This window comes from Colossoma macropomum, unplaced genomic scaffold (genome assembly GCF_904425465.1).
Source record: "Colossoma macropomum unplaced genomic scaffold, Colossoma_macropomum, whole genome shotgun sequence".
NCBI lineage: Eukaryota > Metazoa > Chordata > Actinopteri > Characiformes > Serrasalmidae > Colossoma > Colossoma macropomum.
Window position 1 is genome coordinate 32,272,864 of NW_023494790.1, and position 72,089 is coordinate 32,344,952.

At 39.0% G+C, this 72,089-nt stretch overlaps 1 protein-coding gene across 1 annotated transcript; it reads right to left on the reverse strand.

Annotated features, from left to right (window-relative positions):
- Positions 1 to 1,395: 1,395 nt before the first annotated feature.
- On the reverse strand, positions 1,396 to 46,684 carry adam11 (ADAM metallopeptidase domain 11). The gene is made up of 24 exons (XM_036573103.1): positions 46,670 to 46,684; positions 41,020 to 41,102; positions 38,949 to 39,012; positions 33,089 to 33,152; positions 29,279 to 29,394; positions 27,428 to 27,502; positions 26,718 to 26,789; positions 25,094 to 25,260; positions 24,399 to 24,483; positions 24,011 to 24,101; positions 22,805 to 22,856; positions 22,111 to 22,210; positions 21,220 to 21,291; positions 18,293 to 18,385; positions 16,783 to 16,863; positions 15,674 to 15,724; positions 15,467 to 15,530; positions 14,073 to 14,178; positions 11,987 to 12,106; positions 10,218 to 10,386; positions 7,152 to 7,266; positions 5,867 to 5,957; positions 5,195 to 5,212; positions 1,396 to 1,662 (listed from the first exon to the last, which is right to left on the reverse strand). Exons 3-24 carry the CDS (start codon positions 39,006 to 39,008, stop codon positions 1,647 to 1,649), a joined length of 1,878 nt encoding a protein of 625 aa, XP_036428996.1. The 5' UTR covers positions 39,009 to 39,012; positions 41,020 to 41,102; positions 46,670 to 46,684; the 3' UTR covers positions 1,396 to 1,646.
- Positions 46,685 to 72,089: the final 25,405 nt, after the last annotated feature.

Below are 72,089 nucleotides of genomic sequence, written 5' to 3' on the forward strand. Positions count from 1 at the left end.
GCACCACTGTAAAGAAATCTGAGTCTATACGTTTCTCTACAATGAACCATTTCACATCAAACCACTTTGAATGACTCTGTTTACATCTCAACAATGTCACCGTGCAGAGATTTTGAGTGAGCAGATCACGTCTCCAGTGACCATCTATGATCAGATTTCTTGACTGGAAGACGGGCAGCGTGCATGTACGCCATATCAGTCTCTCGCTGTGTTTGCGAGTCCTTGTCCGTGTAAATCTACGAGCTGATCCTAACACTTAAACTGCTAACAAACAGCAGATGAGATAAAGAAAGAATCTGCTGTTTTTATCTGCTCTGATGATGCAGTTGGTCCTTTGTTGATGTCAGGGACACATCGAGACTCTTTAGCGGTCACACTACAAAGGCTAAAAGGTGGTTTGAGACAGATGAGACCAAATTCACACCTGTAACTGACGGTGTCCACTTATAATCGGATCACCAAAGAGGTATGTTAATGCACCTCGGTCCTTCTAATCAGAGATAATCAGGAGAAACAAAGTGAAGCTCCTTAAATCCACACATTTGTCGTTCTCCATCTCTGTTACTGATATACAGTCATGTGCAAAAGCTTGAACACCCCCAGCCAAATTACACGTGACAAGTTAGTACTTCCTCTACTGTGATCAAACTTAAATGACTTTTCTACAAATTTTAGTGAGCAATTTCTATTTACTTGCTGAAGCTTAACATGTTGGAAAAAATTAATCATAAAATATAAAATGTGCCATAACTTCTGCACAGGACACATTTTATGTTGTATTTTATTTCCCAATATCTTCAATTAAGCAACTGTGCATTATCATGTGCTCTGTGTAGAGGATGGCGGAACTTATTTTCACTCAAACTCGACAAAATGTCATTTTTCTAGGGGCGCATACACTTTTGCACAGTAGCTCAAGGCAACGTGATGTTGCACTTTCTGTTTTTGTCGTAATGTCAGCATATATGGCAGTGAAATGACAGGGAAAATGCTGATATCTACCTAAATCACTATAATTTCATTGTTCCATGATCATTTCAGCCGTGCTACAGTATCTAGTGCTGCAGGCTATGAACTTGGCTATCTAGCAATGCTGAAAGAGAAGCTGGTGCACGTTATGCTTAATCTATCAATCAGAAACTGTGATTAGACAACAAAAAGCACTCCTGATCTGTCCTGACAGTGTGATCTTTCAAACGCCTACAAAATAAACATAATTATAATTTAATAATGCACTTAAATGTAAGGATTTGATGGTTGAACGGGATTTTAGCCTTTAGCTTTTTTGTCCAAACTCGCTATGAAAGACAACAGCAGCTATGAAAGAATGCATTTGAGGGAGCAGAAGGTCCAGTTTTGATGCTGGACAACTGTCAAAGACTTGGACAGGCCTAGCTGGAGCTAGATCAGCATCTTTCCGATATAAAGCCTAGGGCAATAATCTGGAATGTTCTTCCTACCATGCAGACTAGAGGCAAGAGGTGAAAGACAGGAAACAGGAAACCGTAAGAGTGAGGGCTCGTGGAGGTTGTAGTTTTCTGAGTGAGTGGAAGACGTTTTCTTTTTCCCCCCTTTCCTCCCTTCTGCTCAAAATGAAAAGAACACAGTGTAGGTAAAGAGGACAGGACAGTGGATGGACAGACTTCTTATCCTCCTCCAGATCTGAGGAAGAGAAGAACAGAAAAGAGAAGGAAAGAGAAGACGGTGAGAACGGTGAACAATCAAGCATTAAAAAAACATTTAACAGTTCACTCCAGGCAGGACTGTCCTTTATTCGCCACTTAATCTGGCCTATCAAAAATATCTTCAACAACTTCAAATTTAAAAATGATTTTTTTTTAACAGAGTACAAAAAGCAGCTCACACAAACAAAAGCAATGTTAGCAGCTGAGCAAAACGCATGGCAATGACGACAGGTTTGTGGATGAAAACTCGGATTAAGGTTATGAAGAATGTGGATTAGGTCAGAGTGTTGGGGGAGTTACTTATTGGGTGTTGTAGCGTCCAGTAAAACACTAAAACACTGAATTTGGGGGGAAAATAGGGCTGGGACCACTTAACAATTTACTGATAATCACGCTAACAGCCTTGAAATCAATATTGAGTATTTATGTTTTTTCTTTCCATTTCATATGAATGAGTGCTTTTTCTCCGATCCGTGATCTGAAACTCCAGTCCTGGAGCCGGATTCACAAAAGCTTTCCTAAGAAAACACTTACAAAAGGATCTTAAGAAAAACACTAAGAAGTTATGAGTTCTCGTAACAAAAACTTCTCAAATATTCTCTTAAAAGGTCTTAGTTACTTTTTTAAAGAAAGTCTTACCTGTTTTGAAAAGCAGGCTAAATGCTATGTCTTGTAGTTCAGTTCACAGATTACAATTACATTTCACATCAGCACCAGCAAAATGAGCTCAAAACAAAAACGTTCAGCAAACGTTTAGCAAACAAGAACTACAAGTGATGGTGGAGGAAACAGCCTACAGGACAAATCCCCCTGGGTTTATTTGAACGATTCTGTTCTGAAACTCATTAGAAGTTACAATTTAGAGGATTATCACACAAAAAGTCTTAAGAAGTTTGCTTGAAGGATAATAATTGCACTTTTTTTTTTTCTTGGGTATGTATTTAAGATCCTGCCTTCCGCCCAGTGACAGCTGGGATAGGCTCCAGCACCCCACCGCGACCCAGAAGGATAAGCGGTTTAGATGATGTATGTATGTATTTAAGAAAAAAGGCACATTTAGGAAGATTTTCCTTCTTAAGACACTTTTGTGAATCCGGCCCTGGCTGCAGTACATTTACACATACAGCAATGCACTGTCCTCTGAGTGAGAGACAGTCCTATTACAGCTACACAGCGCAGAAACAGTTTTTATTATTAATAATAGCGTTTAGTCGTCGCGAGTCAGTTTTCAACCTTATGTAGATCACTGTACTGATACAAACACTTCCTTTTTTATACATTATTTTTATGCATTAAACTGTCCAGCAATACGGTGACGCAATATACCGTTTGAAAGTGATTCTATTACTGCAAACCATTTTATGATTTTACGATTGTCTCATTTGCAACATAAGCACAGAACGAGCAAACGCTAGCAAATCTGTGGGTCCTCATTTTCAAAGTCTCACTGCTCTCCACAGACATCATAATCCAAAACATGTGGTCTTTGTAACACGGCAAGAGTCAGAGATCAGTTTAGAGGTCTATGAGTCAAGCGGAAATCCTTCTCCATTCTAGCCTCTGTTACGTCAGGAATTCATACAATTATTCTCACAGTTGGGAAAAAAAACTTGAGTGTTACCTTTCAAATTAGACCATGATCATCACTGTAGCCCAAAATATGAGGGATCAGTGCTTCTTTTACTTTAGGTATATCGTTTCAGGCAAAAATGGGCCGACAGTTAAAAGGATAAGTATGAAAAAGAGCGGATGCGATTTTCAACACACTGAAAATGTCTTTAGTGGTAATATACACGACGTTTAGATGTGTTTTTTATTGGGTGCACAACTTAAACTCATGTGAAAAAGCCTTAAGGCTCCATCTTGCACGAAGAGAAACTGTCCTAGATATCGTCGCTGTCCAAAGAAAACCACGTGTCTCTATTTTTGTTGATTTTTATTTTTCTACATCATTTCAACACATCAGCTGTCATTTATGTCGTGGGAAAAGTTCATGATAAATGGACCAACAGAAATGCTCTAAAATCACTTGGAGTTAAATCTCTTTACATAAACTAACATTGAAAGGTAAGAGTGTTTTTGCCCTCTCCTGTAAAGTTACTATTTTGGAGATACTTGTTTTTCTTTGGACAGTGTTAATATTTATCGGTAATTCTTTCTTTTCTTTTTTTACTGGCCCAGCCCTAAAAAATAACATGCATTTGGACTGAAATGGGTTCAAAACATGATGAGGATTAAGAATTATGTGCAATAACTGTTCAGGATGTGGGAGCAGATTGAGTTTACTGCTTTATAATGAACTGAAATGATTCTGTTTTGGAAATGAAGCCCCTGTTAAAGGAATACTCCAGTCCACCTGTAGGATACGGTCCATTAGTACAGACAATCATTTCAACACGTTTCCCTTAAATTAGAAAAGAACAGAAAACCTTGGCTCAGCACTCATTTCAGGATTCAACAATGTGAGCAAAGTGCTTACACTTGCTTTGTTTTCATCAAATTAAAGCCAAAAGTGTTGATTTTGCAAGCTGGCACTTAAACAGGCTACCAAAATGATGCTAAACAAAACAACCAGCAGCTAACTGGCCCACTTATACAACAGAAGAACATCCCGAATGGAGCGTTTATTTTGCTTGCACTGAGAAGTTAAAACTAGGGAAAAATGTGGTGCTGTGGTGTCGGGGTTGAACTTAAAATGCAGTGAAAAGCAGCTGCACACTCACAACTAGTGATGGGAATCAGCTCTTTTCAGTGAGTCAGATCAATCTGCTCAGCTCACATCACCAATAAGAACAAACTCTATCAACTCTATCAAACTCTATCAACTCCAACGGCTCTTCCTTCAGAAAATTAGCAGCTTGTTTTAATAAAAAAATAGATAATAAAAATTGAATTACATCATGAAACACTGTTTCAATAAATGTGACATAATAGACACTGAATGATTGAAAATGCTCCTCATATTGTTCAGGTCATCCTTAAGGCCTTGGACTATCTGACTGCTGACTGAAAGGAGGAATAAAGAAAAAGGGGGAACAAAGAAATATAAAATTTGTGCTCAGATTTTTCTGTGTGCTCCTGTTTATTTCAAATCAGGAGCTCATTGGCAAAAACCTTATCACAGAGCACTTACAATAGTAGCTGCTGAGCATTATGAATTCAGTTTAAAAACATCTGAAATACATGACTTTATAATGCAAATTTGAAACTACGGCCACAAACTCCTCCCTCTGGAAAGCCAGTCCCATCACTGAAAACGCTCGTTATTCACATTGACAAGTATTCTGCAACTGTCCATTGGCTTCTATTACACATGAATTTCTTGTCAATAGGTTTTCTGTTCTTTTCTAAGCTCTCAGAGAAAAGCATAAGAGTGTATGGGGATAATCTACAGCATGATGAAGATGTAAAAAGGCTGGAATATTCCTTTAAGCTGAGGGTGATGGAGTTTAAAATTCCCCGCGAATAGGAGGTGACGTCACATCATGGCCTGTTCAGCAGGGTCATACCTTCCTCTCCGGATATTTCTGCAGTGGACGTATTAGAGAGACAGAGAGAGAAACAGAAAAAGAACGAGCGTAAATATTACGTAATTAATATTGCATATTTACAGCTTGTAAAGAGGAATTATTCCCAGAAAACAAAGTCATGTAGAGTGGTTTGGTGTAAAAAGCTCCATTCTAGAGAAACTAAAAATTGTTCACAGTGGTGGTGATGGGAACCAGACGTCTGAAGAATTTAGTGCCTCTAAAAGCCCCTCACAGAAAGTTATATTATATGAAATGGTTGGGAATGCCTGATATCTGACGCTGTTTATAGTCATTTTGTGATAATGTGGCCTTAAACAAGTTCTTAAAATACAAAAAATAAACCAAAAATATATATATTTTTTGCAGATTTATTAACATTTTATTATCGTCAACATTTATATAAAAACTCAGATTACACGTGTAGGTTCACTGGTGGCTCTGGATAGTAAATAAAATGGCTATATTTGTATTGTAGACCTGGCGACCTCTGGTTCCTATCAGCACCACTGTAAAGAAATCCTAGCCTGTAAGTTTCTCTACAATATACTATTTCACTCTACTTCCACTCTGAATGACTCTGTTTATATCTCAACCCTAAATTACGCAGAAATTTGGAATTGATGGAAAAAAATCCCCTTAAAGCTTTCTTACTTGAATCCCCAGCCAGTGCCCCCCAGCACTATAGCTGCCAGCAGAATGGCTCCTGCCAATGAACCGATGATTATATTAGTACCACTGGGTCCTGCAGAGAGAGAGAGAGAGAGAGAGAGAGAGAGAGAGAGAGAGAGAGAGAACAGAAATCAGAATATACATATATATATATGTATATCTTTTCACTGAGATTGATATACTTATAATTTGTAATAAAACACTTTGTAGTAAATTAGAGATAAAAGCAAAACAGAAACATTTTCTCTAGTGGTATCAGACCTTTGGTCCCCACTGTGTGTATCAGTGTTCTGTACAATATTCCTCAAGCAAGTACATCTTGAATCTCCTCTTTGTCTGCTGGGCAAAAGGTTTTTAAATCACTGATTGATATTTTTAATATTAGTTGGCTTTTTAACTAATTTCTTAATCATGTCCGGTTGTAGCTGCTAGCTAGTTCTCCCCAATCACACAACGCTACCACGCGCAGGAATGAAGGCATGTGTTTCCTCTGAGAAACACAAAGCACCACTGCATCTTTCCAAACTGCCACTAATACAGCATCAACGAACAGCTCAACACGCTTGGAGGAGAACATTAACTCCAACTCTGTTATGTCAGCAGACGCCTGCACTGGCTGGTACGCAGGGGAGGAAAGGGGGAGGGTCATCTAAACCACCTGGAGGGACTGAGGACAAATATGCTCTCTTGGACTCCAGCTCATCTGCAATTAAAGTCAACCATCCCTTATGCTTATTTTATCTGGGTCAGAAGTGTCTCATGCCTCCTTTAATCTAATGCTATTTTTTACTAGCTATTAGCCTACATTGTTAATGATTTTTATCTGATACTGAGAAAAAACACTGCTTGTTCCGGCTATTACAAAGAATTTGTCTGAGTTCTGTAGCTAATACTAAAGTTACCTCGTCCTGTTTTGGATTCCAGTTTGTTTCCATTTAAAATATCAACTGAACATTCATTTATTCTATGCACATCTTAAAATAAATGAATAAACTGCTTAGTTTTGGACCAGATTCCACCTGCAAAAGGAAACAAAATAAGTCTGAGAGTTCTGTTTTTAGCCTTGTGACACACATTTGTGCATGTTTACAGATAACAATGTGTCAGAAACCACATCAGCAAAGCTCACAGAGGTATCTCGAAAGCATCTCACCACAAATATTACTCTCAAATGGTAGAGAGAGCATCACACTGAACACTCTCTCTACCATTTAAGATGGCGCTTTTTGGGAAACTGGGCCCAGAACTCTAAAAAACGGTGGCAAACCTTTGTATTTCTCTGGTCCCTCTGGAAGCTGGGGGTCAGGGATGGGGTCATACACACTACAGTCCTTCCCCGTGTAGTCTGTGTCACAGATACACTTCACCTCGTTGCTGCACGTCTGAGAGAAACAAGAAACATCAACACTACAACAAGCAACTGACATGATGCAATAAATGTCCTGCATTTCTAATACGTCGAGGCTAATATGCTAAAAATGAAGTACAAAATAAATGTTTTAAATTCGTCATAAGGCAATAAGAATGTCTGATAAAACTATTACTAGGTACATATAAGATTTAAATCATAGAACAAATAAAGGAGTGTGTTGTTGCAAATAACATCAGCTGTGATTCAGTTGCAGGCATGAGTCAAAGGCAAGCACAGTAGATCATCACAGCTGTGAGGTTATTTTATCATAACACACAACCTCAAGTGTTCTTTTACACAACAAACAAAAAAGTAAAGCAAAGAAGCCCCGAATATTGAATCAAATGGTCTAATATCGCACTTTCCTTCAGCCAAAGAGAAGTAGTGCTGTTTTCCAGATCTAAATATAAGGTTCAGCTCAGATTTTTCAATATTTGTCACATTAACCCTTAAAGTTCTTTCGTTCCGGTCAGTCTGTAAAGCGTTTCACAGCCCATCTTGTTTGCTGAACTGTATTCTGTTCATTTCTGGATAATTCCACTTTGTTTTGTTGTATTAGAACTTATTCTGGATATTGTTTTTTTTAGAGTTTAATTCTAACTTATCGTTTTATTAGAACATCATTTTGAATTTTCTTTTTATTATAATTTCATTCTGAACATTAGTTTTATTTGAACTTTATTCGAGATTATACTTTTACTATAACTTTATTGTGAATATTATGTTTGTTATAATTTTATTCTTAATATTACTTTTATTATAACTTTATTCTGGATATTAATTTTATTAGACCTTCAATCTAGATACTGATTTATTCCATCACAGCTGCTGATCGAAAAGCTTGTTCAGGAGCAGAATTTGACCAAATTAGCTGCAGGTCAAATATTACAGAATATTACAGTACGCAGAGAAACAGATGGACTACAGTCTGTAATTGTAGAACTACAAAGTGTTCCTATATAGTAAGTGGAGCTGATAAAATGCACAATGAGTGTAGAAACAAGGAGGTGTACTTAATAAAGTGGTCGGTCGATGTAAATACAGACACAGACAGTTTCAAGTTCAATATGATTTTCAATATTTTATACTTTAAAAGGTCTTGATTCAACAGAACTCTTATTATGTACTACCCAGATCGATTTGGCTCAGATAAATAAAAGTTCACCAACAAAACTTTTTCAGTGCCTGTTGTGTCACCATCTAACAACATAAATTCTAAAACTAACAACCCCTATTTATCAAAAAAAAAAACATATATATAAAAAAAATATAAAAAGCATACCCCCCCCCACGCTCACTTTAATCTGCTCCCAGATGCCAAGTTTTGATCAATAAGAGTTTCAGACATTTAATGAGCACAACATACACTATTTCCACTATTGCCTAATGCTGCATTTCTAATCAAACTTCATGCTGATTCAGTGAGATCACTATATTAAGTGATGGCTTCACTACTCTGTGTGGAGAAAAGAAACAAAGAAACAATTATTGTTAACTGCTGCAGTACTACTTTGTACCACTAGGCTGTGCTATTGCATGCAGAAAAAAGCCCCACGTGTGGGAGTCTGAAGACAGTCAGTGGTGAATTCTGTGTAAAGTGGTGCCAAAATGTCAGAATTACATCCTTACAACTGACTATGAATGTAAAAGGCTGTTAAGAATGGTCACCTAATACAGTGACTACTTAATGATGTAGTAATACTGTGCCATTCTAAAGTTCTGAATCACTCATCATTTTAATAATTGTTGTTGTTTTAAGAATTTCTGTTTACACAACAACAACAACAACAACAGTGCTGACTATAGATTTAAACACTACATTTAAAGACAATGTTTTATTTTATTTTTTATTGGAAATAAACTGAAGTTAAAAGATAAATAATGCAATTACAATCTTTTTTTTAAGTTTTGATCATTGCTTTTAAAATTTTATTTTATTACATTCTAGATGTTAATTTTATCAGAACTTATTTTGGATATTGATTTTATTAGAATTTTATTCTAAATTATCATTTTATTAGAACATCTTTTTATTATGATTTTAAGTTTTATTTGAACTTTTTTTGAGATTACACTTTTACTGTAATTTCATTGTGAAAATTAATTTTGTTATAATTTTATTCTTATTATTACTTTTATTATAACTTTATTCTGGATATTAATTTTATTAGACCTTCTATCTAGATATTCATTTATTTTAACTATTATAAATTACTTCTAGGCAATATTTGTATGACAACATTATTGTAGATTATAATTAATATGATTTAACTTCATTCTGGATATTCATATAATATAATAGAGTAATATATAATAGAGTTTTATAATCTTATTTTAGATAGTGAATTTATTTGAACTTTTTTCTGGATATGAATTTTTTAGAACCTTATTCTGGATATTAATTTTATCGGGACTTAATTCCAGACAAAATCTTTATTATAATTTCTTTTTGGACAATATATTTATTATAACCTTATTGCAGCTTATAATTTTGTTTAACTTTATTCTGGATATTAGTTTTATTAGAACTTTATTTTAGACATTATTTTTGTTAACTTCATTCCAGATACTTATTTTATTATAATTTTAATTTGGATATTAGTTTTATTATAACCTTATTGTGGATATAAATTTCATTAGAACTTAATTCCAGTCATTTTATTACAGCTCACTTTTGGACAATATGTTTATTATAACTTAATTGTAGATCATAACTTTAATACATTTTATTCTGGATATTAATTTTACTGTACAATAATTGTTGACTTTTGATGTTTTGCAGCTTTCCTGGTCACTCTACAGCGCTGCTCATCACTCTGGACACATCTCACATCCCATTTTTACAACTTCCTGGACATAGTCTGAAGCGTGTGTTGAGGAGTATTACCATCACATTAGAAATGATTGTTTTGATCAGCTCACCCCGTGGTCAGAGCAGATGTGTGAAGATGACGAGCCCGGGCATGAGGAGAGGTTAAAGGTCATGACAGGTAGGCAGCGGTGGTCCAGACACATCATGTTGGGACCACACGGAGTGCCATCTTCTACATAACCCAAATCTGTGCCGTCCTCCAAAACTGCGTGACCTCCTCTGCAGAAACACACAAAACACAAGTGCATGCAGTAAGAGGGCAGAGTCCATCATTTGGAAAGAGAAACTGGACCAAATTTAAGAGTTAAGTACATCCTGTACTTTCTGTTTTTTCCCAAACTCAAAAATGTTACATCAAAAATTGGGCTCACCACAGACATGTGGTATTGCCACCAAGTTTGTAAGATGATGTAATAAAATACTGACATATTAAGGAGAAAAGTTTGATTTATTTGGGGTAAATTAATTGTTATATTTTCCGAGTAATAAAAAAATCCTTAGAATAATCAAATCTGTTGTTAGATAACTGAATAACTGTAAAAAGAATCAGAAGATTAATCGATAAATAAATAAATAAATACATTTATTGTAAGGTGCAGCCCTATTTTGAACAATGTTTATTACATAATGCTATAATTATGTTTTAAGCACATCTACAACTCTTATTTACAAGCCCATTTCTAAAAAAGTTGGGACGCTGAGCAAAATGTAAATAAAAACAAAATGCAATGATGCGCAAATCATTTAAACCCAATATTTAATTAAAAATAGTACAAAGACAAAATACCAAAGGTTGAAACTGAGAAATGTTACTGGTTTCTGAGAAAGATATGCCCTTTTTGAATTTGGTGCAAGCAACGTGTTTCAAAACAGTTGGGCTGGGGGCATGTGTTGCTCTCACTGGACGCTGGAGATGGAAATCAAAGACTGTGCTCACTCTGTGGAAATGATGCGTTGTTCAGTCATATAGCTATAACAAAACGCACGGCTCAATCTTTCTTAAAGGTCAATTTTGAGCAAATAAAACAAATCACAATTAACTACACAATAGAATGATTAGTTATTTTAAGTTTTCAATTATCCTGGCCCGATAACTAACTGAACCAAATCCAGAGTGCACACATTAGCACTTACATCAAAGCAAGAGTGATGGTTTGTGTCCACTGCACGCAAATTTCCATCCATCCATATTCATTTTTAACAGGAAGCGGCAAAAAAAGTGAGTGAGGGATTTTGAGGGAATATTTTAGAAAAGTTTAACTCAAATCAGTTTAGGCAAATTACATACAACAGCCACGCAGCACTGACCAATCAGGCAAATGCAACTGTCCATTGTCTGTGCACAACGAGGACGGGCTTACACAGTTCCACCTGGACAGCATGGACAGAAAGTTACTAATGGCTGTGTCTGGGTTCCCCATTCTGTAGGATACAAAACTTAATGAATACAAAGACAAAAGTGAAAAGAATACTAAGAAAGTATTTGACACTGTTGTTGCTCCTAGTGAGTCAACAGACTGTACAGTATCACAATTACAGTAGGCTAATATATTTGTTGTTGTTGTTGGTTGTTAGCCGATATAGCCAGCCAATATATAGTATATAGTATAATGTGCTTTTAAAATTTATTTTTGATTGACAAGTTCATTCGTGTCCTGGATTGTAGGCAGACGCTCCCCTTGAGCGGCGAGGCCCCGGCGAAGGAATCAGATGGAGAATTCCGCTCTGTGTGCAGTGGACATGTACCGACACGTCCCTCTGTCTCAGTGTTTCATATCTACTGTTTGTAACTAGCATCTACTTTTAGACTCACACTTACCGGCAGTCCAGGTACTTGTTCTGATGGTAGATTGTGAGGCTTGTAACTTCTCCTTGCAGATCTCCGTACCGCGGCTTCATCGTCATATTTGTACACAGCAGAAAGCCACACAGAACATCTCTGAGACAGACAGGAGAGAGAGAGAGAGAGAGAGAGAGAGAGAGAGAGAGAGAGAGAGGGAGGAAAATGTGTCAAAAAAAGAAGTAACAGTCAAACAAGAACAAAGAACGACACTGCATGGCGATATCAGTTCAGTATGAAAGGCATTCTCCAGTATGGAGCGCATGTGTCTTTGTTCCCCTCTCTGTCTGGTACAGTGTGACTTTATGTTGCCTTCACAGACTCGTCAAATCCTATTTCCCACTCGCAAAGTTATAATTACAAAGTCTTTGTGTTCAAGTGCTTTGTAGTCAGAAATACAGAGAATCTGCTAGTCAAGCCCCTCTGGTAAACAAACCACTAAGCCACATTAGCTTGTTAGCTAGCCTGATCTACTTCGGTATCTTTCAATCGTTTTGCACTCTGTCTGTTGTAAAATGTGATAAATAAGCTGATGACAAGCTAGTTAGCCAGGCTGATCTGTTTGGAATCTAACATTTTCTCGGTGTACATTGTAAAAATGTGGTGAATATTAGCTATTGGGCTAGACTGAAGTCTTTCAACATCTTCTGGGACATTTTCTCCCAATATAGAAATATACATAATGCACTTAACAGTTACAGATGTATACAAATATCTATGGCCCACTTAAATTCAGAAAATTATATTTAGAAAAATAGAAAATTAGCTACCATTAGCTATTTAAACTCTCCTTTCCTACAGCAAGCTGGAATAGCAAAGGACATTAAGTCCTTGAAAGTGACTGGAAATGAAAGGATCAAAATGTTTCTGAAGCTTGCACTTGTAAGTACAACTTTAAGGGACATACATATGCAGATTTTAGGTCAGGAACTTAACGATGATTTTGATTGTATATTAAGGCAGCAGGCAATGAAAGTACAAACTATGGTAGCGAATATATATAATATATATATATATATATTCTGAATTTTTTTTTGAGCAAAATAATAAAAACAGAACTGAACCACATATACATGCCCATTTTGAATTTGATGCCAACAACACATTCGAAAAAAGTTGGTACAGGGGCATGTTTACCACTGTTTCATCACCTCTTCTTTTAACAGCACTCTGTAAGTGTTTGGGAACTGAGGAGACACTGCTGGAGTTTAGAAAGTGAAATGTTTTTCTGTTCTTGTTTGATACAGAATTTCAGCTGCTCAACAGTTCGGGGTCTCCTTTGTCGTATTTTTCATTTCATACTGCATCAAATGTTTTCAGTGCTGACAGGTCTGGACTGTAGGCAGGCCAGTTTAGCATCCAGACTCTTTTAATACTGAGCCATGCTGTTGTAATACATGCAGAATGTGGTTTTACTTTGTCTTGCTGAAATAATCAAGGCCTTCCCTGAAAAAGACGTCGTCTGGATGGCAGCATGTGTTGCCAAAACATGTATATATTGTTCAGCATTAATGGTGCCTTCACAGATGTGCACATCACCCATGCCATGTGCACTAATGCACCCCTATACCCTCATGAATACTGGCTTTTGAACTGTGCACTGATAACAAGCTGAGTGATCTTTAGCCCAGAGGACACAGCGTCCATGACTGTTCCAAAAAGAATTTCAAATTTTGATTCATCAGACCACAGGACACTTTTCCACTTCCTCTCAGTCCATTTTATATCAGCTCAGGGCCCAGAGAACGTGGCAGAGCTCCTGGATCCTGTTTACATATGGTTTCTTCTTTGCGTTTTAGAGTGCGGATGCAGTGATGAACTGTTTTCACAGACAGTGGTTTTCAGAGGTGTTTCTGAGCCCATGCAGTGATGTCCACTACAGAATCACGTCTGTTTTTAATGCAGTGCCGCCTGAGGGCCCAAAGATCACGGCCAGCAAATATTGTTTTTTGGTACCTACTGTACCATTCAAGGTGGAACAGGCAAACTGAATAACAGCTTCAGCTTCAGACCCACAAGAGTACATAACGCTCTTGCAGTGTGTAGGCTGTGAGAGATCACTCACTGTTTGTTGCACTGGACCCAGCCCTGTCCACTGGGGTCCCGCCCACAGTTCCCCTTCTCCGTCCCCTCAGTGTTCAGCTTCTCATAGCAGATACGATCTGCTGCATCTAAAAACAAGAAACACATCAGCTCCTGGTCTCCTTGTTGGTATTTTCAGTGATGTGTTAGCCACTGTAAACACTTACTGTTAATACTCATTCATCTAATAAACATCATCATGTTTAGTTACAGGAAAAATAAAGCCACTTATATTTTATATTTTCATTGTAATTATAAATTTAAAAGCAGCTGGCGCAGATTTCTGAAGGTTTTGGAGAAGAAGAGCAGCTAAAACGTGAGATCATTTACAGCTAAACACTTCTTAGTTGTAAATTGAATTAATACTTTCAACTAGCATTCTGAACTTGGGCCAAGCAACTGACCTGACCTCTGAGGACTGGAGAGCTATTTGAAAATGAAAGAAATTCATGTAAAAATGCGAAAGCTGCTACTAATACAGTGCACTATTAGTGCCAAAGACTTCATCAGATATGTTTCAAAAAGCCTGACTGTTGCTAACTTTAGGTGCTTATGTGCATTAAGTGTTTACAAGATTATACATGGTTATTCTTCTTATCTTCATACTACGCTGAAGGGATCCACTATCGAAATGGTCACTAAGTACCTTGGCATATGGCTGGATGAAAAAAAAATATTTATAATAATATCATATCAGTAAACTAGTTAGCAAACTAGAAAAAGTGCACTTCCTGAAGAAAATGCAGAGTGATTGCACAGCTTAAGCTTTGTAAGGATGTTGATAGGTGGTTGCTATGGTGTCCCAGGTGGTTTCTAGGTGGTTGCTATGGTATCCCAGATGGTTGCTAGGGTGTTGCTAGGTGGGTACTATGATGTCTCATATGGTTAACAGGGTGTTACTAACAGACTTTAATCATTCAAAATATAAGCTAGGTGCACAAACTTTGGCACCCCATGCATTTATTTTCTTATGTATTGTTATAATGATACATTTTTGGCTCATTTATTTTCTGTGCTGTACTTTTACTATCATAAATTTTTATTTACTCTTTTCAATCCCTTGTTTTGTGTTTTGTATACTGCTCTGCTACACTGTTAAGTAGGGTCATCCCTCAAGGTAGTTTAAATAAAGGGTGATTAATTGAATGATTATCATACTTGTGCTAGCTACATGCAAGAAACAGGCAAAGCTAAGACCTTCTAAGCTAAGCTTTCTCTAGCTGCTCCACATGTTTGATCTATTTCACTAGACTTTGTTCAGAGTTTTTAAGGACTTGGTTTCTAGGAGTGGAGTTCTGTGATCTACTGATCTCACTGAAACCTATTTTTGTAATTAAAACTAAACGTATTTTTTGATGATTTGTTTTGATTACTTACTGTGCCCCCACAGCGCTTGACACTGGGCATCTCTGGTCTTACAGCGGCCGCCATAGCAACGACCCTGACAGAGCGAGGCAGAGAGGCAGTGTGTTACGACAGAGCCTGTGGGACTGTTCACCACACACAAGATAACACTGAAAGCATCTTCACGAAAGTGCTAGAAAGTGCGTGTTAGTCAGTTCTGTGACTGTTTGAGTGGATTACCTGTCCTGCATCGCACATGTAGCCGTCCAGTTTATGGACATTAGGGGGACACTTGGGGAAAAACAAGAAAATAAGGACTGTAAACACTGTTGAATCATTCGACACACATTGTAAAACTTTCTCTGTGAAATGTTGTTAGAAAATGTTTTCAGAATTAGAATAAATTGATTTAATTGTCTTGATGAACGCACACATGTATGATATGTAACACACTCAACTGACCAGACAAGCAAATGCATTAACAAACATTTAATGGGCCCATTTTCTACAATTGTCTTGTATATCACTTGGGTTAAAGTACCAAAAACTGTAATAGTTCATTTCTACATGACCATTTTCCAAGCTTTATTCCTTAGAATTAAAAAGGCTGCTTTTGTTACTGTGCCTTTGAGACAGATATATACATATATATATATATATATATATATATGTATGCTATGTTCTGATTGGCTGCTCCGTGTTGTGCCTTATTGCCTTAGTCCAGACTGAAACATTCCCTATAACTTCAGTGCAAAGGGGTGGAGCTAAACCAAATAAGTGGATATATGTAAATGCATTGGTGTTTTGTTTTTTTTGTGACATCACAAAACAAGCAGTTTTTACAGCTTAATTAACTGTGAAACTTTAAAAAAGCAAGAAAAACTTGGTTTTACATGATATGGACCTTTTAAAAAAGAAAACATATGGAGGCTGCTGGGTTTTTAGTGGTCCACCACCTAAAAGCACCTTGCCAACAGTGGTCCTGTGGTCAGAAACGAACTACTGATGAAGGGATAGAGGACAACTAACACAAACTGAGCATTTCCAGATCAGCTACAGTGTCTGACTGCACATGCCCAAAGTGTACAAATAATGCTACGCTGAAAATGGTTGACTGCCCAGATGTTATGTGGACAGTGGTGGTCCTATGCTGGTTGAGGGAAGCTGACAAATCATGCAGCAACAGAGAAGCTACAGTCAAAAATTGTATAAATTGCACCTATACGACAGGTGTTTCTGATAAAATGGCCAATGAGTCTGAGTACCTTCTGTGGTGTTTCCATTATTTTCTACACCCTCTATACTAAGAAAAATAAAATAAAATAAAAAATAGGAATAAGGTGAGTTACCTGGCTGGAATCACCAGTACACATTTCTGGGACGTCACAGTCATTGACCGGATCTCGACACACTACTCCTCTCTGCTCGTACTGAAACACGGACATACAGAGCAAGTTATGCAGATCCATATAAACCTGGAATTACTTTAAATGAATGGTTTGGCGAAAAAAAAAAATGTACACAATTTTCCATTTAATCCAGATGTAGTCCAGCTGAGAGTTTTAGTTCAGCACTGGAGCTGTGAGGCTTATGTTGCTAACAATCACTACAAGTCAACAGTCACCCAAAGTCTTCATTAAGGTGCACAATACGGAGGTGGTTTAGGGAATCATTAGGGTATCATTTCTCAAACCACTGGTCTATGGACCACAAGTGTGTTGCATGATATTTTATGTTCAATGTTACACGTTACAATGCTACATGCTGCATATTGCTGTGGAGAAAATACAGTCCCTAATATCAACAATGTATTCAAACAGAAAAAAACAGGAAAAAACTGGAATGAGATTAGATAACCGCGATAAAGTCACTGCTGTGGCTATAAAAATTAACAAAACATCACTATGTAGCTGAACACTGGCAGGAGCCATTTTAGACAACAGGTGTTGTGCTGAATTCTGACTCCCTTTATGAGCACACATGGCAAACAGGTGCTGGATTATGTTTGAGATTTCTGTTGTTTCCATTTATAAACAATCTTCAGTTTGAAAATTCAAGATTTACAGCTATTTATATAAAAAACGACAGAAATCACAGGCATAATCTCGCAACCACAGCCCAGCACGACGTGCATGCACACAACTGGGAGTCGAAATTCGGCACACCTGTTGTCTAAAATGGCTGTCCACAGTGTTCAGCTACAAGGTGCAGTTTTGTTCAATTAAACCACAGCAAGTCTGTGCCACCTGAATGAAGACATGGATGCAGTTCGCACAGGTTTGGAGACGTATTTGCAGAAACATTTGGGTGACTATTGACATCTAGTGTTTGTCAACATTATCTAGATTAGATTTTTTCCAGACCATTTCCTTTAAGTCTATATTTATTACATTCACCATCACCATTTATTACATTCACCTAGCCTGCTAGATTAGTTTGGAGTGGTCCACCATCCAAAAATATTCAGTCAAGAGTGTCTCTGTGGTCAGAAACTGACCATTGATGAGGGACTACAGGATGGCTAACACAAACTGTGCATCAACAGATGAACTACAGTCACTAACTGTTCCCCATCAAAGTAGAGCTACAAGAGTGGAACATTAAGTTTATAAGTTTATTAAGTTTATATTATAAGTTTATTAAGTTTATATTATATTATATTATATTACATTATAATTCTTCACTGTATTGATATTTTGTTCATGTGGAAACTTTCTGTTCAAGTTTGTGTGTTGAAAGGGCACAAACAAGTGGTATGTGTGTCTTTTCATCACAACATCTCTCACCACAAAGCTTTGCAGGAATTGCACTGATGTAGGCTGATCTTCATACATACAGTAGATAGTCAATTGTGCTCACCCTACACCTGTTGCAGCAGAGTCCATTACTGCACATTGCATCATGGGTAAGGGTACACTTCTTGCAGCACGCTCCCCCGGCTCGGGAGCACTCCTGCAACACAAACACAGCACTTATGTTGACATCACTGTCAGATGTAGGTAGTTATTACAGACAAGGAAAATCATGAACAGTGGAAAAGGTGACAAGTGCAGAAACCAATCCCTGTAATGGGGTCCCACAGCAACCTTTTCAGCAGAAATCGATTTTATTATAATATTCTGGTGCACTCTGAGAATAAAATGCTGGGGAAAATACTGGGGAATTATTTAGTTCAATAACTATGCAAGTACAATTGCAAAAAAATGTACTGTTTTTAGGTATTTGGACTTATTTGCTTGAAAGCTGTTGTTAACCATACCAAGGTCAAAAGGTCAATGTGTATGAAATTTGGCAGATATCCTCTTTCAAGACCCCACTTAAAAACAGAGACTGTTCTAAAAACATTTCACCCATCATTTGTGTTCTACTAGCTCTATAAATGCTTGGACCCCTATGGTTACCCCTTGCACTATTAATGGCCTCTATAAACATACAGCTAAACATTAAAAGAGGTAGGTTACATTAACTATTATAAATAAATAATATATTACATTAATAATTACAAATAAAGATGTAGCCAAAGGCTTGCTCTATTTACTAAAATATTATACATAAAAATGCAGCATATTTAACAAATAATTATCAATAAACAGTATATTTAACAAATACGTAGCCTATGAATAAAAGCTCACCAAATGAATCCTGAAAGCTGTATGAGATTTTTTCCATGAAGGAAAAACGGATGCCAAAACTGAAACTACAATGGCTTAATAATTAAACTAGAATGAACATTCCTGGATGAATTTCCACAAAGGAAAAGGTTGCTGCTCACTGAAGAGGGCTTTAGCACGCTGCATCTCTCCTCCAGGGATATGCCCCAAAACACTGACGGCTTGTTCTGATGGTGCGCTAGATGCAGGTTTAAGTGATGGAAACTGAAGCTTGTGGCTTTTCCACCACTGAAGAACGTGGTGTGATCCTGATGTTTCAGATGTGCCCAGTTTGACTCTTTAACAGTCCTTTATCTCTGAACCCAACATTGTTCTGTCTCTTGCCATGGAACCCGTGTCCTTCCATTCTTTAAACTGCACTTTCTTCAGTTAGCATCTTTAGGTATCGCGGATGGAGTGAGAAGTGTTCCCACATCAGTTCTTTCAGACGTCGCATACGTGCAAGAACAACTTCAGTGAGCGCAGGTACAGCCGCCGCTTCGGTGCAGTGCGTCATTAGTCTGACAGACCTTGTTAGCACTACGGATCCACTTTGTTTTGAGCTCTCTGACTCTAAATCATTTGTTGCATCTTTGAAAAGCTTCAGAAAGGACACAGCAGTTGTCAGCATGCTTTTGTTGATGCGCTTGATCTTGCCATACTGATTATTCTCCAGCAGTACTGCTGAAATTTTTTTCATATTGTTGCAAGACAGAGTCTAGCACAGGGGGCAGCAACCCAAAACAGCCATTTTGTCCTTTCAACAAAAATCAAACCACCTTGGGAGCCACATTCTATGTCCATTTTACCATCCTGGCTGTTAATATGTCTCAGTACGTGCTAATGTGCTAGTATAGCCAAAAAAATATAATACAATTGACAACACAGACTTACTTTGATCTTTAAGCTTTAGCTCAGCTACAGCTGCTTTTCTCGCATCTCCGGCAGGAAACTTTTCCTCAAAAGTGGAATAGTTTCTTGTAAAATGTCTCTCAATGTTAGATTTTTTACGAGGCTGAAGTCGCTTCTCATTGGCCAGCTTCTTGCTTGAATTTTCCCATTCCACCTTAAATGGCAATTGAAGCACCAAAATTTAACTGCTGCACCATTTAAGGTGGAACTTTTTAGTGTTTGACAGTTTTTCGCTGCAGATTAAACGGATCAGTAAACCAGCTGGAGTGATTAATAAGGCAAATAAGTCCACTGGTCTCCAAATGATCGATGTTCGTCTTAAATCTCTCTCTTTGCCTTTTTGTCAGCTACTAGCTATGCGAGATTGTTGTTTGCGTTGCTGTGTGACCAGCTTTCTGTGTGCTGATCTTCAGGATTAAAGGTTGGTGAATTAGCAGTTGTAGGTTACATACAACTCCAGCGTTTTAGACCATTTATTGTTAAAACTGTGTTGAACGATCAGCAGAGCTTTATTTTACTGCAAAGGAGGATTATTTTATGTTTACCTAAAAATCTAATTCTACTGTGGAGCCACAACAGGGCAGTAAAAGAGCCACATGAGTCTCCTGAGCTACTTGTTGTCGACCCCTGGTCTAGCACATCGAAATCTGAATTCCACCAGGCCTCCGCCGCCTGTTTCACACACATTTTCCACCACTGCAGTTGCAAAAGCACTATGCTGAGTAAGTGGGCACTGCAGTTGATTCAGGTGAAGCCACACAGGTTAACAACCATATCTGCCCCTCTATCAGTTACTAACACGATTGTATGCGCCATGCTTATGCAGGTGCAGTCAATTCCAAAAACATGGAGCTGCTGTCACCCGTCTTGCTGGTTCCTGGCTCAAATGCACTTAAAAAAGCACCTTTGATACAAGATGGTAGCTTTCGTCTATGTAATGGATAGTGGCTGAAAGGAAAGACGTCTCCCTGTTGTTTTCTGTGCAAATATCTGTTATGACAGCGCACCCATATTTGCTGATGGTCTCGGTCTGCTGTCTACAAGAGATCTTTTCAGTTTTATTGCTTCTTTGTCAATGTGCTGTGAAACAGTTGTGGGATGAGGCAACATCTCTTTGATATCGATCACCAACATCAGCAGCAGTATCAACCAAGTGCTGTGCTAGTTTGAAAAAGCCTCGGCCAGAGACAGCGCCAAATAGTCGCTTGTTTTTGGTGAACTCACCACTTGGGAACCGCAGTCACACTCTTCTCCCTGCTCTACAAATCCGTTCCCACATTCTGGAGGATCCAGTAACTGCATGGATAAAAAGACATGGCAAATATCTAATACACTTTAAAACTGAAAAGCTGATACTTTTTTGTGGCTGGGCAGTTTTAAAGGAATAGTCTTTAGTTTTATGCTACGAGGCTAATGTAGCTAACAAGTCATGGAAGCTTATACCCCAGGTTGTGACTCACATTTTGGCTTGATCCCAACTCCTAATACAGCCTAAATAGACTACATGGAGAGTCCTGAGGATGTTTTTTGTCTAGAAATCCTAAAAATTCTGCATATTTCAATCATTGAGTAAACAAAGTCATTCAGAATGGTCTGATGTGAAACTTACTGACTCTGATTTCAGTGATGGTGATAGGAACCAGTGGGCTGTGATGACTGAAAACACAAACAGTGCCATTTTATTTACTATCCAAAACAACCAGTGAAGCTACACGTGGCTTCTGAGTTATGTGTGTAATGCTGATGATGGTCAAACAGTGGTTAACAAGAAAAATACGTTTTCTCTGGGAGCTATTCTGCCCTGCATGCACCATGAACGGATTTAAAAATACGTTTTAGGCCAAAAGTGTATCTCAACCCTGTCACAAAACAGTGTCTTCATTGCCATTTTGAACATCTGGTTCCCTGTCACCACCACTATGAACCCAGTAAGCTTCTCTAGAATGGAGAATTTCAATGCTAAATGCTATACATGAGCTTCCATTACTTGTTATCTACATCAACCTCCAGTGCAAAACTTCAGACACCAGACATGTCCTGGCTGATTGACCACATTTGGCTAAGAAGGAAAACTGTGTAGACTTGTTTTTTCTGCTAAACCCAGATCAGACTCACCTTGGTTGGTTTGTTGAAGAGGCAGCTGCCCCCTCCCTCCTGGAGGAAGCGGACGTATTCCTCTACACTGCAACGGGAGAACTTCCTTGGTAGGTAGTATCTGTAAGACATACACAGTTTCTCAATGTAATTTACACTGACCAGCCAAACATTAAGCACACCTCCTCGTTTCTATGCTCGCTGTCCATTTTATCAGCTCCACTGACCATACAGGGGCGCACTATGGGCACAGAGATGCCTTGGCTCTACAAGGTATTTGAGTGGATCAGACACAGCAGTGCTGCTGGAGTTTTTAAACACTGTGTCCACTCAATGTCCACTCTATTAGACACTCCTACCTTGTCAGTCCACCTTGTAGATGTAAAGTCAGAGACGATAGCTCATCTGCTGCTGCACAGTTTGTGTTGGTCATCCTCGAGTTCTAGTAGGGGGCTAACAAAGTATGCAGAGAAACAGATGGACTACAGTCTGTAATTGTAAAACTACAAAGTCCACCTATACGGTCAGTGGAGCTGATAAAACAGACAATGAGTGCAGAAACAAGGAGGTGGTTGTAATGTTATGGCTGATAGGTGTATGTGCTAGAACAGTGTGTGTGAAGATTTGTGTGTGAGAGAGAAAGAAAAAGAAAAAAATAATGGATGGAAATGACTCATAAACATGCCTTGGGTCTATAAGCTTGTGCCTGACTTACCCAGTGTCCTCCATAATACAGCCAAGCCATGGGTCTGGACATCTACAATCTCCTGTTACACACAGGGGGAGGGAAACATGAGTAAACGTCCTGCTTCTGATTCCATCCCTTCATTTCTTTACACAGAGAGTCTACAGAAAGTCACCTTGCATTTGTGTCATTACTTATTCCTGGACACATCAATAGTCCTTTAGTCCTTGGACACAATTTGTGGGAAGTTTCAGAGCCAGTGGGCACAAACTCGGAAGAAAACCAGCTGTTAAAGATGAATTTCACTGGGTGTTTTCAAAATGTGTGCATTATTAAATCATTGAGACGAGAACTCTGAGATTTGTTTTTGACTCAGATTTCTTTACAGTGGTGGTGATAGGAACCAGGGGTCGCCATGTCTATAATACAAATCTAGGCATTTAATTTAATATCTGTTACGTGTCTGGGCTGTATAAGGGGTGTCTGGCAAGATCAGTGTAGCTAGTTATTTTGTTTTGCTGGTAAGTGAGAACTTAAATTAAAGAGCTAGGGTAGTGTTTTTCTCTGTTTATTTTGATTATTTCTGTCCTTCAGCGCCATCCAGGTCCGGAATCTCGTCCTGTTTAGCAACAAGCATATTTGCTGTTTTGCAAATATTGCTAACAGTGTAAATAGTCATGTTTTTGGAGGTCTCACTGTGATCCTAGCGTGATTGTACTTCACCCCTACCTTCCTGGTTCATGCTCCAAATGTCACATTTTAAACCATATCTTATTGACCCCATTATCCCCTAGACTTTCCTGTGGGGTCGTGACTCTATCCAAATCCACCAGTGTACCTACACGTCTCGGTGGAAATAGCAACTAATTAGCTAGCACTATTATTAGCTGAGTTACAAATAGTGTGGTAATAACAGCTAAACTAACCAGCTATAATCATTTGCCAGAAGAATAACTAGCACATAATCAGTATTAAAATTAGGTAATACATAATGAAAATATTGGTTTCAAGCCACTCCTGGTTTATGCTGATGTCACCTCACGTGACAAACCTTACAGTCTCCTAAAACCTTTTCAGACATAAGCTAGTTAAACGAGTGAGACAGACAGAGACTCCCTATAAGCGTGAAGAAGAACCACCGAAAAGAACCAAGACTCAAAACAAGAACCTGTCCTCCTCCTCTAATATTTCCTCTACACAGAGGTGTTAGCTGGTTGTGTTGTGCTGCTGTTTTACCTGCAGTGGCGCGTTCTTTATTCCACATCATGCCCAGATTCTGCCCTAAACTCTGGCAAAGAGTGATGGCCATGGGTCCAACGTTTCCATACTAAACACACAGCACAAAAACACAGAACATTCACACATAAACTACTACTGCATTCAGAGGGACGAGGCAGTGAGTTAGCAGGTTGAGGCTTTAGCTGTATAGGGACGAGGCAGTGAGTTAGCAGGTTGAGGCTTTAGCTGTATAGGGACGAGGCAGTGAGTTGGTGTGTTAGCTTGTGATTAGTCAGTGTATTAGCGATTTTATGAATTAGCTAAGAACAAAGTAGTGAATTGGCAGTTTGGTGAACTAGCTTTTTTGGGACGGGGCAGTGAGTTAGCAGTATGGAAGGGGTCCTACCTCATTGACTCCGCCTCCTCGTGTTGGAGAGCAAATGCCCTCAATGTAGGCTGTGCCACTACGGGCACTGTGGAACGTACGCCCCCTACAGGAAGATACGTATGTTAATGATTTTTTGTTTGAAGCCCCAGCCACTCCACTGATATGTTAAATTCCTTTTAATGGAGCACTGACTAGACAAACCAGGTGCTGGATCATATACTGGGCTGTTTGAAAAAGGTTAAATGAACAAAAATATAAAATCACTACAGTCCGATATGATATATAATAAGTATTTAGATACTGGTCAATTCAGTTTATTATTATTTCATTGTGAATATTGCTTTGGGCAGAAATGTGAAAACATTGATTCAAAACCTAAACAGGGGTTAAACTGAGCTGGAACAATCCAACACATTTTCTGTAGCATAATTATCTACAGCTGGTATGTAAGCTTACTTAAGGAAACTTAGGAAGAGCTCCACCAACTTCGAAATTTCAATTTATCCACTGGTACTGGTACAGGCGTTAACACTCCTGGTCTTATAGAGATAATAACAGTAATGATATGTAACAATATAGTAATAAACCAGTAATAAACAGAATACAGTGCAGATGACTCTGATAGATCTAAGCAGTGCAGTAAACTTAAAAGACAAAACAGTACCAGGTTGTTCTCTGTTCTTTGTGTAGGTGGTGTTTGAGTGCAGACTCACGATAAGAGGTGTGCGGCGTCACTCTTCTCCTTGATGTTCTCTCTCCTGTACTTCATGAAGTCACGCAAGGTCATCAGAGGGTCATCTCCAACTGACACCATGTTCTGGGATGACCACGTTTCCATGGCGATGAGCACAATCCGAGTGTTGAGTTGTTCTTTGTAAATCTAAAATGTACAAAGTCAAGGTGAATCAAAATCGTGGTTTAGAATCTGAATTGTTTCCTATGTTTCTCTAAATTTCACACAGCAGCTGTCCAACGACTGGACACACCTACAAGTAGAAGAGGTTTTCTTCTAGGTTTTGTATCACTGGAGTTGGCGTCATGCCCATATTAGGAACTCTAATAACTCTAACTCCGTTCTAAGTGGAACTCTAGGGACTCTAAGTCAAAGTGTTTTCCCTCTAATAGGAAAATGAGTGGTGTTTTTGAATAGTAGTAAACTAAAACGCTCTGAACTCGATAGGTTTTGTCTTACATATCCTTTCCCTTTAATGTTACCGGGTCCTCTGAATGATGATGTCATTAAGGAGCTGTTAATATTGCTCCATCCACGCTACAAGCCAACACTTCTGCTCATCAAATGAGTGTAATCTAATCGTGTACTACTCTATAACAACACCAGCTCCTCAAGCTGGAGCCTAAAACTGCCAACACAACTAAACTACCTCATTTGACAAAGCTTGCTGGGGGATTTTGGTAAGGTTTTCAGTCTTATGGTGGCATTTCAGTGCCCAGAATGCAATAGAAGTGACATTCAAAAATGTCATGGAGAAAACCAGCTGCCTTATTTGGGCATGTCGTCGGCTATTTAAAAGATATATTTTTACTATTTTCCTAATTTCAGAATAATATTAAACACATCAGAACGAAATGAAATAACACAAACAGAATTCCTCCAGCCAGAAATATTGCCTATTCAGACCCACCAACACACGTGTTTGACTCAAACGCATTAAAGAGGACATACATTCCACTAAAGAACTTTTACCGAGCCACGTATAGTAATAGGGATGATATAAAGACTGGGCTTTAACATTTTCACATGCTGAATTCCACTAAATTTGGGGAAACATTCTAAAAAATCTTTTTTAAAATTGTAATTTTGGAAATAAATTCATACTTAATTTCAAAATTTTACAATCGCTTGCCATATTAATATTATACAAAAATTATTACCAAAAAGTATTTGTAGATGTTTTTGTATTAGTGTTAGTATTTGTAGGAATTCTGTGAATGAGAGATGAATGAAATGATAAATAATATATTGTAATTATTACTAACATTTTTTCCACATTATCTGCAGTTTGAGATCAGACCTCAGCTTCTGTAGTGTGACAAATTCTGGACATTAACTTTGTTATAACTTTATTCTCAATGTTACACAAATTTCTAAATCATTGTAGGATATTCTACAGCTCTGTTCATTTTAGACACATTTAATATTTTTATATTTTCATTTGCAGAGGGCTGGTCCTGCTAATCATCTGAAACCAGTGTAGCTGTACATCACATTTACATTTATACATCAGCAACCAACTTGCAAGCATTTCAGCAAAAGCCTTTACATCTAAATATCTTCATAATAATGCAAAAATATTAGTAATATAAGTTCATACGCACTGCATCAGCCATGTTGACGACAGCTTTAGCAAAGTTGCGTGTCTGAGCGGTGGATCTGCGCATCTGAACAAACTGTAAACAAGAGACGGAGAGTATCAGTTACTGCAACACACACACACACACACACACACACACACACACATATACTAATACACATATACACATACACACACAGACACACACACACACACAAAACACACATATACTAATACACATATACACATACACACACAGACACACACACACACACAAAACACACATATACTAATACACATATACACACACACACAGACACACACACACAACACACACACACAAACATACACTAATACACATTCACACACATACATATCGATACACACACACACACACATACTAATACACATACACACAAAACACACGCACACATTTACTAAAACACATACACACACAGAGACACACACACACACATATCGATACACACACACACTAATACACACACACACACACAGACACACACACTAATACACATTCACACACACATATATTAATTCACATCCACGCACACAGACACACATATATACTAAAACACACACACACACACACACACACATTCTAATACACATATACACACACACAAACATGCACACACACACAAACAAAATACACGCGCACACACACAAACACGCACACATGCACACACAGACACAAGACACAGTCAGCTCTGTTACCAGGTCGTAGTCGTTCACCACCAGCAGCTCCACGTATTTGGTCTCAGTCTGGACAGTGCGCTGAGGCCTCCGGATCTGCCCAGCAAAAAAATGGATAAAAATACATCACACAGCTAAAAACAGGAGGAATGACACACGAGTAGAGCCTGAATTCTGTCCGTACGTTTGTTCATTGTATAGTGTTATAACAGTGTCAGCACAGTGTCAGAAACTACAAACAAGTCTAATACAGATCACTGAACAATCAACACAGTTTGAGGCACAAGCATGATGATTTATAGGGATGCATGATAAGCAATTTGAAAAAAAAAGGGAACAAATTATTCATTTATATCAATGAGTGCGTTTACGAGAACACAATAATCTGATCATGCACGTAAACTCTTACTCTGATTTCTTTCGGATTTCTCAGTCTGCGTTTGCGCGAGAACAGACGGTGGATGTCGCGAGACGCAGCAAAACATTTTTGGAACGGCGCTGAAGCCAAACACGAAATGAGAGATTCAAATATTCTTCATCTTCTAAATGATGCATGTTCATATTTTCAGGTAAATGTTTAAAAAAAATGAAGCTCGAGTTTTACGTTACGTTTACGTCACGTCTTTTTCTGTGAGTCTATTGGCTGGTTACAAAGCAGAAATCCGATTACTGCCTGACTCATGTAGACCTGGAGTTTCTCCACTATCTGATTACTCAAGCGCATGTAAACGTGAATCTGATTTTCTGCAGTTATCAGATTATTGAGTGCATGTAAACGCTTTGTTTTTGTTAAATAAAACAACAGGAATTTTACAGCTTTAAGAATAACCCAAAGCCTCTGAGTTTAACAGACCAAAAAGATTTTTATTTCCAAAACAAAAGGCTCATTTTGAAAATGTACACCAGTAGCAGCAATGTCTGTCTGAGTCTTTAAAAAATGGCAGCTTTGCTTTGCTTAACTGCTCGATTGATCTATTTTGACCTTCTTTGTCTTTTTCTCACAAGTGTTTAACAAAAAAGGACTCAGTGAAGGTTTCAGTGCATTAAACACAGCATCTCCTTTCTCTGTTCATACAGGTCGACTCTGCGTGAAAACAGCCCAGAACAACTAAACAATGAACAGTTTGTGGCAAATTGGTGGCTGTTATCTTCCACTACTTGTTAGCTGTATTAGCCATGAAACTTCAGGGCAAAACCAAAGAAACAAACCTGTTTTGGCTGACTGACCACATTTAGGTACCAAGATGTGAACACTACATTTTATTTCATTATAAATAAGTGTCAGTCTGAACTTGACAGCACTCTCATCTATCTAACTCTACTAACATGGCTATTACTGCTGACCGGTTAAGGGGCCCATATCCTATGTTTGTTATGACATCTGCTTCTGTTTATATTTAAAAACAGTCTTAATTCATTTTTATGACCACTTTACTGTGCCTTTTAGACTGATCTATATAAATAATCTCTGTTCTGACTGGCTGGCCAGTATTAAGGCTCAATCAAAGAGCAGTCCAGCTGAAACACTCCTTATAAATTCAGTGTGAATGGGCGGAGTTAAACTGCTGTAGGCTGAACAGGTGTATATATGTAAATGTACTGCTTCTTTTTTATTTATTTATTTTTTTTTGCAAAACTGAATTTAAAATGGGCAGCTGAGTTCTCGTATGTATCTGGACTGTACACACTGCGGAGTGAAACATTTTTAGTTTAACAGGTTTAAACTCTTCTTTTAACTAAGCAGGCATAAGATTTCCATGTCATTCTTGTGTGTCAGTGGATTTATATATTAAATGATTTGTTTTAAGTCGTTGATTTTCCAGCTGCTAATTTAAATAGTTATTTTATTTAGAGTCTGTGAGAAACGCTCACCTGCCTTTTGGCCCGTCTCAGCCCGTAGGTGAAAGTGGGCTTGTCTGTCTCCATGGAAACGAGTGTGTCATCTTCAACGGCAGAGTCACTTTCAGAGTCATGGGACACAGTGCATTCTGGGACAGAGGGGGGGGGGAGCTGTTAGAGGGTGTATACTGTCCCAAACAAAAAGCATCTCGTCATCAGTTTTCAGCCGATCAAGAGAGGAATGTATTATTGCACTATGATCCATGAACGATCAATAAACTGCAGACAGGGAGAGGAAAAAAAGGAGAGAGAGAGAGACAGAGAGAATGAGAGAGAGAGTGAGAGAGAGATAGAGACAGAGAAAGAGAGACAGGGAGAAAGAGAGAGAAAAGGTGAGAAAGAGAAAAAAGAGAGAGAGAGGAAGAAAGAGACAGAGAGACAGAAAGAAACAGAGCAGGAAAGAGACAGACAGAGAGGGAGGAGAGAGAGGAAGAGAGAGGAAGAAAGGAAGAGGCAGAGAGAGAGAGGAAGAGAGAAAGGAAGAAAGAGACAGAAAGACAGAAAGAAAGATAGAGAAATAAAGAGACAGAGAAAGAGGGAAAAAAAGAGAAGAAAGAGAGAGGAAGAGACAGAGGAAGAAAAGAAGAGGCAGAGAGAGAGAGGATGAGAGAGAAGAGAGAGAGGAAGAGAGAGGAAGAAAGGAAGAGGCAGAGAGAAAGAGACAGAAAAAAGGAGAGAGAAGAGAGAGAGAGGAAGAGAGAGAGGAAGAAAGGAAGAGACAGAGAGAGAGAGGAAGAGAGAGAGGAAGAAAGAGACAGAAAGACAGAAAGAGAGAGACAGAGAAAGAAAGAGAGAGACAAAGAGAGAAAAAGAAAGGAAGAGGCAGAGAGAGAGAGACAGAAAAAGAGAGAGAAGAGAGGGAGAGAAAGAGAGAGAGGAAGAAAGGAAGAGGCAGAGAGAAAGATGAAGAAAGAGACAGAAAGAGAGAGAAGAGAGAGAGAGAGGAAGAGAGAGAGGAGAGAGAGGAAGAGAGAGGAAGAAAGGAAGAGGCAGAGAGAAAGAGACAGAAAAAAGGAGGGAGAAGAGAGAGAGAGGAAGAGAGAGAGGAAGAAAGGAAGAGGCAGAGAGAGAGAGGAAGAGAGAGAGGAAGAAAGAGACAGAAAGACAGAAAGAGAGAGACAGAGAAAGAAAGAGAGAGACAAAGAAAGAAAAAGAGAGAGAAGAGAGAGAGGAAGACAGAGAGGAAGAAAGGAAGCAGCAGAGAGAGACAGAGAAAAAGAGAGAGAAGAGAGAGAGTGGAAGAAAGGAAGAGGCAAAGCGATTTTTTTTTGTTTTTCTCTTGTTATAGAAAGATAGAAGAGACAGAAAGAGACAGAGAAAGAGAGAACAAGTGTAACATCAATAAGGCAAACAAACTTGAGGAAGAGACATAGAAAGAGAGAGAGAGAGAGAGAGAGAGAGAGAGAGAGAGAGAGAGAGAGAGAGAGAGACTACTACACTATACTATATATTTAATAGAAACCATTACTGTGTGAATTAAATACAGAACTTTTTTGTAAACAATAAGAAGTTAAGCTGTTTACAATAATTAAGATTTACACTCAGATTTCTAAAACACTCAAATCTATTTGTAGTAATTTCTTGTCAAGTTCTCCGTCTTAGAACCTGAATTTTTAAAATGTGTTGCCTTCTGGATATTAATTCTATTTATTTCCTTTTTCTAATTATTAATATTATTTTTCTGGATATTCATTTTATGGTCACTGCATTATTAAAAATGGAATAATCATTTTATTATATCATTATTATGTTAATGTGGTTTAAAAGATTACTGCATGAAAATCACTGAACTTGAGATGTGACTGACAAACACAGCTCCTAAAGAAACAGGTAAGTGGTTGGTCAGTACAGTGTAGCCCAAAACTGCATGGTAAGTGCAGCCCACCATTTCAAATACTCAGATTACAGTACAGAGGCTATTCTTGTTTAATATTTCACGACAATTTTAATTCCTCAGTGGTGCGTTCGGTAGTTGAAGTGAACTATACTGTTTTGCTCAATGGGTTTGGTGTATTTCTGCATGAAGGGGAGGGAAATATTTCCTTTGAGTAAAAACACAGCGAGTAAAGCCGAGCAGCGTCTTCAATCTTGTCCACGGAGGAGCAGGTGTGCTGAGACGCACTGCCCTACTTACAGTCCTAATCTAACACACCTGGCTGTAATTTTCCCACGCTACCGCACTGCCTGATTAGCTGGACCAGGTGTGTTAGATTACAGCTCGACCTCTTCAACATTTCTAGGAGCAAAATCTGCTTTTAATACATTGAGAATACATATGATGGCTTTCATGGGAGGGGGAACTGGGGGAAAATGCCCCCCTTAAAGGGGAACTCCAACGATTATTCAAAATTTCTGAATAATTCAGCTGTTGAAATATAAACAAAGTGATTGAGAGCAGTCTGATGTGTAACGGTTCATTGTAGAGAAACTTACAGACTCACATTTCTTTACAGTGGTGCTGATAGGAACCGGGGTCACCATGACTACAACACAAATATAGCCATTGTATTTACTATCCAAAACCAGCAGTGAACCTACACATGTCTCCTGTGTTTTTATATGTAATGCTGATGATGGTAATATAGCAGTAAATCCAAAAAAATTCTCTTTTGGAGGGACTTCTTTGCCTCACGACAGCAGGAACTGTCCATAAACGGCCAAAACCTTCTCAAAACTACTGTAAAATAAGGCTCTGTATTCATAAACATTTCATGTAATAACTTTCCGTGAGGGAGCTATTAGAGCTGGACGTCTGGTTCCTATCACCACCACTGCAACCATTCTGACTCTAAGCTTCTTCTGAACAGAGCATTTCACACCAAACCACTCCGAATTACTTTGTTCACTTCTTAACGCTTTAATTGTGCAGACATTTTGAAAATTTGGTGGATTTCCCCTTTATGAACAATATTAATTTACTGTAAAGGTAAAGCATATTTGTACAAGAGTTTAGCCTACTCACAGTTAGAGGAAATAAACTGGAACGGTAGACATTTTTGTTTTCCTTAAAAGGGACATCTTGCCCTCTGGATCAGACACAGCAGTGCTGCTGGGGTTTTTAAACACCTCAGTGTCACTGCTGGACTGAGAATAGTCCAACCAAAAATATCCAGCCAACAGTGTCCTGTGACCACTGATGAAGGACTAGAGGATGACCAACACAAACTGTGCAGCTGTGGACTAACAAGGTAGGAGTGTCTAATAGAGTGGACAGTGAGTGGACAGAGTGTTTAAAAACTCCAGCAGCACTGCTGTGTCTGAGATTCCAAGACGTTTACAGTGGAATAAAGCTCAATAATGCAGTGAACCAGACAAGAGTTCAAAATTAATCAGACCATAGCCATTCACTAGATGTGTCAAGATTGGATCTCGCCCAATCATTTCATCAGGAAAGAAAAAGTATGGATGGGGTGGGGGGGATCTTACCCTGGAGGGGTTTGCCTTCCCCCAACTTAGTAAGGCATGGGAACAAGATAATTAAGTCATGGGCACAAGTTAGTAAGGCGTGGGAACGAAACTCTAATGCGTGGCCACGACTTAGTAAGGCATGATTTCATTTCCACGGCTTACTAAGTCGTGGCCATGACTTAATTATGTCATTCCCACGCCTTACTAAGTTGTGGCCACACATTAGGATCTTGTTCCCACGCGTTAAGAAGCCGTGGCCACGCATTATTTTTATTTATACAGGATGCCACCAGCAGGGCTCTGTAGATTTTTGGCCAAACTATCATTATTAATATATCTTAGATTTGAAAACACCAAGTGCTGTGTGTGTTTTACCTGGGCAGTGTGGCCTGGTCAGCTGGACATCAGGCATCCTGTAGACAACATGAACGTTCTGGGCCTGCACACACCAGGACAATGGAAGGCTTGTTAGTCAGATCACACTACAGTAGCAACGCTGTACTTAGAGCTCTTTAAACGCAGCAGCTTATGAAGGCCTCATAAATACTGTATCGTGGCTTAAGTTACAAACTGTGCCTCACGCTAGTCAAACGATAAGTGGCTCCTCGGATGACTGAAGAGGTTTAAAGCTCACTCTCGCCCTGATTGTTCTCTGTGGTGTGAAACCAAACAGTGAGGCTTTGGGAAAATACGCTCTTCGTACATCTGGGCAGCGTGCAAATATGAAATTGCCATATACGTACTGCAGTTTGCATGATGCTAATCTGGTGGCTATTAGCTTCCAGTACTGTTAGCTACATTAGCCCCAAACAGAGCCACATCCCAACAAAGTGCTACAAATTATACATAAGACTCATTATTTTTAGACAAATTGACCTTGAAATAAGCACATTATTAATGCTAACATACCTGACAGCTATAGGTCTTTTGCTGCTATTAACAAAGAGTTAGCCATCCTTAAGCAAAGTAACAAGAAATGAGACAAGTTGGCAAAAATATTTCATTTTTGTCAGACGATCTGAGTGCAGTTCAAGCCCCAGCTTGGCCAACTACCTAGAAGGCTATCAAAGTTAGCTTGCTACATGCTAGCTAAATGCTAGCGCATTTTGATGCTTATACATTTGACTACCGTGTGATTGGTATAGTGTAGTGTAGACACCTCTGCCTTCTCTGCTGCAGACCAGGGTTTAATCCCCCACCTAGGTAAGCACCCTGCACTATACCAATAAGAGTCCTTGGGCAAGACTCCCAACACTACCTTCGCCTACCTGTATAAAATGATCAAAATGTAAGTTGGTCTGGATAAGAGCGTCTGCCAAATGACATAAATGTGTCAGTGTCATAATTTGGCAAGAAACATTTTGATCAATTAATCAATTTTAATCGATTGATTCATGCGCCCACCAGTCCATCAGTACAATCAAACACCAATTAATTTATCAAACCACCAGTTCATTTATCATTTATCAGATTTATTCACTTTTCCATTTATTCATACACTAATCCATCCATCCAGCTACCGATTTATCCATCTATCCATTTACCAGTGTATCCATCCATCCCCCAATTCATTCATTTATCCATATGCTAATTTTTCCATCCATCTATCAGTTCACAATCCATCCATCCATCCACCCATCCTTCTCATCCATTCATCAATTAATTAATGAATCCACAAATCTTCCAATTTATTCATTAGTTCATCAGTTCACAGACATTTCATTCATTCACCAATCCATCGATCAATTCATCCAACCACGCAACAATGCATCCACCTATTCATCTACTAATTTATCTATCCATCCACCAATTCTTCAATACACCATCCATCATCCTTTCATCTGTTCATCAATCAACTAATTCGTCCACCTCTCTATCTACTAATATATCTATTCATCCACCAGATCATCAGTTCACACAGCAGTTCACCCATCTATTCACAAATTCATTTATCCAATCATCCACCCATCCATCCATTAATCCACCATTTATCAATTCACATACCAATCCCCAAACCAATTCATCCATCCACCATCCATGCATCAATTGATCCATTCACCCACCAGTTCATCAATTCACACACAAATTCTTCCATCTATCATCCCAAAATAGTTGTACTTCCATCTACTATTTCATCTGTCAGTTCAACCTAAAAAAATATTTCATGATAAGCAACTGAACTATTCAACTCGTCAATAGTTTTAATGAAACAATGCAAAACAAAATAAATAAGTTAGACAATTACAAGCAATATTTTACATTAAATCCAACCTCAAAAACACTTTCACTTCATCACACCGTTCCACTTTTTACAGTGTACGTGAGTTTCCAGCAATGCTACTGAGTTGTTGGCAGGGTTGGGATGTAACAAGTGTTGAGAATACAGATTCAGAATACAGAACTGAATCATCTGTACTCAGTCCAAGTTACATTTTGTAAAGGCAGTATTTGGAATACAGTTAGTTAGTTACTTAGTTTTTTCTTTTCTTAGGAGAATTTTAGCTTTTTTAATTTTAACTTTTAGAATACTCACTCACTAAATGTAATAAATATACCATCTTTACAAGAAACACCATTAATGCTTGTTTATTACTATTTTAAAATCAGTGCACAGCGTGTAAAGTTCCGGCTGAAGACTGAGTAGACTGATAAATCAATGTGATGATCAGTTATTAATCTCAGTATTACTGAGCTCTGCTAAAGCCTGAGTAGACTGATAAATCAATGTGATGATCAGTTATTAATCTCAGTATTACTGAGCTCTGCTAAAGCCTGAGTAGACTGATAAATCAATGTGATGATCAGTTATTAATCTCAGTGTTGCTGAGCTCTGCTAAAGCCTGAGTAGACTGATAAATCAATGTGATGATCAGTTATTAATCTCAGTGTTGCTGAGCTCTGCTAAAGCCTGAGTAGACTGATAAATCAATGTGATGATCAGTTATTAATCTCAGTGTTGCTGAGCTCTGCTAAAGCCTGAGTAGACTGATAAACCAATGTAATGATCGGTCATTAACCTTACCATTACTACAGTTTTTGATAGATGATAGAACTTCATGAGTGATGCACTTAGCATTGGACTTAGCATGTGTTTCGTGGCAAGTTAGATACACATTATTAACTGTAAATCAGATGCCAACCCACTTTATAGTCAAAGTTTGTAAAATTTTGTTATTGGGAAATGGCAAACTGTTTGCTTAGTTTATGAGATGGCAGTGGGATTATGAGCCGCAGTGAACCAAAGTAGGTACTGCAAGCCAAAATAATGTTGAGAATTTTGTTATGAAACATATTTACATAAAGAAAACTGCCACCAGTAACAGCAAGGAAAACAGTGAATCAAATAAAAACTATAACAGCACAGTTTTCCCCACGTTCAGAACAGAACCAGAACCATTAGCCAACTGTGTTTTTATACACAGAATCAGACCTCCGCATTTAACCCATGCGTGCAGTGAAATGCCCACATACATGCACACAAGTGAACACACACACTAGGGGGCAGTGAGCACACTTGCCCGGAGTGGTGGGCAGCCCTATCCACGGCGCCCGGGGAGTAGTTTGGGGTTAGGTGCCTTGCTCAAGGGCACTTCAGTCACGTACTGTCGGTCAAGGGGATCAAACAAGGTCACAAGGCTGGTTCCCTAACCTCCAGCCTACGACTGCCCCGTCAATGTGCCTCATCAAGGTATGTATTCTAACTGTATTCTAAATACATACTTTTTATGTGTTATAATGGAATATATAATTGAATACATTTAGTGTATGCAGTATTCAGTATTTTTCAAAGTATTCTGCCCAATCCTGGTTGTTGGTGTGGCTAATCAAAACTAGGCGAGTTGGAAGAGACAATGGATTTGCCAGCATGACAACACGAGAAACAAAAGAACTACAGTTTCTAATTAGGTTGAATGGGATTTGCCAGCTTCTGCAAAGCCAACTTTCGCAAAACAACAGCTACAAAACAATGCATTTGTGGGCGGAGAACAAATAGGTCAACTCCTTCCACCGATTTATCCATCCACGCACAAATTCATCCATCCGTCCATCTATTCATTGTTCCCTCCATCCATCCATCTGCCTGTCCCTCCATCCAGCCATCAATCCATCATTGTTTCAGGCTCTAGAAGGTTTGTGGAGTAAAGTTCTTCCTCTCCACACATTAGCAGTAGCGTGTGAGTGCTCAGCGTCCCACAGGGCCATTACATCAACCTCACAACGGCACGATATATTATTCATCCACTCAGCCAGACGGACTGAGAGAGAGAGAGAGAGAGAGAGAGCATAACAACATGACAACAGCGTTAAATACTTTATGAAAATGACCCATCAAGTCATAGCGGAGGGCAGCAGGGAGACGTATTGGGGGAGAGGAAATGGGGAGGGGTACAAGCGAAGAGGTATAAAGAACAGATGTGAATGTAGGACAGTGATACCGCTCAGAAGGAGAGAGAGAGGGAGGGAAAGAGTCTGAATGAAAGGAAAGAGAGAGTGTGAGAGAGAGGAAGCAATATTGATCCGTCCATTATAGCATAGCGATGGAGTTGCGCTTACATTACACTGTGTTAGAATGGAAAAATGCTCTGCTCTCTGTCTCTCTGTCTCTCTCTCTCTCTCCTCTCCCCCACCTCCTTCTCCCTCCGTTCTTGGGTTAGCTGATAGGTCACGACTTTCAAACGGTAGCATGATGATGACTCTGCAAAAATACACTACAGGCCAAAAGTACGAGGGCAGCATTTCTCTTCAAAAACGGTTGCAAAAAATATAGTACAATTAAGGGAAATTCCACCAAATTGTCCAAATTTCTGAATAATTCAGCCCATAACATGTAAACAGCGTCATTCGCAGTGATTTGATGTAAAATTTTGTAGAGAAACTTACAGACTCTGATTTCTTTACACTGGTGGTGACAGGAACCAGACGTTGCCATGTCTACAACGCAAATGTAGCCATTTTATTTACCATCCAAAACCAGCAGTGAACCTACACGAGTCTTCTGAGTTTTAATATGGAATGTTGATGATGGTAAAATACACATAAATCTAAAAAACTAAGTTTTCCTTGGCGACTACGTTTCCTCACAATGCCTTGCATGTATCCCTCCGCCATTAATGTAGTATAAATGGATTAAAATACATTTTACGCCAAAACCTTATTACAAAACTATCATAAAACATTGAGTGTGTTTACATGCACTCAATAATCCGATCATAAACGGATTTCTGCAGTTATTAGATTATTCAAATTGTCATACAAACACCACACTCCGGTCTAGAAATCCGATTAAGAAATCTGATAAAGAGAGCTGGATTTTAGCTCAGATTACTCAGTGCATGTAAACTCTTACTCTGATTTCTTTCGGATTTCTCAGTCTGCACATGTGCGAAAAGAGATGGCGGTACTTGAAATAAGCGAGCAGCGTCACCGTGAGACGCAGCAAAACACTTTTGAAGCGACGAAACCAAATACATCCTTGATGAAATGAGGGATTTAAATATTCTTTATTTCCTAAATGATGTATGTTCATATTTTCAAGTAAAGTGGCGCAATGAAGTTTGAGTTCATGTTACGTTTATGTCACGTCTTCTTCTGTGAGTTTTGCTGATTTCAAGCCAGAAACGTTTACTGTCTGACTCATGTAGACCTAGAGTTTCCCCGTTATCTGATTACTCAAGGACATGTAAACGTGTTGATCAGATTACTGACAAAATCTGATTTTCTGCAGTTATCGGATTATTAATGGCATGTAAACGCACTCACTGTGACCCCTGGTTCCTATCACCACCACTGAAGCCAGTAAGTTTCTCCACAACGAGCACATTTCACATCAAAACACACTGAATGACTCTGTTTACATCTCAGACATTGAATTATACAGGCAATTTGAAAAATCGGTGGAATTCCCCTTTAAAAACATGAAAACTAAATGGGGTTAAAAAGCTCAAGGTTAAGAACGTATGGCCTGCAGTGTGTGGGGCGAAAATGATTGTGGTTTTCTCCCCTCTTTCATCCATCTTTGTCTGCAGAGGTGTAGAGGAGCTCTTTGCACTCAGCACAATGTTAGCATGGGATTGTGTATCAACTGATTTTTTTTTTCCGTACTGTAACTGACAGATAGAGTAACGCTCCGCTTTAGGCATGAGAACAAGAGACAGAAAGACGGAGAGAGAGAGAGAGAGAGAGAGAGAGAGACAGATTAACGTTTCAGCAGACAGACCATTACACAAGCACTGACCTGCATGTCGGAGTGCTGGACGGGTTCAATCCCATAAGAGAAGTTTCCATCAGAGAACATTCCCCTGCACGGAGCAAGACAATGAGACACATCACCTTTTCATAAGCACTGAGATGACACAGTTAACCAGACACTTTATAAGGTCAGAAGCACTGTGGTGGCCAGAAGGTCACTCAAATGACATCCTGTGGCTCTAACAAGCTAAGCAGTCACTCTTATGACTTTCAGAAAGTTTTTAGCATTCAGCAGCTTCACAAAATGTTTCTGAATGTCTCCAGGTGTCTGGTGTGATGAACTTAAGACCACCACACTACAGCAGGACAGCAGGTAAAATGCAAATAAAAACAGAAAGCAATGATTTGTAAAATGGCTAGTACAGGTGTTTAACTGCAAACGGCACAAGGAAGAGATATTTAATATTTTACCTTAACAACTTCACTGTTTTTTGTGATCATGTGCTAATTTAAAAAAATGACGCCTGCATCACATCCAAGAAGGAATGGTAGAGTAGGAAGCTTGTGGAATGATCAAAAACATGCTTTTGGAACTTTCTACAGGTAAACAGGTAAAAAGGTAGCAGGTGATGCAACCATGATTGGATATAAGAGGAGCATTTATGAAAGGCTGTCACCACTTTGTGAAAAACAGTGTGAGCAAATAGTCCAATAGTTTAAGAACAATGTTTCTCAACACATAATTATAAGGAATTTAGAGATTTCATCATATATAGTTCATAATATTATTAAAAGATTCATAGAATCTGGAGAAATCTCTGTGTAAAAAGAGCAAGGCTGAAAACCAATAGTGACTGCCCATGAACTTCGATACCCTAGATGGCAATGCATTAAAAACTGACATGCTTCTGTAACTAACATGACCAGATGGGTTCAGAAATACTTCGTAAAACCACTTTCACTAACTTTCACTAACCACTTTCACACAGTCAGTCCCTGCATCGACAAATGCAAGTTAAGACTCTACATAAAGCAGAAGCCATATATCAACAACACCCAGAAACACCGTCAACTTCTCTGGGCTAAAGCTCATCTGAGACGTGTGCTGTGGTCTGACGAGTATACCTTCCAAGTTGTTTTTGGAAATAACGGAGGTCGTGTTCTACGGGCCAAAGAGGAGAAGGACCATCATGACTGTTACCGGTATAAAGTTCAAAAGTCAGTGTCTGTCATGTGGGTGTGTTAATGAGTAACTTGAACATCTGTGACGGCACCATTAATGTTGAGCGGTATATACGCATTTTTAAACAACACACTGCCATCAAGACAGCATCTTTTTTCAAGGATGTCCCTGTTTGTTTCAGCAGCATGGCTTGGTAGTAAGAAAGTGCAGGTGCTAGACTGGCCTTTCCGCAGTCCAGAATTGTCTCACACTAAAAATGTGTGGTGCATTATCAAACAAGAACGGCCAAAAATGATACTTTCACAACTACAACAATTCATGTCCTCCGTTCCTAAATGATTACTGAACACTGTTAAAAGGAAGGTTCCAACTCTTCTGGAACATGTTGCAGGCATGAAATTTAGAGTAAATGTATATCCAAAAAACAAAAAAGATAATTAGTTGAAACACGAAATGTCCTGTCTTTGTACTGTTTTGAACTGTTATGGGCCAAAAGGGATCTGCAAGTCATTGCTGTCTTGTAAATTCTGGTAAACACTAGCATTAAAAGACATACACGTAAGTTTTACACATAAAACAGAACATTTATGGAATATTTTTTATTTGGAAATTGTTATCAAAAACATCTACTGTGATTTAACAGAACTTTCTATTGAAGGAGTGAAGAAATTGATTGTACTGATCATTTACAGTAAATTGTCATGGATATAGATTTAGCATGTAACTGTAACCCAGCACGGTGGAGCTAAAGGGTAGGTCTTTCCAGGTGGAGCTATAGGGGAGGAGTGGCCAGGTAAATAAAAAACAAAACAAAAATGCAATTAAACTAATAATACGTTGTGTTATGATTCATGACCTTATTTGGACTGTGTTGCATGTATGCTTAAAGATCTTAAAGTTAATCTAAAAGGTAGTAGAAAGTGTTGGTGCTTACCAGAGACCATGGCAGGTGGAGAGAGCAGCCCAGGATCCTTTCAGTCCTCTGAGAACGCCATGATAGTAACAATGCTCTCCTCCCTACAACAACACAACATTCCATTAATACGCTCACAACTCACATATATCTGTTTACAGCACCGTGTCTAACGTCACTGAGCTATTTAGTACAGCCCATTCCACTGCTGGAGTTTATTTACTTGTATTCTCTGTGGCCAAAATCAAGCTCATTCCATTAAGCTGTATTGTCCTACTTCAAGTATGAGCGACTCTAACATTAAAACGTGTACAACAGAAACAAACTTCTGCACATTTTCATGCACAATTACTGTTTATTTGCTGACTTAAAATACTGGGAAAAAATAAAACCTATAATGTGGTCTGTGCAAAAGTTTTGGCAATTTTTATATTTTATACTTTATACTTTTTTTTCTCAATATGTTCAATTCAGCAAATAAATAGAAATACTACACTAAAATTTGCAGAAGAATAAAGTTATATTTAATGTGCTCTCTGCAGAGGATATGTAAACTTACTAAACCAAATGTAACAAACGGTGCAAAACATAAACAAAAATAAAATTAAATGATATCCAAATCATTTAAACCTTGTATTTAATATATATCAATATATATATATTTAGTATATCAAATGTTGAAACTGAGAAATTTTATTGTTTTTGGAAAAATATATGCCCATTTTGAATTTGATGAACAACACATTCGAAAAAAGTTGGGGCGGGGGCATGTTTACCACGGTGTTTCATTACCTCTTCTTTTAACAACACACTGTAAGTGTTTGGGAACTGAGGAGACACTGCTGTAGTTTTGAAAGTGAAATATTTTCCTGTTCTTGTTTGATACAGGATTTCAGCTGCTCAACAGTTTCTGTTCAGGGTCTCCTTCGTCATATTTTTCATTTTATAATGTGTCAAATGTTTTCAATGGTGACAGGTCTGGACTGCAGGCAGGCCAGTTTAGCACCCGGAGTCTTTTAATACTGAGCCATGCTGTTGTAATACATGCAGAACGTGGTTTGACATCGTCTTGCTGAAATAATCAAGGCCTTCCCTGAAAAAGACGTCGTCTGGATGGCAGCATATGTTGCCAAAACATGTATATATCGTTCAGCATTAATGGTGCCTTCACAGATGTGCACGTCACTCATGCCATGTGCACTAATGGTCTCCTATACCATCATGAATACTTTGAACTGTGCACTGATAACAAGCTGAGTGGTCTTTAGCCCGGAGGACGCAGTGTCCCTGATTTCCAGAAAGAAATTCAAATGTTGATTCGTCGGACCACAGGACACTTTTCCACTTCCCCTCAGTCCATTTAAATGAGCTCGGGCCCAGAGAAGATGGCAGCATTTCTGGATCCTACTTATATATGCTTTATTCTTTGCATGTAAGAGTTTTAATTAGTAGTGATTTCCACTACAGAATCATGTCTGTTTTTAAAGCAGTGCTGCCTGAGGGCCCAAAGATCATGGCCAGCAAATACTGGTTTTCAGTCTTGTCCCTTGCATACAGAGATTTCTCCAGATTCTCTGAATCTTTTAATGTTATTATGTACTGTAGATGATGAAAAGCAATTTTATGTTGCTATTTTATGTTGAGAAAAGTTATTCTTGAATTGTTGCACTATTTGATCGCGCAGTCTTTCACAGAGTGGTGAATCCCTCCTTATCTTTACTTCTGACAGACTTTTGCCAATTAACCACCAGGTGTTTTTTTTAAGCATTAAACAACTTTACCAGCTCTTTGTTGCCCCCGTCCCAACAATACAATTTCTCAGTTTCAACATTTGATATGTTGTCTTTGAAGCATTTTCAATGAAATATGGGGTTTAAATGATTTGCACATCATTGCATTTTGTTTTTATTTACATTTTTCAGAGTGACCCAACTGTTTTGAAAATGGGGTTGTCTTTCACTTTAAAAAATCAACAAAACATGTAATTTGACCAGGGGTGCATCCAATTACACATGTGCGTGTGGTCCACACAGTACACTAAAAGTCAGATAGGCTCAGCGAAAGCTACAAAATGTACCACCAAAAGTCATAATAAACATTAAAAATCTAGACTTGATAAACACACGTAACCAAGGCAACCTTCCTTCTCTTATTAATATTCATCAGATCTTGTCGCCATAACACACCGCGGTGGCTGAACGCTTCAGGTCAAACACCAGATGGACACACACACACACACACACACACACACACACACACACACACACACACACACAGACTCAAACACACTCACATGGTGCTAAGTAGCCTGAAAGCACACGCCCACACACTTGCAGCCGTTTGTATTGTGAAACAGTGTCAGTGGTGCGAGCGGCTACAGCTGGTGTGTGAGAACAGGTTCATCCTTCAGAAGAGACAGTTCTGTCAAAAATATCGTTTACCCAGTTACCCACCTCCCCAAAAAAAATCCAAGTCGATCAGTGGAGACAAGTTTGTTTTCTGTGGTAAGTTTAGTTCTTTAGTTTTAGACTGGAGCTATTAGGCTAATGATGCTAAGAAGTAATAGAGGCTTATGTACACCAATTAGCACTGGGTTAACTACATGCCTAAATCATCAAATGTTAACCTTAAACTGTGTCGAGTTGTTAAAATAATATATTTAAAATGGAAATAAAAAGAGAAAGCAATGATTTATAAATCTGAAAACAGATCAATTAAAACAGTACAATGACAAGATATGTAATGTTTTATCTCATCGATTTCATTATTTTCGTAAATATACACTTATTCTGATATTGATGCCTAAAACATGTTGCAACAAAGTTGGGACAGGGGCAATTTAAAACTAGGAATGTTGTGAAACGTTCAAACAACATCTTAAACAGGTGATGCAGTTATGCTTGGGTATGAAAAAAGAAACCAGGAAAGGCCTAGTCCTTTAAGGATGGGGCCAAGGCTCACCACTCTTCCAATAATGCATCAGCAAAAAATCCAACTGTTTAAGAACAATGTTTCTCAACAAGCAAGTGAAAAGATTTTAGGTATTTCACCCTCTACAGTGCATAATAACATCAAAATATTGAGGGAACCTGAAGAAATCTCTGTGCATAAGCAAAAAAGCCAAAAACCACAACTGACCTTCTATCCCTCAGATGGCACTGCTGTGAAAACAAGCATGTTTCTGTGATGGATGTCACCACGTGGGCTTGAGAATTTGACAAACTTTTGTCAATAACCACTGTCCATCACTGTATCCACAAATGCAAGTTAAGACTGTACTGTACACAGTGGAAGTCATATATCAACACCACCCAGAAACGCCGCCGACTTCTCTGGGCTAAAGCTAATCTGAAATGGGCTCATGCACTTTGGAGACATCTATCGTGGTCTGACGAGTCAACCATTTAGATGCACCTACAGTTCTCTGGGACAGATCTAGCAGGGCAGAAATTTCACAAACTGACTTATGGCAAAGTTGGCACCAAAAGTCACTAAGCTCTTCAGTACGGCCCATTCAACTGCTGAAATTTGTCTATGGAGGTTGCATGTCTATGTGCCTCATTTTATACATCTGTTAGCTATTAGTGTGGCTGAAACACCTAAACTCAATAATCAAGAGGAGAGTCCACATACTTTTGGCCATATAGTGTGCATATATATCTCTACCCACTCCCTCTCCTTTACACTCTGTCTTTCTCTTGCTCTCTCTCTCAGTCAGTTAAAGCTGAGCTGCCTGTTGCCAGTTGTCATGGCAACAGCACTCTCATTGGCTGTGTGTAGGCGTGTGGGCTTTACAGCACACGGTGGGAGGGGCGGAAGGATGGTTTCCCAGAATTCTTTGCTTCTATCAACACAAGAGATTCAGAAGTAGTGTGTGTGTGTGTGTGTACGGGTGTGTGTGTGTGTGTATGGGTGTGTGTGTGTGTGTATGGGTGTGTGTGTGTGTGTAGGAGAGAGTGAGATGCGCTCCTCGATGAACCTGCAGTGCTTCTAGGATGAACGAGGCTTCAAGTACAATCATAGTGACTAATTAAACACATCAAATAAACTCATTTTCAAAGGCTTAATATACACTGAACAGATTGAAAACTCAAATATAAAAACACAGTAATACAGTGAAAAGACGGATTATGGATATATTATATATGTATATAACACATAATATATATAGATGTAGATATATACAGATTATAGAAAAAACAAACATCAATGATAGCTGGATTTAAAAAATGAGATTTAAAAAATGCTGCAGATATGTTGATGACACCTTGTTAATGACTAAAGCGAGAGCGATATGATGTCTCAAAAATACGAGCTGCTACTGAACAAGTTGCAACTTTGATAGCTGCATGTAACTACCAAGTTGCATAGAAATTATGTTGCATGCAACTCACAACATACAACTAGTTGCATGAAAGTTTCACAATATAAAGCCAGCCAAACAGAGCAAAATAAACCCTTTAGAACTTGTCCTATCAACAAGACAAAATACCAGGTTATCTTTAAAACTTCATTGCTCCTCTGTAGTGTAAGCTAGAGAGAAACTACCAGGAGAACCTTAATATATATATATGTGTGTACATATATATATATATATATATATATATATATATATATATATATATATAAGCAGTGGTCCATAGGAGCGCAGAGGGACACTGCCCTGAGAAAAGGGCATAACTGAAAATAAAAAGAAGTAAAAACTTCACAATAACTTGTATTTTAGGCCAAATTTATTAAATGACATTTTATGAGCTGAGGTTGTGCTGAATCTGGGGTATGTAACACTTTATTATTCTGCCAAAAAAACAAAAAAAAGTGCAAAATACAAAAGTATACAAAGGTGGAAGTGTCTCCACGAAGGTCTGAAGGGGTTCATTACTTTTTAATATGAATTACAATATTAAATGCTGTAAGATATAGTGTTATCTATAAACATGGACAAAAGTACAGTGCATAGTTAAAACAGTAGTAGTTGTCATCTTCAAACCTGAATTCTGTCTGAACTCTAACTGAATTACGGCTGTACTCAATGTTCTAATGTACTGTACAGGATGACTTTTTTACTAGAGGACCCTACAGCTAGGTAGAGTGTGTGGGCGGTTGTTTAGAGGCCACTTTGCTTTTGAGTTTGGTGTGTGTGTGTGTGTGTGTGTCCCTCCATCTGGTGTCTGACCAGAGCACTTCACCACCGTGGTGTATTACGGTGGCCGGCAAAGCGATTTGATGAATTTTCATGCAGGAAAGCAGGTTTCTGTGGTTACAGAAGTCTGTCAGTAAACCTACGAAACTTGTACTTCAGTTCAGGTGAAAAGCAATATTGTATGAGAGGGTGTTATGATAGGTTAGCTGAAGATTAATTGACAAATAAATAACAATTTCAGTTTTGTTGCTTGTAATTATTAAAGTAAAAGCCTAAAGTGGCTGGTTAGCTATTTAACATTATAGCTGTAATACAGAAGCTCCCAACTGATGACATACAGAGCTCTGGCTCAAATAAACAACATTACTTGTCCCCTAAACACGGTATTAACAAACATCAAATAAACAACATTACTCACTGCTGCACTTTAAAAGTTATATAGCATAACAGACCGAATTTAGAACTTTTGTTGTATTTGTATAACCTATGTTACAATGCAAAGATATTGTTGTGAAAACTAACAACTACCTGATTTTGAGATGGTGTTCCGTCTTCACCAAAATGTCGTTCGACATAGTCTGAAGACAAGAGATCACTGCAAACAGAAAAACATAAACACAATTCATACAGCACTCAGTAATCTTAATAACAGCTGGACAGATGTAGTCATAAATTTTGTAATAAAGTAGTGATACAAAGTGTTTTAAATGTACACATTATGGATGTCCATTAATTATTTTAGCATGTAGGTTTTTTTTTTGGCCCAAACTATAGAATCACATCTGAACTTTGTCCACAAAAATTGTATAAAGCCTGAAAACGATATAATGTCTAACAATATCCGATAACCAGAGCATTCAAAGGGCATGTTTTATAAATGTAAGAACTGTTTTAAAGTTTCCCAGAGCAAAAGAATTTAAACACCCCCATAAGGAATTTGCTTGTTTACTCACCATCATGTCTCAACCAAGTCTGTGCTCTAATCTAGGCTAATGGGTAAAGTTTATTTTAAAATTTAAATTAAAATTTAAAGTCTATTCTAAATTTCTGTAGTTACTGTAGAAATACAAGTGATCCAATTAAGATCTTGCAACTGCCCCACTTGCACAGCTTGTTACACCATCAGTTAGATATTAGAAAATGCACCAGCAAAACAGTAGTCCTACATAAAAAACACTGAAAAAAACATGAACCCAATGATATCCACTTTTATTCTGAATTATACACATCAGGAAAAATCAAACAATTGTTAAAAATGAATAACATAATGGCAGAATGAGCTGCCATCCAATCAAGTACTCTGTAAGTTTATACTACTCACTGCTTGCTGTTGTTGTTTTCTACAGGCTCTCTGTAATTGCATTTTTTATGATGCATCATTTATCTCTAGGCCTGGGCGACAGGGCGATGTAATCAGATACTATCAATGATGGACAAGTAACCGATGATAACTGTCATTTTGGGAAAAGAACTGAGAGAGAATTAGAGAGAGATGTTTGTTAAGAATCTGTCTGTCAGTTCCCCTACGGTTCTTTCCGTTCTACTTATTTCACTTTATGTTAAGTTTAGCTTGACTGCATGGAACCGAAAATAAATGCAGACATTCTTTGGAACATCAACTTGCTTCAGCGTGACTCGCAGCAGTAAATCAGCCAGGCTAAAATGACTGGGTATCACCCTAAAGCAGCTGGCTCTAAACCTTAAACTTTTAGAAGTAAAGAAGGTTCCTCTGAGCAAAACAGAATCAGAAAATGGTAATAAATAATATTAAACAATATGTACGCATAATGTTTTATTCACTTTTACTGTTAAAACACTAGGTGTAAAGGGGCCTTTAAAAGGCTACGGTAGATTAAATCCCTCACTGGTCTAATAAAAATGTAAAAATAATAATGATAAAATAAAATAAAGAAATAAAAAAATTTGCAGTATTTTCTGTATAGCTTCTGTGTGTCTGTGGTTAGTTGAATAATGAAAACGCTGTTGTAATAACAGAGAGTGCCTTGGTTTTGTAACACGCATGGCGAATGAACATGGCTTTGGAAACCACTTGCAGTCTGACGTTTCTCCAGCAGGGAGCGCTATTAGCATGCAAGTCGCCATAAATCTACACCAGAAGAAGCTCATGAATACACCTGTTTGCACTTACATCTATAACGACAGGTGGAGTAGTTTTTAAAAGATGCCACCATTATATGGTTTAATATGTGGATTTATTAAACGCTTTCATGAAAACAGTTATTGTTCAACAAAAGCAGGTACATTGAAAATAAAATATAAAGTGCGTCAAAGCTGCATAGGACCGCATGTATTTATTGTTTTTTTTTGGGGAGGGAGGGGGATAATCAATAATAACGATTTTTTTAACTAAAAACTGCTTCACCAACAGGGCCCGGGTTCGATCCCCGGACTCATCATGTGTTTGGGGCAGTCGTGGGCTGGAGTTTAGGGAACCAGCCCTGTGACTGGAAGGTCGCTGGTTTGATCCCCTGAGCTGACAGTATGTGACTGAAGTGCCCTTGAGCAAGGCACCTAACCCTCACCTGCTCCCTGTGAGCTGTGGATAGGGCTGCCTACTGCTCTGGGCAAGTGTGCTCACTGCCCCCTAGTGTGTAAGTAATAATAAGTAAAGTCCAATTGAAGGTCAGAATTCTCTTTTACTCTTGTGTTTGTTAGAATCCAAAAAGTAATGTACTTACTGGTTGAGCTCCAGGTCCAGAATGAAAGGCGTCCCGAAGGCCTTTACTAAGAAAGAGATCTGAGCCAGATGAACTGGCTACAGAGAGAGAGAGAGAGAGAGAGAGAGAGAGAGACAGAGAGAGAGAGAGAGAGAGAAAGAGAGAGGGGGGTGTTAATGCTCTGACAATTGTATCTATACACTACATTTGCCATATTCGTTATACCAATAAAGCCCAATTAGCCAAAACATTACGACCACCTGCCGAATGTGCCCTGTAGTATCTGGCACCAAGACATCAGCAACAGATCCTTTAAGTCCTGTAAGTTGCGAGGTGGAGCTGCTGTGGATCGGACTTGTTCCAGCACGCAGATACTTGATCGGATTGAATTCTGGGGAGTTTGGAGGCCAGAGAACACCCTGAACTCTTCAGCATGTTCCTCAAAACTTTCCTGAACAATGTATAAAGTGTGGCAGGACACATTATCCTGCTAAAGAGGCTACCACCATCAGTGAACACCATTGCCATGAAGGGGTTGACCGCCTTCAACAAAAAAAGAGGTCAGCATGGGCGCTCTGATCAATCTGCGGCTATGCCCCATACGTGCACTGTACATTGTGGCACATTCCTCCTGTAACCATCATTAAACTTCTGATTTGCCCTACAGTACTTTTGTCCGTTCAACCCGATGGGATAGCTGTCAAACCCCATTTCCAAAAAAGTTGGGACACTGTGAAAAATGTAAATGAAAACAAAATGCAATAATGTGCAAAACTTTTAAGCCCTTTATTTCATTGAAAATAGTACAAAGACAACATTTTAAATGTTGAAACTGAGAAATTTTGTTGTTTTCTAAAAAATATATGCCCATTTTGAATTTGATGCCAACAGCAAGTTCCAAAAAAGTTGGGACAGGGACAACAAAGAGCTGGTAAAGAAAAACACCTGGTGGTTAATTGGCAACAGGTCACTAACATGATTGGGCATAAAAAGAGCATCTCAGAGAGGCTGAGTCTTTCAGAAGTAAAGATGGGGAGGGGTTCACCACTCTGTGAAAGACTGCACGATCAAACAGTGCAACAATTCAAGAATAACGTTTCTCAACGTAAAATAGCAAAGAACCTCAGGTGGCACTGCATTAAAAACAGACATGATTCTGTAGTGGAAATCACTGCATGGGCTCAGGAACACTTCTGAAAACCACTGTCTGTGAACACAGTTCATCACTGCATCCACAAATGCTAAATAAAACTCTTAAATGCAAAGAAAAAAAACATTTATAAACAGAATCCAGAAATGCTGCCACCTTCTCTGGGCCCAAGCTCATTTAAAATGGACTGAGGGGAAGTGGAAAAGTGTCCTGTGATCCAACATCAACATTTTACAGGGTAAGCCTTGATTATTTCAGCAAGACAATGTCAAACAACATTCTGCATGTATTACTACAGCATTGCTCCGTATTAAAAGAGTCCAGGCGCTAAACTGGCCTGCCTACAGTCACGACCTGTCACCACTGAAAACATTTGACACAAATTATAAAATGAAAAATATGACAAAAGAGACCCCGAACTGTTCAGCAGCTGAAATCTTGTTGAATCTTGTCTCTGAAATGTTAAGTAAGAATGGGAAAACATTTCACTTTCAAAACTACAGCAATTTGTCTCCTCAGCTCCCAAACACATACAGAGTGCTGTTAAAAGAAGAAGTGATGAAACACAGTGGTAAACATGCCCCCGTCACAACTTTTTTGAAACGTATTTTTGGCATAAAATTCGAAATGGGCATATATTTTTCAAAAAACAAGTTTAAATGATTTGCATATCATTGCATTTTGTTTTTATTTACACTTTGTACAGCGTCCCAACTCTTTTGGAATTACTTGCAATACTGTTCATCTTACAATGTGCTAGTAGAAACTGCAGAATGAAGCCTCAAAACGCTCTTTTCTGAGAATCCCCAAGTCCTGTTAGGACGGCGACCGCTCATTTATTTACTCTGGATGGAGAAGAACTAAGAAGGCCAGGGAAAGTTCAGAGCTGATCTTGTATCTGTATCTAGGGCAAGAGAAATTTTCTAGTCCACAGAACGCTAGTTAAAGGTCACGGGCTACTGGTTCTGTAAGCCAAGCAACTTGAATCTGAACCTTCTACGGCTCTGCATAGCTATTAAATCTATATCACACTGACTAATTAAAGAATGGAGGCATCAGTTTATTAGGAATGGAGGATGGAATGGAGGTTGGGTGGTCAGAGCGAAAGAGAGGCCACGTGCTGAAGTAAAAGTGAAGATTGATGGACACACTTGTTTTCTTCCCAGCTGCACTTGTTCAGCTGCATCTATCTTTATCAGCACTGCCCCCCACCCCCCGCACCCCCCATACCCATTCCTTCTCCATGAACACTCAATTACAGCACTGCTGTGTGTATGCAGCAGAGGTTGGATGGTGGAACCTGAGGAACCGTTTAAATTCAGTGATTCCTGATTCCAAACTTCCACAAACATATCAACCACCCGTAGTGGCACACTTATTACCATTTATTACAACTCAAAAGCAGCTCAAAACACATTTGGGGCTAATGTAGTTAACAAATAATGCAAGCTTATGCCACTCCTATTAGCACTGTAGCCACTAAAGGGAAATTCCACTGATTTTTCAAAAATTCTGCACTATTCTGTTGTATTGATGTAAACAAAGTCATTCAGAGTGGTTTAATGTGAAGTGGTTCTTTGCAGAGAAACCTACAGATTTCTCTACAGTGGTGGTGATAGGAACCAGGGGTCGCCTTGTCTACAACACAAATAAAGTCATTTTATTTACTATCCAAAACCAGCAGTGAACCTACACGCATCTTCTGAGTTTTTATATGTAACGCTGATAATGGTTACATATAAAATTAGTGGATATTATGAACAAAAATGTTTTCTTTGGGGACTAATTTGGCTCACAATGCCCTGCATGTACTCCTCCACCACGAATAGATTCAAATAAAGAGAGTAACAAGACGTTTTAGGCCAAAATTTTATCACAAAACTATCATAAAACGATGTCTCGGCCATCAGGCAGGGTATTCATAACTGCTTTGTGTAATAACTTTCTGGGAGGGAGCTTTAAGAGGTGGACGTCTGGTTCCTATCACCACCACTGTGAACAATTGTGACTCTGTAAGTTTCTCTAGAACAGAGCATCTCACACCAAACCACTCTGAATGACTTGTTTATATCTTAATCATTTAATTATGTGGACATTTTGGTGGAGTTCCCCTTTATTTGACTGCTAACAGTGCCCCCTTGTGAAGAATCTGCAGCCTACGACACATGAAGCACTTCAGTCTAAAAACAATCAAAATTTCCTGAATAGCATTTTTTTTTTATTCAAGTTTGCAGACAGGTTACAAACACAAATAAATATGTATTTTTTATTTTCAATATTACTCAAAAATAATTAAATTTACATTTAATTAACTAAAAAGCTCCTTACATTGTTGTGACAGTAGCCATTACTGCTTCATACATTTTATCATGCTGGTTTACAGGCTGGTAGTAGTTCAGGATAGAGTAGTTTTAAGCTTTCTACATGGATGTTTGGTAACTGGCCATTTATATGAATTGCTAAGTTACTTGTTCTCCATGTAGGAGAGCAGGTTTCAAGCAGGTCAGACTCCTAACACTACATTTCCACCAATCTAATTACTTTGGTGCTGCAAATGTCAGATAATTTGAACAGTTCTGTCATCACAGCTCTTAAAGATGTGTTTATCACATAAACTCATTTCATGATACTGACAAAAATACAATTTATCATGCGGCTCTACTGTCCAAGAAACATTTGGCCATTTTTTTTGATATACTACATGGCAAAAAGGACCACCACACCAATATAGGCTTTTTAGACTTTCCATTCTAAATCCATGGCCAGTAATTAGAGGTGGGCAATAAGGCAAAAATATAATATTGCGATAATTTAAGAAATTTTCATGATACATGATATGTCACGAGATTTATCTTTTCAGATATCTGATCAGTTGGAACAGAGATAAAAGTAGTGCAACATTTTTAAAAATACCATCAAAACCTCTTAATGCAATAATTTTTACTTAATATTTGGCATACTGTGTTGCACTAAATCCAGTTAAACGAGACAGATTTTGCTCTCTTGTATGCACTGACCAACATGTAGTTGGTCAGTGTTCTACAAGTACTGATGATACACACCATATGTTCAAGAAGGCATATTGTATTGTTTTCTGACATAATTTATCACAATAACAATATATATTGTCATTTTGCCCAGCCCTGTCCCCCCGAGCTTCCACTTTTGTAGCAAGGCTTTCCACCAGATTTTCTGCCCCTTTTAGTCAAAAGGGCATTTGTAAGGTCAGATACTGATGCTTAACAAAAACACTGGCATTTATGGACCTCGCTTTGTGAATAGGGGCTCAGTCATGCTGGAACATTAGGGCCTTCCCCCAAACTGCTGCCACAAAGTTGGATGTTTACAATTGTCTAAAATGTCTTTGTATGCTGTAGTATTAACAATAAACTTCACTGGAACTACAGGGCCCAAACCCTGAAAAACAGCCCCAGCCCATTATTCCTCCTCCACCAAACTTTACTGTTGGCACTATGCATTCCGGTAGGTACGGTTCTCCTGGCATCTGACAAACCAAGATTTGTTGGCATGTGGCAGTTACCAGTGGCAGAGTGCTTAACAACACTCCAGCCAATGCTTGGCATTGCGCATAGTAATCTTAGGCTTGTGTGCAGCTGCTCAGCCTGGGAAACACGTTTTATGAAGCTTGCGACGCCTGACAATGGGTGTAGCTGAAACACCTGAACTCAATAATTAGGAGCGTCCACATACTTTTGGCCAAGCAATATAACGGTATTAGGACCCTATGAAATTCTCTTTACTTTTCCCCATTTTCAGTTTTCTTGGATTTTTGGATTCTCTCTGTAAGAAAGGCTGTGCAGAAAACGACAATAACACAAACACTGGATAAACATTTATACTTAATACTTTGCATATACTGAAACTGCTGAAATAGCAAAAAGCTACAGCTAGAAAACTTCTAAATGAAAACAAAAACATAAATGAATGAATTCATTCAATTGAGACATTCTACAAACTCTCTCATTCATGTTTAGCAGGCTAAAAGTTCTCCACAGGAGGGCTCCATAGGTACTCAAATAGCTGTGTGCATCAGTGAAAATGAGGAAACCCACACCAGCAGGATCTCACTAATTCTTGTGTTTTCAGACAGTTTATAAAGTTTGTTTTTTTCCTAAACTTTACTAGCAAGCCTAGGTGCCTGTACTGAGATGTGAAATGGTTTCGAAAGGATTTCTGGAAAGAATAATGTTTGTGGACAACAAATACGGACATATTACACAGATCGTGTACGGATGAAAATCCCATAATCCCATGCATGTCTGTGTTTATATCTAAATTCCATTTTAATGTCTCAATTCCAAAATTATATTAGTATTACCAGCATAGTGGAATTCACAGCACCCTGCAGTATGTAATACAGTATAAGAAAAGACATAAGTAAGTCTATTTCAGATTACATGTGTAAGGCATGCAGTAAGCATATTGCTAACTGGTGTCCATAAGCTTCCATTACTTCTTAGCCACATTAGCCTCATAGCTCCAGAGCTAAAGAAGCAAACATGTTCTGGCTGATCTACATTTGGGGTAAGGGGGAAAACTGCAAGTTTGACTCTTGGCTGAACTTTCGCTTTAAAAGCACAATGCCAGCATTACCACCTGAACACCAAGCTGCATCTCAGCATGACATGGCTCAGAGCCTTGCTGGCTCTCGCTCCTGAAGGTCAGCGGAGATCAGTATGGGTGCCGCATGCTCAAAGTTATGGGGCTATAACATAACCGCTGATGGACAGGAGGCGTGTGAGCCGCTGCCAGTAATGGGAGAATGACCGCAGGTGTGAAACACAATCGCCTTGAAATACCTGCCGACTGCTACACACGCAGAGATACAGACAGAGGAGTCAAACGGCTCTGACCTTTCTGATGGTTCTGACCTCAGCTCCCTGCCACAAGCCAACGTTTAACAACACTGTCACAGATAACCTTCACTAACCTCGTCTAGAACGTCTGGATGATACATATAGGTTCCAGGCCCAGGAAACACACTACAAATATTACTGACATATAAAAATGAACACAGAGGTTATATTTCATCATAGCAGAACATTCTTTATAACTCATTACTGACCTCACCTTTAATTTTTTGAACACCCCTGGTCAAATCACATGTTTTGTTTACATCTTCACATCCATCACATACTTTACAGGGAAAAAAACTAAATATGGCATTTTTCTGCAAAAGTACCTGCACAATTTCTATTTATTGTCTTAAATTAACATATTTATATTAAAAAAGATAAAAGTTTAAATGGTCCATAAATTTTGCACAGGCCACAATTTATCTTTTATTATTTTTATGTTAAATTCAGTAAATAAACAGTAATTGTGCATTATAATGTGCAGAAGTGCGTTGGTTGTGTTGTGAGGATGTGTTAACTTACTTTCACTTAGAAAATCAACAAAATGTAATTTGACCAGGGGCACCCAAACCTTTGCATATGACTAGCTATTATTATAAAAATAAAAAACGAATATATTTATTGATTTAAGCAAAAACAAAAATAATTAAAATTAATACAATAAATAAAATCTAAAAATGCTGATAAATGAAAAATAGGTTTTAATTAATTAACAATATCTTATATATATAATATAAAAAATATGCAATTTAAATGTAATATTACTCGATAAACTTGATAAAATAAAGTAATAATCATATTGCAAAATAATTAATATGTATATTTAATGTGTAAAAATATATAGCAGTATTTTAATTTGTTTTTTAATTATTTTCAATGATTAATCTTTTCATACATACATATATATATATATATATATATATATATATATACACACATACACACAAAATAAATAATTGCCTCTTGAACATAAATATGAATGGAACATTTGGAGAAATGGTTTGATTAACAAAACTCAAAATCTTACATGCCTTTTTTAGTGTGTGTGTGTGTGTATATATATATATATATATATATATGTGTGTGTGTGTGTGTGTACACAGTAGTTAAGGTTGGTATTTTTAAGAAAACTGTCTAAGATAAAAATAACCTAGTCGGTTAGAAAACGATTATCAGCAAACACTATAACGGAAAACAGAAGCACTTTCCAAAGCCACTCTTCACAGCACTCAATACAGTCCTCTTCTCCAGTTTCTTCTGCTTTTCTCTCTTTGCTCCATCTCCACTTGCTTTAAACATTAATGAGGAAATTCTTCAGCATGCCAGCAGCTAATGGAACTACGCCGAGATCCGTGTGCATAATTGGCTGGGATTTGCTCATCTGTCACTTCAGTTCACTTGAGGAACACAGTGATGTTACAGCTAAAGACCATCTCCACACACGCTCACACACCAGCTGTGCTGCCACAGTGCATCTATCTGTTCTCCAAAAACACACATTCCATACCTCATACTGCCTGTATCTACAGGGGTACATAGAAGAGTCCCCTCACCATCAATGCGTACAGTTTAGCACAAAAAGCTCTTTATAAATAGGGGTTGACTATTTTGTGTGTGGGTATATATATATATAGATACACACACAAAATTTTCTGATAATAAAATTGATCAACACAACATATTTGCCCACAATATCGTTCGGCTGATAAAATTAGTAGTAGAAGATTTATTAGCTTTATTAGTAGTCCTACTAGTAATTCATGCTATTCACCAGGTTATATGGTTAAGTTATAAGTGTATAGTGTTATATTATTATATATTATTTATGCATATATTAGCACATTATTTAAGACCCTGTCTTCAGTAAAAGCACTGCATAACTACAACATTAAAATCTGATTACTTTTTGACTACATTAAATATTGGTTGATGCTATCAATTGTCAACATGTATAGCTGCTTAACATTGGTGTTATATCTGTGACCAAATTTTAAAATTTTAAGACATTTTAAAATTCTATATGTTTCTATTCATTTCTACTTTGCGGGACCATCCTGGAATTGTCGTAGCCATTTATACTGACCATTTACCGTAAGCTGTTCTCTCCTATATTGCTGTACAGTATACACTTACAGCCTCGGGTGCACTTAGTCTCTCCCAGAGATGCTGACTTTAACCCCCCCCCAACCTTCTCCATAACGGCTACAATGGCATTAGTTTCCATGTGCAGGAGAGTTTAGATTTACAGCTTGAGTCGGACCTACACAAGGTCAAACTGTCCAGCTCCAGTTAGGAAACCTGGAGGATGCAATAAAACGCATGTGCACACAATTGCACCAGGTGTTAAGGTGCAGCTTTAGTGCTTTAGTGGAATCACAGTTACAAGGAAAACATTACATTACATGTTCTACAGTGAATTAAGTGTTAAATACAGTGTTTTTGTGTCCAGCTGGATAGCACAGATGTTAATGGAATACTGTTATTTAAAAAAAAATGTAATATAATTATTACAAAAATTCACAATATTTTCCAACACGCTATTATTTCATCTTATTGTAAGACTTACAGATTTACATTTAGCTGAAGCTCTTGCATGAAAACTCATGATCACTGAAAAAGGTGACAAGCCAATCCCCGTAGCGGAGTCCAGCAGAACTGTTCCTAGGTCAACTTTTCAGTATTTTAACATAAAGTTTTGGTACACTCCAAGGCTAAAATACAGGTGTACCTGCTGTAGAATTATTTGTTTCATTGAGTAGAACTACGCAAATGCAAGTCATGTCCAAATATTGTACCGTTTTCTATGTATTCTGATTTATTTGTTAAAAAATGTGTTGCTTATGATAACAAGGTCAAAACAGCAGTGTGTAAGAAATCTCCTTTTGAGACCCCATATCTATAATAAATAAAGGCCAGTCTACAAACCCATTAAAATGTTCTACTGGCTCCATGAAGCGTGTAGTGCTTGGACCCCGATGGTTGCCACTTGTGATACAGACGGTCATTTAGCTCTCACAGCGGTTACGGCAGTCCACAGAAATAAATATGTTCTATCAATTTCAGACGCAAAATAATGGAAGTTGACTGTCTTGGTTGCTAACAATGATCATTTACACATGAACCTTTTCATCACCCACCATTTGGAAGCTATAAAAAGAAAGAAATCCAAAAATGTAACCGGCCGTATCTTACTTCTGATTGGCCAATGAAAACCAAAAGTTGTATCTGTGCGTTTGCTAAATAGTGACCATGATCTGCTGCTGTGCTCTGTTCAAATCTTCACGATTCAAAGCAGTGAATTTCGCCAAAAGGTGATGAGTTTTCATGTATGTATTACGGCTAGAATACTAAATATCAAGCTAACAGGAAAATAATTTCATGCTTCAATTTTCAGCCAGTACATTAAAATATCAATTCATAATTCACACAATGATGCTGTCTAGTTTTATTTATGGTGGGTCATGTTTCTACCAAATCTTACTTTGCTTTTACATTTTTCAAAAATGGAGCAAAAATCTTGGACTGTTCCATTAAAGCAAACAGGGGTAGACAATACATAAGACATTTGATGAGGAAAGGATTAAAAGTGGCGTTGGATTTTGAAGTTGAGCTCAAGACTGTGGAGACACAATATGATATTCAATCTGTATTAAAGGTAATTCCATTGATTTTTTACATTTTTGCACAATTAAATGTTTATGATGTACACAAAGTCATTCAGAGTAGTAGTCTAGTATGAAATGCTCCGTTCCAGACAAATTAACAGAGTCAGAATTGTTCACAGTGGTAGTGATAGGAACCAGACCCTGATTTACAATAGTTCTGAGATCAGATTTGGCCTAAAACGTTTATTAACTCCAATCTTGGTGGCAAAATAGTCTTCAAAGAAAACATATTTTTACTATCATCAGCATCACATATAAACCTAAAAGGAATGTACGTTCACTTGTAGTATTGGATAGCAAATAAACTGACTTTGGTTACTTCTCAACAATTGAATTATGCAGAAATTTAAAAAAATCAATGCAATCCGCCTTTAACTTAATGCTTGATAGCTTTAGGCTACTCCACACTAAGGTCCGAGAACACTTTTTTCCATTACTGAGTGTTAATTCTGAGATCATTCTTTACACATTAAGTCGTCCCACAAAAAGTCTCACTCACATGTGCTGTGTCAGTTTCCTGTCTCACTCTGCTGTCCAGGCGGTCATGCGCCAGCTCGCCATCGTCCACTCGTTGCTGGAGCCGTTGGGGCTCTGTGAGCTCCTCTGCGCCGTGAGCCGTTCGCACTGCCTCCCAGTCCCGCACCGCCGCGCCCCAGCAGCCTTCAGAGGTTCAGGACATAACAACAGAAACAATAGCTGTTAATTGGTCAAAAAATAGGAAACATTAGCATTAGCCTGTGGTTTGCCAGCCCTGCTCCAGTAGTCCCACAGCACTGCACAGCTGGTGTTGACACTGTACAAACTGGTTGCATGTTACTACGTCTCAGTGTTTACTCTAGATGCATCAATACCATTTCTTTCCGACCGAATATCAGTACGTTTTTCAGTACTTGCCGATACCGAGTTGGGTGTAAGTTCTGGTGCACTGTCTGAAACAAAGGAAAACGTACCTTTCTGCGATTAAGTATGAATCTCTTAAGTGAACTAGCAAGGGGATATCAGATTCTGGGCTCCAGATAAGGTATGGTGAAAACAGGTAAGTGCAATCCTAACTGTCAGAACATACATATCTCTCTGAATGTCACTTTAAAGGGGTTGTGTTGACTTTTGCTATGATAACCATGTATGGAATATATTGCTCGCAGTGAAGGGTGCCACGGTGTAGAAGTTTCTTAGTTCTGATGCTATTCAGAGTGAGGCTTATACCCTCTCAGAACAATTGCCAAGAGACTCCCTGGGCTTGTGATAAGCTTACTAAAACCTTGCGAGAGACCAGCTTTCTACTTCACTGACTTCATATTAACAGAATCTCCACAACTAGTTCTATTAACTACAATAGTGCACTTCCTGAAGAAAATGCAGAGTGACTGCGCAGCTTAGGCAATTTTAGAATGGTTGCTAGGGCATTGCCAGGAGGTTACTATGATATTTTACATGGTTGCTAAGGTGTTGCTAGGTAATAAGCTGTTGTACTCCAGGTTCTTGCTATGGTGTTGCTAGACAGTTGCCAAAGTGTACCAGGTGGTTGCTTAGGTGTTGCTAGGTTGTTGCTGAGGTGTTTCTAGGTGGTTGCCAAGGTGCTGCTATGTAGCTTAGGTGTTGCTAGGTGGATGCTATGGTATAAGGGTTGGTTGCTAATGTGTTGCTAGTAGGTTGCCATGGTGTACGGGGTGTTTACTGAGTGGTTGTTAGGGGGTTGCCAAGTGGTTGCTAGGTGCTGCTGAAAATGAATGGGAGTCTATGGGAGGGACGAGGGATGAAAAATGACAGTGTTTTCACACAAGCGCAGACTGAGAAAAATGAAAGAAATCAGAGTGAGGGCACTGAAAATCCTTGACAATCAATATAACTCATGCCCAACAGACATGTAGCTTGCTAACTGCTTCACTTCCACATTCTGAAATAAACAAAGCTGTGTTGTAGTTCTGTAGCCAGAGTTGCTCCCATATTAGGAACTCTAAGCTGCTTTTCTCTGTGAGAAAAATAAATTTTGTTGTTGAAAATCGATGATACTTTACAGCAATACTTCTACTGAGTGCTGATTGGTCAGCATTCCTGTTACTGAGTGCTGACTGGTTGGCTTTACTGCTACTGACTACTGATTGGTTGCCATTACTGGTACTGCCAACCAATCAGCACTCAGTAGTAGTAATACTAACAAATCAGCACTCAGTAGCAGTAACGCTAACCAATCAGAACACAGTAGCAGTAACGCTAACCAATCAGCATTCAGTAGCAGTAACGCCTACCAATCAGCACTCGGTTGCAGTCGTGCTAACCAATCAGAACTCAGTAGCATTAACACTAACCAATCAGCACTCAGTAGCAGTAACGCTAACCAATCAGCACTCAGTAGCAGTAACACTAACCAAACAGCACTCAGTAGCAGTAATACCAACCAATCAGCTCTCAGTAGCAGTAATACCAACCAATCAGCACTCAGTAGCAGTAATGGCAACCAATTAGCACTCAGTAGCAGTAACACTAACCAACCAGCACTCAGTGGCAGTAATACCAACCAATCAGCACTCAGCAGCAGTAATGACAACCAATCAGCACTCAGTAGCAGTATTGCCAACCAATCAGCACTCAGTAGCAGTATTGCCAACCAATCAGCACTCAGTAGCAGTATTGCCAACCAATCAGCACTCAGTAGCAGTAATGCCAACCAATTAGCACTCAGTAGCAGTAATGCCAACCAATCAGCACTCAGCAGCAGTATTGCCAACCAATCAGCACTCAGTAGCAGTAACGCTAACCAATCAGCACTCAGTAGCAGTAACGCTAACCAATCAGCACTCAGTAGCAGTAACACTAGCGTCCTACTGCCAAAACCTGTATGCTGTAAAAAAACGGAAAGATACTAGTACGTTTTTTTTTCATTTTTTTAATAGGATACTTCCTTTTACTTCCCAAAATTAAAGGAAAGTCCTGCACAAATGGTTAGAAATAAGTTTGACTTTACATTTTCAGGCAGGCAGCTCCACTCACCCATATTCATTGAGGACTAGCTTACAGCTGCCCTCTGGAGTTTTAGTTCTGGTTTTAATAACGTGAGGAAGTGGCCAAGCTCTCCTTAAACTGGCCCTGGTCTATGGTGTCTATTCCTGTTTCCTGTTATTGCATGTGAATATTCACTGTCAGTTCCTCTTAAGGTGATTACAGCCCATTTTGTTATTCTACTATATTTGACAGTGGCGTCACTAGAGGTTTAGGTTGGATGGGGGGGGCTAAGCCGGTACTAGGGGTCCTTTTCTTTGCCATGGTCCCTCAGGCGCATTTTTAGATGGCCCCAACATTTCTGTTCATCATAAACTTTTAGAGTAACAACAACCAGAAAATTAATCAAAAAGTGGCCATTTGGTCAAATTGGCACAGTTGATCTGTCTCTTTGTAGTTTATATTAAGGGCAGAGTTACATCCTTTTACTGTTAAACACTAAATCCATACACCTACAACAGGCACACACCAAGCAAAGGTACTGAAGTCAATCAACACTGTCTCCTCCCTCTCAGATTAACTGCAAGGTCCTAAATATTTTATTCAAATACACAGATCATCGATCAGTTCAGCCTTAGTTGGTTCAGAGTGTGATTTTGTTCGGTAAGCATGTTTAATAAGCCAGGTGACAGAATTTCAAGCTCATAGTGACAAAGGTTTTCTCAGTTAAGTTCAATTAAACGTAGTGTTAATTTTAACTGAAAGCTTAAACAACTCTCCCTCATATTCTTCCTGATCACTAACCTCCATCAGATCTGCTGTCAGTCTCCTTCAGCTTCTTTCGCTTCCTCTCTTTCTGTGTTTAGTAATGCATTAATTTATTAAACTCAGCTTCAAGAACTCAAAGAAATAATGAGAGTTTAATCTATTTGTTTTATCTACTTAAACTAGTAAATATCTACTCATCTGACTGCCCTCCGACCAGTTTCCATTGACAGGCTGAGGAACTGAGGGATATAAAATTTCATTATGGTCAACACTATGTGACCTTTTCACTGGCATTAGCTTACTGCATATGGCAAATACTGGTGACATTGTTTCCAATACTGAGAAGAAATACAAAAACAAAGAATTTAAAGAGCTGCCAACAACGTTATTTCTGTCTTTGTCCCTCGTTCACACTCTCACGCTCACTATTAAGTGGAGCTTCTTCAAATTCTACACCAGCTGGCTTGTCAGCGAGCTAGCTAATGTTAGCTAGCGTTAGCCTAACTGCTTTTCTTTCGCTGCGTCCAAATTGCGCACTTAATACTAATACTAACTAGTGTTTGAGTATGTAGTATGCAGTATAGTCACAAGTGTCAAAGTTGAGTGTACACAAAAATTCACAATGCAGACTTAGAACCCATCGATTTTTGAGTATAGTAATGACGGACACTATTGTCCCACAATCCAATGGGAAACGGAAAGGGAGGAGCTTCTCGCGTCTGGAAAATTCTGAAAAATTGGTGGACAGTGACGCGAGGCTAGCTGCTAGAGTGCGTAGCAGATGGCGGTTTAGAGCAGCTCATTGGCTGTTCACGCTCACTGACGTCATGGACCTACATGAGGCGCCGTTTTAAACTCCTATAACTCGGGTTTAAAAGCTCTTTAAAAAAAAACAGCGTTGTTAAAATGTTTTATGCCATTCTGTGTTCAGGAAATGATCGCATTCTTTTACATTAAAAATGTTTAAGCATTTATAAACTATGATTTTGCTCAAATGCTCCATATCAACCCATTCATTTTGGACTCGCTCGGGAGAGCCCTCTAGTGTATGAGAAAACCGGAAGACATTGCAGAGTGGGAACTGCAGAGAACTTGTAGAGAGAAATGTATAAATGTGAGTTCATCCCCAAATTTGTAAAATACTCATTTTATAATTTCATTTGTTAGCGTTTCTGTAAGAAACACGTTAATTTGTTAGCTAGCCTTCAGAGTCGAGCTTGCTATGATGTGCGTTGTCATAGCAACAGTTCATCACTTCCTGTTAGTAGGAATGGTGTACTGTTAATATGTTGTGTACTAACCTGTCGAGCTCACACTGTTAAGATTAGTACGCAGTATGTACGTATAGTGTTAGTGTGTAGTACACAATTGGGACGCAGCCTCAGTCTCACGTAAACCCAAAGTTAGCCAGCTAGCTAACAAGTAAAAACCCGATTGCCAGATATACTGACCATAATTTGCCACAAATCCACATAGTAAGTGGGCATCTTCACTCTGTAACTACTTAATATTTCACTCTGTATATCATAGATTTAGTCTTCTGTTTTTTTAGTGAGCTTTTAGCCAAAATCTGTCTTCACCATTAGCGGTTGCTGACCGCCCTTAATCTGCAGAGCGATTAAAACCAAAGACCCGCCCCCAGGTCTGATATGATTGGTTTACAACTTACAAGCTCTAATATGATTGGCCGAGCCGGGAGTTCCACTTTTCACTTAGCACAGCAGAGGTAGCGCTGTGTTAGAGCCCATGGTAACGTTAGCGCCCTGCTATCACAGTAATACTGTGAAGTTGGAGATGAGACGGCGCGGTTGAATAATAAAAAATGAATGAATATATAAAATATAGATGATTCCAACTAGATATATATATTTATTGATGAGGTGGAGCTAAAAAAACTGGCCTAGCAACGGCCATGATTTTCGATATTTACGCCAAAACAATACTGACGGCTCGACAGACACGGTTAGCATATGCTAAACTTAGCTTCCCCAACCTGCATAAAAAGGATCCTATATTTGAAGTATATGAAAATATTCAGTATCAGTTCCTCCTCATGCGACTGTAAGATGTCTATCAGTTGTGTATGACACATTTTTGTCATTCTGCTGTATTTAATAATTAATGTAAACTAAAAAAAATCGCAGCTCGCTTTCAGCGTCTACTCTGTCGGGGCGCCCCCTGGTGGCCGGGGAGCTCCTAGCAGCTGCTTCCCAAAACAAGCTCCTGAGTTGAGTCAGGTGTGTTGGAGAAGGCAACAGCGAAAACTCTGCAGTGCAGGATCAGCACTGAGGAGCCCACTGATCTGCCCTGAGGGGGGGATAAGAGGGCACGTCATGCCAGCATCCATAAGAATGCAAACGTTTATTAGTCGGGCTATTTTATCACGGATCACAGAAGGACACCAAGTTAAAGGCGTAGGAATGAACAGGCCAACAAGTGCGCTGTAACATTAGCACTGAACTCAGCTTCTGGTTGGAATTTCCCCGTTCCACCTTAAATGGTACAGCAGTTACATTCTGGCTGCTGCACCATTTAAGGTGGAACGGGGAAATTCCAACCAGAAGGGGCGAATAGGAATCCAACTTCAGCCTCGTCTCTCCAGCGAGGTTAGAATGGGGGTGGATGGAGCGGAGAGACACTGAAATATGTGCAGTGACAGAGCCGAGGCTGGGAAGCCCGCCGAGCTGAGGTTAGACGAGAGACAGACGAGGCCAGAAAACGGGCTTTAAAGCCAGCACGCCGCGGAAAAGGTGAGGGAAAAGGAGCTAAAGCGAAAAAAACAGTGATGATAAACGCTGCGGCTCCTCCGCGCTTACCTGCGACGGCGAGGCGCGCGGCCAGAGTGGCCCAGAGGAGGCAGGGCAAAGCCGGCATGGCGCTCACATAGTCCCGCAGTCTCCGGAGCGGAGAGCCGAGCCCGAATCCCACCACTAGCAGGGGTCCAACAGCCAGGGTTTACCTGCTTATAACCGGCATCACGGAGGAGGGAGGAGGAAAAAACCGCACGAATGATGAGGAGAGCAGGAGAGAGGATAGAGGCTCAGCGAGGGAAGGACATGATGAACTGAGAGAGAGAGAGAGAGAGAGAGAGAGAGCTCGACGCCCCACCCACCTACACTTAATCGTACATACATACACTGATCAGCCACAATATTGTTTTTACACTCTTCGTCCATCTTATCAGCTCCACTGACCATATAGGTGGACTTTGTAGTTCTACAATGACAGACTGTAGTCCATCTGTTTACATACTTTGCTGGCCCCCTTTCACCCTGTTCTTCAATGGTCAGGACCCCCATGGACCCTCACAGAGCAGGTTCTATTTGGGTGGTGGATCATTCTCAACACTGCAGTAAAACTGACGTGGTGGTGGTGTGTTAGTGTGCGTTGCGCTGGTACGAGTGGATCAGTTTTTAAACACTGTGTCCATTCACTGTCCTATGGAAGTCCAGAGAGGCAATAACTTTGTTATCTTGAACTCACAAGATAACTAAGTCGTTATTCCAAGATAACGACTTATAACAATCTTGAGTTATCTCAAGATAACAATCGAGAAAAATATAGAAACAGCTCATGGCCTCTCCGGACTTCCGTACTGTCCACTCTATTAGACACCTTTACCTTGTCAGTCCACCTTGTAGATGTAAAGTCAGAGACGAGAGCTCATCTGCTGCTGCACAGTTTGTGTTGGTCATCCTCTAGTGCTTCATCAGTGGTCACAGGACGCTGCCCACAGGACGCTGGTGTCTGGATATTTTGGTTGGTGGACTATTCTCAGTCCAGCTGTGACACTGAGGTGTTTAAAAACTCCAGCAGCACTGCTGTGTCTGATCCACTCGTACCAGCACAACACACAACCACCAGTTTTAGTGTCTACCAGGTGTTCCAGGTGGTTGCTAGGAGTCACATTTTCTCTGTAGCCTTTTATTATTTTTGGAACTATAGTTTGAGAAACTGTGTGCAAAAGTTTGAGCACCCCAGGTCAAGTTATATGTTTTGTTTATTTTCTAAGTGAAACGTAAGTCAACACATCCTCAACAGAAAATCTAACATATTGGGGGAAAAATAAGGCATAAAATGTGGCCTGTGCAAAAGTTATGGCACATTGCGTGTTTTTTGTTTTATACATTATATGGACAAAAGTATTGGGACACACCTCATAGTCACTGAATTCAGGTGTTTCATTCAGTTTTTCGGGGATCGGCCTAGGCCCCTTAGCTCCAGTGAAGATAAATCTTAATGCTTCAGCAGACCAAGACATTTTGGACAGTTCTATGCTTCCAACTTTGTGGGAACAATTTGGGGAAGAGCCTTTTCTGTTCCAGCATGACTGAGCCTCAGTGCACAAAGCAAGGTCCATAAAGACATGGCTGGGTGAGTTTGGTGTGGAAGACCTTGACTGGCCCTCACAGAGCCCTGACCTCAACCCCATCAAACATCTTTGGGATGAACTAGAACGGAGATTGTGAGCCAGGCCCTCTCGTCCAACATCAGTGTCTGACCTCACAAATGCTCTTCTGGATGAATGTGCAAAAATTCCCACAGACACTCTCCAACATCTTGTAGAAGCTTCCCAGAAGAGAGGAAGCTGTTAGAGCTGCAAAGGGAGACCAACTCCATATTAATGCCTATGGATTTAGAATGTGATGTCATAAAAGGTAGGTGTAATGTGTAGGTGTCCCAATACTTTTGTCTATATAGTGTATTTTAGAAATTGTGCACTCAATTTGAAGACATTTGCATTGTCTACAGTGTGTCCTCTGTAGAGGATGTTAACCTATTTTCACTTAGAAAATCAACATAACATGCAGTTTGAGCGGAGCTGCATAAGACTGTATATAAACTTATACAGAAGCTAAAATTCATCCTGTATCTATAAATTATACATGATTATTTAAAAGAACAAGTAATAGTAGTATGATAAATATATAATTATGTTATGAATTATTGATTCCCAAAAGGGGGAAATCCACAGCTTATGATGCTGAAGCCCATTCAGTTCCTGATTAAACTGAAATGAGTCAGTCAAAGTGTGACTTTATCGCTGCATAATCAAACTTACATAAGCCCACATAACACTTCACCAGAGCAAATGTCGGCCAGAGCCATCACACACACACACACACACACACACACACACACACACACACACATAATCAAACCTGTGTTGCAGTGATGAACTCATGCAGCTAAAAGCCAAGCAGATCAAATATTCCAGCGCTCAGCAATAACTGCCTTATGAGCAAGTCTAAAGGAGGCTGATCGATCTCTACAGAGCCCTTCAGCTGAGTGAAGTTAATGCACTTACACCCAGAACTCACCAAAGCCAATTTACCCTCAGCTTTAACTGTGTACGCACACGGTCATTTCAGCATGCACTGCAGGACATACAGGGCTCCGAAAGTCTGAGATCACTTTGAAAATCTGGAATTTTAAAAATTGAAAACTGGAAGTTTAAGAACACTGAAAGATTTAAAGGGGAAGTTCTCTGTTCTCTCAAAATCTCTGCATAATTAATGGTTAAGACGTAAACAAAGTCATTCGGAGTGGTTTGATAAGAAATTCGTTCTAGAGAAACTTAGTCAGGATAACATACACAGTGGGACCAAATGTCCGAGACCACTAGTGAAAATGCTTCTGTTTTATTTATATATTTTACTTATTTTTTTAAGTACACTCTTTTTCATTATAAATATACTGCCAGCATAACAATTTGAGTGAAAAGCAGAATCTTTCAAATATTTTCACCAATTGTATATATTTGTTATGCACTTAAGCTGGACTCTGATGAGTGCAAAAATCAACCCAGGAGTCATCTGAACACAAGCTTTTATAGAAAAGATACGATTTTTTAAAAATCTGAAGAGGCTGGATACGTCAAGACAAAGACCCAAAAAGCTTGAACTGAAATCAAGCTTGAACTGCTAAAAGATTGAAGATTTGGAGTGGCCTTCACCGTCCCACAAACTTGGAAAGCTGTGGGTAGATGTCAAACATGCTGTGCATGCAAGACGACCCATGAACATGTCTGAGCTAGAAGCGTTTTGTAAGGAAAAGTGGACAAACAAAATCTTAAATCTAGAACACAAAGGCTCAAGAAACATTTGGAGGCTGATTTCAGCCAGAGGGGGTCTTATTAACTGTAAGTACTGACTGAAAGGGCGCCCAAACTTATGCACACACCACCTTTTGTGTTTTACAATGTCTGAGATATTTTACAATTGTTTTACGATAGTTTAGAACAAGTCTTTGGGCTACAACTTTATTTTTTTAATCCATTCAAAGTGGAGAGGTACACATACATGCAGTGGAACAACAGATCCCAAAGAAAACTAATTTTTTCAGACTTCCACTATTTTAGCATCAACATTACATATAAACCTCAGAAGACACGTACAGGTTCTCTGGTGGTACTGGATAGTAAATAAAATGGCTATATTTGCATTGTAGACATCACGATGGCTGGCTCCCATCACCACCACTGTAAAGTAGGTATATCTTAACCATCTAAGTCATTTAATTGCATTTAAAATCAATGGAATACTCGTCTAAGTGGATGCTTGCACGAGTCCAAGTCAGCTGAACATGGACGGAAATATAATTATGGTTCAATAATTTTGTGAAAAGACATTTTTGTGTGAAAAAATTCACAAAAATGACTACATAGCATGGTGGAACTAACATTACTGTGCTGTTTTCTCCATCCTGATAAACATGTCGCACTGTGGTTCGCTGTTGTCCGCCTCAGCTGTCGCTGTCGGAGGGTTTTATAGTCCGTCCGCTTCCACTCCCCACTAATCATTCAGTGACAGCCCTCAAAATGGCAAACCCCCAAACTGAGGCAGAGTGGAATAGGCAGAGCAAGCAGGGAACAGAATGAGACACAGCGCCTGAGAGGGAGTTTTATTACGAGCTCCACCCCACAGCCTGCCATAGCTTTCAGTAGTTCACTTTAATTAGAGCACACCGAGGAGCAGCTCAATGGCTGCAAAATACCCATTTAATTCTCAGATTATATCACCTGGAACTGGGATTAATAACATTAAGCATTTGGAGTTGGTTCACATTTCAAGCATGTAAATTTGACCAAGATTCCCAAAAGGTGAATACGAGCCAGTTTACACTGCTGCAAGTATTCAAACACTAGTTTTTTAACATACCTCCAGTGCATACAAATATCAAAGTTGCAAAAAAAGAACACAGTTTTGATGGTGTAGAACTACTCAGCGTGGAAACAAGTGAAGATTTGAGAACCAATGATGAACCTTATTTGGTGCGTGAAATCAAGCGCCAGCCTACCAGCACCTTATATACATGTCATTTATATGAACCGCCGCAGACCTTTTGTCAGGGAGCCTATAGGCATACAGGCTCGTGAGCCACTGGCTGTGCTCGTAGGTGGTGTTTGAGGTTGAGCACTGAGCACACGGCTCCCCCTACTACCCAAATTTAATAGCGTGAAAATTATGATGACTAGAAGACTCCGTTTTTTAAAACTAGAATGATGTGATTGTGTAGTGTGAGTTGTTTTTGGTATATAAAGCAACATTAATGTCATGAGTGAACTTCAGGGGAAAAGAAAGAAAAGAAACTGTAGGACATGAGGTTCAGTTCTAAGTTGTAGTGCTGCTTGTTCGGTAGGGCACATGGCTGCCCTTCAGCACCACGGAGAGCGGTGTACTGCCCAGGCAGGGACATGATCTGAGAAATGCATGAAGAAAACAGGCCCCACCCAAAAACTAAGTCCCAAAAAAAAAGAGACTCTAACAAGGCACAGGTAGATTAAAGTATTCTGAACAAGGTACATGGTGTACATTCTTTTGGTTTAGAACACTCATAAATCCATGAAATATAAGTAAGCAAGTTGCCCTTTATTAATCCCACAACGGAGAAATTCACCTCCGCATTTAACCCATCAGTGCAGTGAAACACCCACACACAGGGGGCAGTGAGCACATTTGCCCAGGGCAGTAGGCAGCCCTATCCACAGTGCCCAGGAGGGGGGTTGGGTGCCTTGCTCAAGGGCACTTCAGTCATGTCCTGTAAACTCAGGGGATCCTTAGGGGGTCCCCTAACCTCCAGCCCACGACTGCCCCCAAGCTGCATGTAGAAGAACATTTTGTAACATGCTTTGTGCTTCGGACCCCTTCCCCGAGAGGATGAATCTGATGATTGCGAGTGCCTTGAAAAAGTATTCCATTCATTTTTGAGACCTAAACAAACATCAAACTGAACCTTCTTTTTGAGCCTGTGCATGTGACATTGATCTGTAAAGATGTATAATCCGACCCTAAGAACTCCATGCAAATCCGACCCGACACCCCAGACTTTTAAATTACTGTTTGATGCTTGATGTGGTGACTTGCATCAGCACATGCATACCATATTTCACCCTGGAATTTTCCCTCCTGACACTAATTCTATTCTAATTTTAACAAGAAATCTCAAGCAATTCTGTTTTAAACTTTACTTCCTTTAAGTGATTGTATTTCCTTCGACCACTGGTAATAATGCCCAGTTCCATCAATGCCACTTCTTTCTTGAATGCTCTGGACAGCTCTATATATCCTATACTGTGACAGGTCAATGGTCAGTCATCTACATGTATCAACATGACAACGCCCCATTTCACAAAGCACTCAATATTTGCCTCTGGGGCAAAGAGGAGGAATGTGCTGAAGGAGCTGGCTGAGGAGGCAGAAAAGGAGAGTTTCTGGCTGTGATTTGGAAGAAAAGATAAGATGTGGACAAAAGGATCCTAATGTCAGATGTAGGGCGTAGCAGGGAGATATCCCTGCTGCTGCTCCACCACCGGGAGATGTTCTGGGATTAATGGAGCGAAACATCAATGAGGGACTGCTCCCGGATGATAACCTTGCAGCTGGCTTGATGGCACAGTAAGAGGTGCAATCGGCAGCAAATCCTAGCAGGTATCCCAGATACCACCTCATCCACCTCATATCTGCTTTAAGGACATTCCATAGCAAGATGCTCCACCCACAGAGGTAGACCATTTAAAAGGGATTGTATCCTAAACTATCTACATGCTATATCTATCAGAATGTTGTTAGTAATGAAGGTTAGCTAATCGCAGTTTTTATCAGCGCGTCCGGACGCAACCTTTTGCTAGCAGTGATACTTCTAAGTATCAAAGTAGAAGGGCTGATCTAAGATCAGATTCCTCTCTTATTTACAATAGCCTTACTAACAAGAACAGACCCTAGATTAGCACTCCTGCTCCAAGACGCTTCATGATTATGGGCAAAGGTCTTCAGGTAATCAGAAACAGATCGGACAGTAACTATTTTATAATCATAAAGTTAGTCAGGACCATGTAACGTATGGGTCACCAGAAATTGCTAATACTGAGTAGCTAAGAACATATACAGTGCAGTCTGTAAATATTTGTAGAGTGATTTTTATTATGGCTCTGGACAACAATTCCAGTATGAATAAACATTTTATATATTCCATTTTTGCAATGATAAAACAATTAATAAAAGCTTATGTAAAACATCACCACAGATTTTAATGAATTTCCAAATTCCACAGATAAAAACAATAAAACAGACCAAATACAAATCCTACAAGTTTGTTAGCTAGAAAGTATCAAATGTTACTTAAAACCTTTCAAAAATAAAATATCTTAAAATGCAAAAATAAAATTTCACACATCTCAGAAAAAAATTACTTAAAATGAGCTGCACTTCTAATGCCTTGTACTTAGCTGCACCTTAATTCTTGAAAAAAGTAGTCTTGATAGTTTTTCTCCAACAAACATTATCTAAAAAGAAAACACCTACAAGGTAAAGTTAATAAAGACTAGCTATGGAAATGGGGAACCACTTGCCAAACCCCCAAAGGCAACTG

Excerpts from the sequence above, each read along its gene's own strand:
- adam11 (XM_036573103.1), bottom strand. The coding sequence starts at position 39,008 with ATGTTCTCTGATGGAAACTTCTCTTATGGGATTGAACCCGTCCAGCAC. Across the intron at positions 18,386-21,219 it reads GTGACTGCGGTTCCCAAGTG|GAGTGCTCCCGAGCCGGGGG; the intron begins GTGAGTTCACCA and ends TTTGTGTTGCAG. Across the intron at positions 16,864-18,292 it reads TCTGCTGCAACAGGTGTAGG|TACGAGCAGAGAGGAGTAGT; the intron begins GTGAGCACAATT and ends TCCGTGTTTCAG.